This window comes from Microchirus variegatus (assembly GCF_963457635.1).
Source record: "Microchirus variegatus genome assembly, chromosome: 23".
NCBI classification, from domain to species: Eukaryota; Metazoa; Chordata; class Actinopteri; order Pleuronectiformes; family Soleidae; genus Microchirus; species Microchirus variegatus.
The window spans coordinates 13876352-13947863 of record NC_139824.1 but is presented as its reverse complement, the minus strand read 5'-3'; the positions used below and the strand labels follow the sequence as shown (position 1 = coordinate 13947863).

The 71512-nt window shown below is 42.7% G+C and overlaps 5 protein-coding genes across 6 annotated transcripts in view; 3 read left to right on the top strand and 2 right to left on the bottom strand.

Annotated features, from left to right (window-relative positions):
• The window catches only part of LOC310943937 (glutamine synthetase-like), a gene marked incomplete at both ends in the record, with an annotated part of 2503 nt that extends 1159 nt beyond the window's left edge, over positions 1–1344 (top strand). The window contains 2 exons of the mRNA XM_083909633.1: positions 66–265; positions 1008–1344. Coding sequence (XP_083765759.1) covers positions 66–265; positions 1008–1344 — 537 coding nt within the window. The remainder of the gene's footprint in view (positions 1–65; positions 266–1007) is intronic.
• Positions 1345–2425: 1081 nt separating this feature from the next.
• On the top strand, positions 2426–3775 carry LOC310944008 (D(1) dopamine receptor-like; the record flags this gene model as incomplete). Its single annotated transcript, XM_083909705.1, has 1 exon — positions 2426–3775. The coding sequence occupies one exon, from the start codon at positions 2426–2428 to the stop codon at positions 3773–3775; it is 1350 nt and encodes a 449-aa protein (XP_083765831.1).
• Positions 3776–17764: 13989 nt separating this feature from the next.
• On the bottom strand, positions 17765–41616 carry fam184b (family with sequence similarity 184 member B). Of its 2 annotated transcripts, none has more exons than XM_083909165.1 (18): positions 40753–41616; positions 33980–34168; positions 31489–32163; positions 30895–31030; positions 30432–30580; positions 28610–29155; positions 27713–27820; positions 27242–27549; positions 26268–26406; positions 25878–25997; positions 25534–25666; positions 25212–25342; positions 24334–24449; positions 23308–23664; positions 23061–23175; positions 20159–20266; positions 19128–19522; positions 17765–18030 (listed from the first exon to the last, which is right to left on the bottom strand). In XM_083909165.1, exons 1-18 carry the CDS (start codon positions 40900–40902, stop codon positions 17958–17960), a joined length of 3948 nt encoding a protein of 1315 aa, XP_083765291.1. In that variant the 5' UTR covers positions 40903–41616; the 3' UTR covers positions 17765–17957. The 2 variants fall into 2 exon arrangements, with proteins under 2 accessions (XP_083765291.1, XP_083765292.1); XM_083909166.1 differs by having other exon boundaries at positions 25534–25663.
• ncapg (non-SMC condensin I complex, subunit G) lies at positions 37038–54119 on the top strand (the record flags this gene model as incomplete). Its single annotated transcript, XM_083909167.1, has 23 exons — positions 37038–37105; positions 44484–44598; positions 45062–45307; positions 45418–45646; positions 45737–45882; positions 45973–46057; positions 46198–46390; positions 46482–46631; positions 47122–47166; positions 48176–48316; positions 48827–48950; positions 49257–49346; positions 50210–50398; positions 50511–50621; positions 51057–51176; positions 51688–51927; positions 52012–52193; positions 52352–52517; positions 52695–52862; positions 53324–53447; positions 53655–53702; positions 53838–53907; positions 54005–54119. The coding sequence occupies exons 2-23, from the start codon at positions 44491–44493 to the stop codon at positions 54117–54119; spliced, it is 3090 nt and encodes a 1029-aa protein (XP_083765293.1). The 5' UTR covers positions 37038–37105; positions 44484–44490.
• Positions 54120–65060: 10941 nt separating this feature from the next.
• Positions 65061–71512, bottom strand: part of lcorl (ligand dependent nuclear receptor corepressor-like) — a gene marked incomplete at its 3' end in the record, with an annotated part of 6794 nt that continues 342 nt past the window's right edge. Inside the window, exons 2-7 of the mRNA XM_083909632.1 lie at positions 69894–69959; positions 68570–68658; positions 68325–68451; positions 67193–67417; positions 66973–67054; positions 65061–66120 (exon numbers count right to left, since the gene is read on the bottom strand). Of these exons, the coding sequence (XP_083765758.1) occupies positions 65061–66120; positions 66973–67054; positions 67193–67417; positions 68325–68451; positions 68570–68658; positions 69894–69959 (1649 nt within the window). The remainder of the gene's footprint in view (positions 66121–66972; positions 67055–67192; positions 67418–68324; positions 68452–68569; positions 68659–69893; positions 69960–71512) is intronic.

Below are 71512 nucleotides of genomic sequence, written 5' to 3'. Positions count from 1 at the left end.
CCCAGAATGAAGCATGTATTATTTGGTCCATGTGATGACTGTTATTTCTGTTGCGTTGTGATCAGTGGGAGTTCCAGGTGGGCCCCTGTGAAGGCACTGAGTTGGGCGACCATCTGTGGATGGCCCGCTACGTTCTGCACCGCGTGTGCGAAGACTTCGACGTGGTCGCCTCCTTGGATGTTAAACCCGTCGACGAAAGCAGCTTGACGTCAGGCTGTCACCTCAACTTCAGCACGAAGGAGATGAGGAGCGACGGGGGACTTCGGTAAGTCACAAACCTAACCGCGCAGGTGCAGCGTCTAACATTTACGAGGGCTTTTTGTCACGTGTGTGTTTATGAGTGAACAATAGCTTTGAATAACTGTTTTGTAGTGTATGCACTTAAGACGATGGCCTTGGTTTATGGAGGCCGCCATCTTGCATGGCCGTGTTTCTCCAGCAGCCAGAACAGAAACTCAGTCAGGGTTGTGGTCATAAAAGCTATGTTTGTTGCACTTTGCATTCTCATCATTAATTTTTATCCTTTGAACCTAAATTTTGTCTTTTAATTTGTTTTATGGGAACTTGGGGAAGTCTCCATAATGGGGTGACATAAAATAAACATATGTAACTAAACTCCTAACTAAACTACCAGGTACTCCCTCGTACCTGGTGTAGAGTTGTCATCAACTGTAGATCAGTTATAAAGACTTAAATGTGGCCAAAAATGGCTTCTGAGAGCTGGTGTTCTGATTATGTCACTTCTGGGTATTGGCCAATCACAAGACAGTTGGGAAGGCTCTACGCTGGCTGGCAAATCAAAACACAGTTCTGTCTTCTGGGTGTGAGATTTATGTCTGAAACACCGCGGCTGATGAGAGCGTCAGTAAGGAGAGATTTCTATCGGCTCGTTTACAGCAACTAGGAGGTTTTTGAGCATAAAAACAAGTTAATGTATCTAAGTAGACCTCTATAACTCACACATATGTGCAACAGGACCACTCTATGTGAGCTTTAAATCTGTTCAGGTACTTCGAGGAGGCAATCGGGCGACTGAGCAGGCGTCATCCTCAGCACCTGTGTGTCTACGATCCACAAGGCGGCGCTGACAACATCCGACGCCTCACCGGTCAGAAGTTGAATTCAGAATTCAACAAATTCACTTCTGCCGTAGGCCGTCGCGACGTCAGCGTGCGGATCCCTGCCCATGTTTTTCGCAACGGCTGCGGTTACTTTGAGGACAGGCGTCCTGCTTCCAACTGTGACCCGTTCACTGTGATAAAGGCTGTGCTGGACACGTGCCTGCTTGGAGCCACTGACGAGCATGACGACGAGAAGGAAAATGAGACTAAAACGGTGCCATAATGTATTCATGCGTACGGTTGTGAAATTTTAATTGGAGCCACCACATTTGCAAGTTCAAACAGCCTAAATAAACAGTGGCCGCATGACTGAGGGAAGACCACTAAAATATTTAAGCCAGTATCGGAGCTGTTTACCCAGCAAACACTTCATCTCGTCAAACAGGAATGATTTGCATGTGCACACACATAAACACCTGTGAAAAAGACCTGTGGCATATCCTCAAGAAATAAACATAAGAAATCATCATCCCACCATGGAATTATGAAAAAAAAAAAAAAGCGTTATTATATCAACGCTTAAATTACTTTATATTAGCACTTATATTACTTAACGCTAAACTGTAGAACTGCAATCTGGTCATTAAAATTATTACAAATGGGATTTCTTTCTGGGGTTTTTTCTGATTTTTTCCTTTGGCGGCCCTCAGTCCAATGTTGGGTTCCTAAATTGGCCCTCAGGTATCAAAACTTTGAGAACCCCTGCTTTAGTGTGTTCCCAAACTTCTATTATCCTAAAGGTTTTCCCCCACTTATATATTAGTTTTATTTCTCTTTTTACGGGTAAAATGTAAAGAACTGTAATAATGTCTGACTATAATTATCGAGGACACTGGACATTTAAAAGAACATGTATGACTGTACATTTTTATTTGACTGTGTTTGTGTTGTAGTCATGTTGGTGTATGTTTGGTTCCTCTTTTACGCATATTCTCGCGTCTTGGTGATGTCTTGGTGCCTATTGTGTGCAGAAACGGACAATAAAAGGATTGTTCTATGGTGCTATACAACTCTTTCCCACCTCGTTATGCTTATTCCCATTCAGAGTGGGGGAAAATAAGTGAATAAGGGACGTGCACAGCAGTGTTTTTAAACATGTGTGACCAACTTCTCCGTGCGTCCTGCATGCGCGCCTCTGCGCTCTGTGGTCAGAGCATCTGTGGTCAGCTGCTGGTGCATCAGTAAATCTGCTCTACACTTGGAGCAGCAGCAGCAGCACAGATTTGTCAGCGACAGCAGGCTCTGTGGCTCACTGACTCGATTGCGCTCCTTTCATTTTGAATGGCCGAGCGCAGGAGGAGGCGATGAATAACACGAGCAGCGTGGCACTGGTGGGAGATGGAGGTGGGCGTCGGGAGGATTTCTCAGCCCACCGAGCTTTGACGGGCTGCGTCCTGGCGCTGTTGATCATTTGGACGCTTTTAGGCAACTTCACAGTGTGCGCTGCCGTGTATCGGTACCGGCACCTGCGCGCAAAAGTGACCAACATCTTCATCGTGTCCCTGGCTCTGTCGGACCTGCTCGTGGCCGTGCTGGTGATGCCGTGGAAGGCTGTGTCCGAGGTGGTCGGCTTCTGGCCGTTCGGCGGGTTCTGTAAGACGTGGCTGTCCTGCGACATCATGTGCTCCACAGCCTCCATCCTCAACCTGTGCGTAATCAGCGTGGACAGATACTGGGCCATCTCCAGCCCCTTCCGCTACGAGAGGAGGATGAACAAGAGGGTGGCCTGCGTTATGATCGGCGTGACGTGGACTGTGTCCGTGGTCATCTCGTTCGTGCCCGTGCAGCTGAACTGGCACAGGGCGGAGATCCATGACCGGACAGAGGAGGAAGAGGGTGTGGACGGAAGTTGTGACTCCAGCCTGAGCCGCACTTACGCGATCTCGTCCTCCCTCATCAGCTTCTACATCCCCGTCGCGATCATGATCGTCACCTACACCCGCATCTACCGGATAGCGCAGATGCAGATCCGGATGATCTCCTCCTTGGAGCGCGCGGCGGAGCACGCTCAGAATTGCCGCTCCAATGCGCGTGACCTTTGTCCGCACGTGTGCACTGAAATCCAGTCTCATATCAGCCTTCAAGAGCGCACAAGTGACTCACACACACGCGAGCTCAGAGTCTCCATCAGAAAAGAGACAAAAGTCCTGAAAACTTTGAGCATCATCATGGGTGTTTTTGTCTGCTGCTGGCTGCCGTTCTTCATCCTCAACTGCGCACTGCCGTTCTGTCCTGGACCAGGGGCGCCGGGGTCCCAGCGGGGCCCCTACTGTGTCACTGAAAAAACATTTGATGTGTTTGTGTGGATCGGCTGGAGCAATTCGTCCCTCAACCCGGTCATTTATGCGTTCAACGCTGATTTCAGAGACGCCTTCCTGCGCCTCCTGCGCTGCCCCGAGCGAGGCTGCTGGACCTCGGCGGTGGAGACGGCGATCGTGAACAACAAGGCGAGCGTCGACCTCGGGCACGATCGCCCGCCCAACTTAACGCTGGGCGTCTCCTGCTCCTCGAAGACCAGGGGGAGCGAGGACAGCGGGAACACCACGGTGACGGTGTGCTATCACAGAATGACAGCCGCGGAGCAGGTGAAGGACACCGAGGAGAGCAACGACGCAGACAGACTCACACAGATACCCGTGCAAGGGACACAATAAAGAGGATGATGAGGTTTCAGGCCAGGAACAGGTCAGATAAGCAAAGACGGTATACAGACAAGTGCTGGACACGGCGGTTAACGGCGTCAAAGTTAGCACATGGCGCGTTTCCATGACAACAGACCGGGAAAAGACTCGCGTGACATCATGTTTACGTGACCCCCGATTGCTAAAATGAGTCTCTAAAGTAACGCTAAACTTTAAAAACAGAGGCACATGTACGCTGGCTATTTGTAGCGCTGCTCTTTTCGTTTAATAAACAGACGGCGCTAACGCAGCTAACAGAGCTAACTGGTAAACGGTGCCTGGACTTGCGTCTTTTTCCGGTCACTCGCCATGGAAACGTGGCATACGCTAACGTGTGTTAACGCTAACGTGTTAAAAAGACATGTGACGTCATGTTTGCGTGACCCCCCGATTGTTAAAATAATATATCTAAAGTGACGCTAAACTTTAAAAACAGGCACACATACACAGTACACAGGTACGCTGGCTATTTGTAGCGCTGCTCTTTTCGTTTAATAAACAGACTGCGCTAACGGCGCTAAAGGAGCTAACGCAGCTAACTGGTAAACGGTGCCTGGACTCTGGTGCAAATGACTTCACGCGCGTCTTTTTCCGGTCAGTCGTCATGGAAACATGGCATGCTGTGTGTTAACTGGCGGTTAACGCGTTAGCGCTAACGCACGTTAATGCACGCCGTGTCAAAACGACGTCCAGGTACGTGACTACCGATTGTTGAAGTGAGTCTCTAAAGTAGCTAAACTTTAAAAACAGAGGCACACATATGCAGTACACAGGTACGCTAGCTATTTGTATCGCTGCTAATGGCACTAAAGGAGCTAACATAGCTAACTGGTAAACGGTGCCTGGACTGGTGCCGCGGTACGTAAACATGACTCCACACGCGTCTTTTTCCAGTCAGTCGTCATGGACACGGCATACGTTGACGTCGCTAACCGCCGTTAGCGTGTTAGTGCCCTGCACTAATACAGACATATGAGGTATGACACAGGTCGACACCCCCGAGCAATCCACCTGCACCAGGACCACCAGACTGATAAATGGAGGCTTGCTCATGAAAACATGACTGCCAGTGGGGACACACGGAAAATTGAGTTTAGCCATTTAACAAAAGGCCCCAGGAATATAATGAAAAAATGGATCTATAGCTTCAGTCTGCTCAGACACTCAAACTCAAAGTGGGTTTTTACACTTTCAGTAAATTGGTGGATATTATTCCACCAATTTACTTTACAAAAACACTCAACTTTTAATTCCACCACCAGTGGGAGGGAGTTGCAGCAGCTTGGCCATTTGAGGCCAAACACTTTAGCTGTGCTTCACTCTCTTTCCCCCCCCGTCACACATGGTTATTAGAGGCCAGGGTTTTCCTGCATCTCTAGAAATGGGATTATGTAAGTAACTCACTTTAGCACCCATCAGCTGTGCACTCTGCTCCCCCCCCTCCTCAATGTGTGCTGAGAGAAACAAACATGAATAATTTGTAAAGGTTGTTCCTGTGAAAGAGTCCATGACCGTGTGAGAAGGCAGAGGCTTTTAACTGCGACGACCTGCAAGAACACAAGCGGTGGTTGTTGTTGTTGTTGTTGTGAGGTGAAATCTGCAGATACACAACCTGTCATCCTGCTCTGTGATGACCTGTGTGATGACTGTATTGGTAGTGTTAAGGCGCCTCAAGCCGACGAGTCAATAAGAATCATGTCATTGTGAGCTGTTGGTTGTGTGTGTTTACATCACTGTGACAAGAACCAAGACTTGGAAAGGTGCATTCTGTAATAAATCTAAAGCAACTGGTCATAAAATCCTCCTAATATATCACAGAGACTCAGGAAAAATGTTCATATAACAAACTGAACTCACCAACTACAACAGTACAGCTAAAATATTTGCATTAAAAAAATATAATTTGCAGACTGCAAATCATGTTTATGTTTTGAAATCATGTTTTGGCATGTGGCGCCACCTACCGCCGTCTACCAATCATTGCAGTCAGTAGAGTCTCAGCTGCCGAGCGACCACGGGTTGCCAGTTACGTCAAAAAAAACGAAACCTAAAAGACCTCGTTATTTTGAATTTGAGTGTAGTAAGCGTTTTTGGCCACATTCTTACATATGGCACCTTTAAACACTTTGTCAGCTGCACTTTACACCTGGAATTTAAACATTTTGACTCACTGGATCCAGAGGACTTTCTCGATCCGCGTAGATCTTTACCTGCTTATAGATATTACCATTTTACATAAGTTTAACAACATTCATCCTGATCTGTTCAAATATTGCTGAGATAATATGCATATAAACGTGTTAAATGGGACCTTTAAATCCGTAATCTGGATCAGATTTGGAAAAAATGAAGTGTTATGGAGGTATTTTTGCACTTTTGTTCTGTTTGTTTGTTTTGTTAGATTGAGCCTGTGTAGCAGTTTAATTTCTATATATTTATGAAGAGGAAGTGAAAGAGAAGAAGGTGGGTGAATTCATGAGAATAAATGATGTGATTGTGAGTAGAATCAAAAACAGACACCACACTTTACACAAGGGTACAACTGGAGGCAGCGGCCAAAGAGGGTGAGGATGGCATTCTGGGAAACAACAGGGACTTCAAAGAAAGGACAACAGTAACTAAGATGAACCCTTTAAAGCAAGCCAGGATTCTCAGGAAACTTTAGAGTCAATTCAAGCAACCTGGATGAAGAATTGGAAAGTGTGGACTGAATAAATGGAACACAGGAAGAAGCCAAATTAATCACTGTATATGTTTAAGTGACAGGAAACATCACATCCCTCCCTTTAACCTCTGTCCAGATTCTCGGCAACAGTAAACAGCAATGGGCAGATTTGCGTCGCCACGTCTGCTATTGTGCTACATTTAAAATGGTGTATTATTTATGAGCACTGCATTATGGCCAAATTTTTTTTTTTTTTTTTGACATTTCACATATTGGCCACTTTAGGCTCACATCCATGTTTTTCTGGGTCAGATGAAAGCCACATTCTTGCCATATGTCAAATTCCCATATAAATGATTGCAATTTAGTGTTATTTCCAGAGATATCACTGAAAACCTGCACACCTGCATTCCCCAGTGATGACGCGTCTGTGTTATAATAACTACGCAGGTCTGACATGACAAAGTGTTCCAGTTGTGTTTGCAGATCAAAAAAAAAGTACACGTGCAGTCTGATGAAGTGGCTTGTAACCCACAGAGAGCATCCATCAGCTGCAGATGTTTCCATGTCCGTGTGCTCGTCGTCACCATACCAAAGATGATTAATAAAACAGAGTTCAAATACATTTTTAATAACGCGTCTCTCGTTTTTACAGAAGTTGTAATGTAGGTTGAGAGGGAAAAGTCACTACGGGCTCGAGTGTAGCCTCCCATCCATCCATCATCTACCACTGTATCCTCTACTGGAGGGTCACTGTGCCTGGACACCCTGGACAGTTCGCCAGTCCATCCCAGGGTCACATATAGAGACAAACAACCATTTGCTCACACCTATACAGTCAATATAGAGTGACCAATTCACCTTATCCCCATATTGCATATTTTTGACTGTGGGAAGAAGCCGGAGAACCCGGAGAAAACCCCCCCACACACAGGGAGAACATGCCTTGCAGAAAGGCCCTTGTTCCGAAGGGTTTGAACCCAGAAACACGGGTCTTCTTGCTGCAAAGGCGAGAGTTGTTTTATTCTTTTTCCATTTTATTACCTTGTCACCCAGAAATAATGGATTGTCTCAAAGGATACGTTCACAGGAAACATTTAAAGCCAGAGGAGAACCAGGAAATAAGTAGAAAGGTGCTTGATAATTAGATTGGGAGCAGGTGTTCTATCTCCTGCACAACACAAGTCATGCATTCAGTGATGTTCTGAGGTGAGATACAATAAATTATCCAAAAAGCAGCTCACTGCTGGCCACATTAAAGGCATTAAAGGCACATGAAGAATAAATATTGGCACATTTCGGGAGGATTGAGTTCATAAATCTAAGCCAAAACAGGTAAATGGTTGCAGCAGATGGGTGTAGATATGGGCTAATGGGCTGTGCTTTGTCTTGTCTTTTGTCCATTGACCCACTTTAAGAAGACTTCCCATCTTTATAATCCCCTCTGGTCACTTTGGAGACGTCACAACAGGCCGTCGCTTTGTTTCCTACATTAATCCTGGTTAACTCTGGTTTTTATTTACATGTAGTCATCTTATAAACATGATGAGGCCTTTATTTTGACGACACAAAGACAAGTCTGATAACTAAAGTATATCTGTGTGTGTGTGTGTGTGTGTGTGTGTGTGTTCATGTCAGTGACTGTTAATGCTCCCGGCTAAAAAAAAAATGAATTAGGTCACAGATGAACACACCCACACAAGAAGGAGAAAGGAGCGATGAAAGAGAAATATGGGAAACCATTTTTTTTTTAGGTCATAATGCAGGTTTACCTTTTCCATTTTTGTTTCTGAATTGTACTTGTACTACTTTATTTCCTCTGACCCACATCTGTACTGATGTTTACAAGTGTTACCTATATGTGAAATAACATGATTATACATACAGACATGGAAAGGGAGTCAAAGAGTCGTCTATAGCAACTCCTCCATTGTTTGTATATGTGGTAACACAAACATGAATCAAACTAAATATAATGAATTTATAAATGAAGAGATCATCACGCGGTCACAGATGTCCACACAGCAGCTTGTTCATACATTGATAATAAGTTTGAAGATAAATGCTAATGAGCCACGAATAAATAACTAAAACCTGCTTTGTTATAGTATTTAAAAAAAAAGTCTGGGTTACCATTGAGAATATTAGTGTTAATATATGTTTGTATTAAATGTCAATAAATGCTTCTAATTTAAAATGAAATTATTTATCATCTATATACATTATGTAGTTATATTATCTACATAAATTATACACTTATATTGTAATCTATATGTATTATATGGTGCTGCATTGACGTTTGAGAATGTGCTGCCTGATCTCCGCCACCAGATGGCGCTCGCGCGGAGTCAAACGTTTCCGCCCCACATTCCTCCAGTCCACTAGGCGGCGCTGTGACCTCGTAACCAACTACCGGGTTGTGGACCAATCATCGGTGCGTTCAGTGGTTTGAACAAGAAGCGGTTTCCTGGCGGATTCACACTGGATAATAATGAAGGAGACACAAATGTAATGCAAAACGATAACAATCATGGAAATGTATTATTACAAAACCGCTACTTTGTTAGAGTTACAGTGAGTTTCGTTTGTGAATTAGTTTTAAAAGCGCTCGTATATTTGTGCTAGCTGTTAACTTGAGCATTGCTAGCGCACGTTAGCTAGCATTCGTCTTAACGGCGACTCGAGTCATCATGAAGCCAGCAAAGTCGTTATATCTGAAGACATACGGTAAACAGAGGCGAAAGCTGTCCGCCTGGATTTCACCGGAGAACCGCAAGCAGGTCTTCGACAGCAGCGTCTCTACAGACGGAGATCTCTCCTTGTTTGAACCGTCAAAGCCTGCTAGGAGAAGGTACGTATCGACCGATTACTCCTGTTAATGTCCTGTCACCTTGTTTTAAATGTCCCGATAAGTTTCTTTCTTGATTATCTCATGGCTTTGAAAGTTAACAACAAAACGGTTACAACAAAAGTGTCTATTTTTGTGTCTATAATTACGTTTTATTTACTCAAACAGTTTGAAAAGAAACCTAATATAACATCCTCCAAAAGAGGAACATCTGTTGCCAGATTATGTTATATCTTGTCTGCTTTATGTTTAGATAGATGTGCCAGTGTTGGATTATGTTGATACTGTATTATTTGCCCACATTCTCCCTGTGTTTACATCTGTGTCATGTCCCATGGAGCTCTGAACACAGTGAAGAGGGCCTTGGGCGATGCAGCCTGCATTAATTTGACTAAATGCATCCTTATTAAACGTATAACTAGTGTAGAGTAGAGCTGCAACTAACGATTATTTTCGTAATCGATTAATCGTTTGGTTCATAAAATGTTAAAAAACGTTGATCAGTGTTTGTCAAAGCTGGTGATGATGATGTTCTCGAAAGTCTTGTTTTGTTCACAAACCAAAATGATTCAGTTGTAATGATTTCTTTGTTATGTGGAGCAAAGAAACCAAGAAAATATTCCCATTTAAGACGCTAATACAATCAGAAATCTTGTGTTAATAATGAAAAAAGCTTCAAACCGATTATCGATTATCAAAATAGTTGGCGATTAATTTAGAGTCAGTGAAGTCAGTTAAACCTAATTTACCCTCTAAATCACCAAACAATCACTTTCCTCTAACCTTCACATGCTCATTTTTGCTCATCATGTTTTCTGCTCATAGTTTCTTCATCTTTTTTTAATTTCATAGAGAGAAAAGGACGAGTGTTGCTCACGGTAATGGGACACGTCCCGCCAAAAAAAAGGCCAAGCGGTGTCTGACGGAGGAGAACAGTTGTGAGGAAGATGACGTCAATTCCTCTCTTCCTCATCCTCAGCAGAGCAGAACAACAAGGTCTGTAAAGAAACGTGCACCAGGCAATAGTGGTTTTGTCACAAAGTATTCAATTATTGTTGGTTTACATGTCGTTAAATAATTAAAACTCCTAAACCTGTCAGATAGTAAATTGCATAGTAGCTGGCAAAGCTAGTTTCTTCAGCTCAGGATGATTTTAACCCACTCATGTTGGGTTTAATCTTTTTTTTTATTATAAGATTGAAGGGGACTAGCGTTTGCAATAGTAAGGCAGTCCGTCCTGTCAGGAGAAAAGCTGCATTACGTGTGAAGGAGAACACCAGTGATGAGGAGAACATCAGCTGCTCCCTTCCTCCAGTCGTTCCACAAAGCAAGACAACCAGGTCTGTGTACAGCAAAGTTTGTGAAAAACAAAAAGTAATATTTTTGACAGTAGATCAATTTCCAATACAGTGGGTTGATGTATATATTGTGATACAGTTCCCTTGTACAATATATTTGAATTGTGCTTAGTTTGACCTGATATTTTCACATTTGTACTTTTCAGTGTGCACTTACTTGCTTACCTCGTTCGTTTGCAGAAATAAAAGTTTTTTTTTTGCCAATTTATGCATTTCTGAAATTATTTCTTTGTTTCTACGTGTTAGTAGGAAAAAACAGCTTGCGTCTAATCCAAGAGTTGTGATGAAAAGGAAGGGACGGCGGGTTCCAGTGACCAGCGAGAGTGAGGGAGACTTGACGTCTGTTGCTAAATCTCACAAAGATACAATCAAAAAGGAAAGCGACTCTGAGTAAGTCCGCAGCACATAGTAACTCACTTATTGTCATACATTTTAATAAGCCAAAATGTCCTGTGATGGCTTTGACCATTTCCAACCCTTTGTTTTTCTTTTCTTCACTCAGTGTTCAGCGTTCTGTGGGACGATTTATAACCTGCCGCACACGTCGGGCACCTGCCAAACCCAAACTCCCCAAAGCAATAGTCAGCATCCTCGACTCCTCTGATGACTTTATTTCTGAACCTCTTCATTCCCATCACACTGTGCGGCCCACCATGAGGAAGAAGGTCCTTCATCCAACATTTTTAGTGTCCAGTGCAGAGAATTCTATAAATGCTGTCGGGACTTTGAGCTTCGCCAACCCCCTGCGAGAACTATCCCTCAATGAATCGGCAGATCACAGCCTCGGACCGTACTCCAGGAACCCCCTTTTTTGCTCTACTCCCTCAGCAGCTGCCTTCAGCACACGTCCACGCCTTAAACCCTTCTCCATCAATGAGAGGTCTACCGGCGCTCCGTCCACGTCAGCAGGCCGTGCAGGTGTCCTGAGCCCGTTTCAAGACGTCTTTAAATCACCCGGGCAGCCTCTCATCTCACCACCTCCCTCTGCACCGCCCACTGGACTCCACATTGATGGGAAACTGCAGTCAAATCTTTGTGAGCAATCGGGCGATTTATTTGTGGAGTACAAGAGCACAAACAAGAGACGCAGCTGTAGCGAGGAGGCGGACAGTCGCACTGACGAATCAAAGACCAAGTCTAGAGGGACGGAATTAAGCTTGAATCTGCTCTCTGTTGACAGCGAAAGCAGCAGTGACTATGTGTCAGCAGCAGCAGGAGGGTTAGAGTGGCTGATCGAGGCTCTGAAGGAGAGATGCTTGACCAGTCCCTGCACAGTGCGGCTGCAGAGATTAGAAAACGTCACCGTGACTCAGCTTAGCTGTCAGACAACCTACTCGTCCTGTTTGGGACTTTCAAGCTTGGATCACAGCCAGCAAACACACGAACAGCCAGAGTCTGTGGACAGCAGTGCATCGTTTAGTCTTAATTTATCGAAGTCACGTAATGAAACCAGAAGTTGTTCACAGTCACTAATTAGCTGTGATTCTCTTGAACACGCAGCTTCAGGGACTGTTGACTGTAAGAGTTTAGCCGATGAATCTGCCCACCCCACAGACAGCAGCATCGACTTTATTATGGGCACACACTTATCATCCAAGAGTGTGGAAACACTGTTTACAGAGGACGAGGCTGTCACTGTAAATGACAAATGTCCTGTGAAGAAATGCACCATTCAGCTCAAAAGGTTGGATTTGTCACAACCGAGTGTTCGGCAGCGTCAAGGCTCCACAGAGCAGAAAAAAACAGATTTGTCGTGCACTCACATAACTGTTAATTCTGGCACAAACGACTCCATAAGTGCTGAAAACCACGGCTCTGGTAACACCAACGATCCAGATGATCTCACGTGTTTAGGAGAAACCACAGAGGGATCGAGTTTGTCTGTCTCAGTAAACGGTTATGGTCCAGTCGCTCAGACACGGTCCTTTAATCCGGCAACAGAGGAAAAGACAGCAATGCTCACAGCAATGCACAAAGAGAGATGTCTTTCTCGCAAACTCTCTGTTGCGATAAAGAGAATATCTTTACCACATTCAAAAGAGGACAAAGGGCAAGCGTTAAAACATAACCTCCAGCCTGAGAGTGACATGAGTGTCTCTCATGAAGACACTTCTCTCAGAGTAAACAGGAAAAAGAGGACCTTGACTTGTTCTGAAGACAGCGTTTCCTCAAATGAAGAAGCTGTAAAGAGCTCCTGTGACGTTCTGCCAAAGAGGAAGAAAATGTCACTGGTTCCTAAAGAAAAAAAGAGGAGGAGCACGTCCGCTGACCGACCCGGGACCACGAGGAAGGCGTGTGTGAGCGGCCTGAGCGTGAACCGCTGGAAAAACAAGAGCAACACCAGCGCGTGGTTACGGGCCGGCGAGGGGATGACGGTGGACTGCAGCATCAATGAGTTCATCACCACCAAACACAGACAGCCAAAGGTGAGGACTGCTGAAATATTATGTCTGATGACTGAGTGACAGATGGAGCAAAGGCAAAGTCATTGGCACAAAGCAGGTGTTTGAGTCTCTTTATATTTCTGTATATGTATGTATATGTGTGTATATATACGCCTATATATATATATGAAGATACAGTATGTGTGTGTATATATACATATGTGTGTGTGTGTATGTATGTGTATATATGTGTTATAATATACCTTTTGTAGAGTTTTTTTTTAATGAAAATATATTTGTAATTGATCTATAATGTGCTCTGTGTTTAGGAGTTTGGAGGATTGGTGAATTTGTCCACCCCAGTGAGCGCGAGCACGCTCAACATCTCATCTCTGCTGGCCGACTTCACTCCCAACACGCACACCTGGAGGCGCCTCAAGGCTGCCCTCTCTGTCCACCGCAGAGGCACGATTACCGTCATATTCATCTAATTTAACTCCAGATCCAACCTCCTTTTACCTTTTTTCTTAAAGTTTTCTTTTCTTGTCCTTCCCTCTCATTAGTGCTCCTCACTCCGAGTAGTAGACACCATCATCCATGCACTCCTGGAAGGACGGCTCTGACGGACATCAGCCAGGATCTTTTTGCCACACCTTTACGATCTCTGCTGCCCAAACACCTCCAGTGTCAGCTCAACCAAGATTCTTTGGTAAAACTTCGAAGGAGTCGTCAGAAAAATGTTTGTTTGACTGTGTGACTTGTGTCTTTATCGCCTCTCTCTCTCTCTTTGTCGCAGGTGTCTGAGGACGCAGACCTGTCGGATGCAGAGAAGGTTTATGCCGAGTGTGGGCAGAAGCAGCCTCTGGCCTGGGAGGAGTGCATTCTCCCTCACCGCATGAAGCGATGCGTTAAGATTGGCGAGGGGACCTTTGGCGAGGTCTTCTCCACCACCAACGCCTCAGGAGACACCGTGGCTCTCAAAGTATGTCTTTGTGTTATTTATGACATCATCGATGGTTCTTAAATGTTAAGAAACAACAGTTTAAATGTACTGTTCATACAGAGGATGTGTGGACTTAAAATCGGCTCGTGTATTGACAGATAATTCCACTAGAGGGCAGCGAGAAGGTGAACGGAGAGGACCAGAAGACATTTGGAGAGATTCTTCATGAGATTATTATCTCAAAGTAAGCGACAAACTAACGCTGCTTCATTCACTGAGATGTGTGCATGATGGAAGTTATAATAAAAAAAATTATAATCTGAATGATGCCTGAACAATGTGTGTTTTGTTTCCTGTCAGGGAGCTGAGCAGCCTGAAAGTGAAGCAACAAAACCAGACTCACAGCTTTATTGGACTCAATGAGTAAGCAGCACCACGTCTGGTCCTTTAGTCTTTTTTTCGTGCGTGTGTTTGTCGAGTGTTGTTGTTGTGACTTGACGTGTTGTTCTCATCGTAGTCTCCACTGTGTTCGCGGACGCTATCCCCCAGAGTTCCTCAGCGCTTGGGACAAATTTGACCGTAAGAAAGGCTCTGAAAACGACAGACCAGGTCAGATAACACATTGAAATTAGTTTTTTTTTTTACTTATGCAGTAATTTAAACCCCATTTAACACGGTTTAATTGGATTTCTTGATGCTCCCCTGCACAGATTTCTTTAAAGAGGATCAGTTCTTTTTAATCCTGGAGTTTGAGTTTGGAGGTGCTGATCTGGAGAACAGCAACGGAACGGTAATGGATCACACACACGTTACCACATTGACAGTAGCTTATTACTTCTGCACACTACCTTTTAAAGAATGAGTTCGACTTTAAATGTGTACAATCTGGAAAGAAGATGCTTTTAAGTATTGATTTTTAGCCTCTCTTGTGTTGTGAAGCTCGCGTCTTTGGGCGTGGCGAAGAGCATCCTTCATCAGGTCACTGCTGCGTTGGCTGTTGCTGAGCAGGAGCTTCACTTTGAACACAGGTAGAGCACTCGTGCACATACATACATGCAAAAACTCCATCCTCCATAAGTCTCCTGCCATAGATAATGTCTGAAATGCTCATTTGAGACATTTAGCCGCCGGCATTGCATTCACTCGTTAGGTTTTTGATATGTGATCTGTAACGATGAAGTTCCCTTCCAAAGTATCAACATATTTTTAGCCAGTGCTCGTCTGAGTGAGTGTCTGTAATAAGTGTCTCATCATCGCTGTGCTGTTTTACTGCAGGGACCTGCACTGGGGTAACGTCCTGGTCAAAGCCACCAAGCAGAAGACGGGGAGCTTCCTTCTGAACGGGACAACTCACTCTGTGGACACCAAAGGGCTGTTGGTCCGCATCATTGATTATTCTCTCTCCAGATTAGAAATCGGTCAGATGATTTTTGTACTCGTATTTTTGTACTCTATATACCATATTCTTTATATATGTGTGTGTGTTTGTATGTGTATATATATAGATGTACATATATATATATGTATATATATATATATATATATGTGTATATAAATATATATATCTATGCATATATATGTGTATATAAATATGTATATTTGTGTATAGTTAATCAGTACTGAGTGTACCGTCTGTTTTCTTGTCTCCAGATGACCTGACGGTGTCCTGTGACATCTCGAAGGACGAGGAGCTCTTCATGGGTCAGGGAGATTATCAGTTTGACATTTACAGACTGATGCGACAGGAGAACGGGTCAGTGACGACTCTCCGACTTGAGCGAATTTGAACGTTTGCACTGTAAACAGGGTCACGGCAATGCACAAGCGTTTAACATGAGGGGATAAATTGGAGCCTCTGGGACACAGTAAATGTGTTATTTCCTGTTTTGGCTTTGTGAATCGATATGGAAGTCTAGGCAGGTGATTAGAAAGTTCAAACCGCAATTCCTCTTTCTTTTGTGTAAATTCTGACAGGGATCAGTGTGTATTGTCTTTCAAAAAGTTGAGTTTGCCAGTTGATATTGTCATTGATTGTTCTGCATGAAGTCGTAAAATAGTAATGTTTAAATGTATTAATATGAAGGTACAACTACTTGGAACAAAGCCTTAACATTCTCCCCTTCCTCCAGGCTCAGTGCTAAGCTGAGTTTACTCTCTCCTGAACAGAACTCCATATTTCATGATTACAGCTCGAATCCTCTTATTTGACCAATTGTGTATTTCCCCCCAAAAATGTCTTCTTTCTGAATCTCAGAAACGACTGGAGCGTCTTCCGCCCTCACACCAACGTGCTGTGGCTCCACTACCTCTGCTCCAAGCTGCTGTCCATGAAGTACCGGGGCTCAGGAGGCAGAGGAGCCAAGGACACGCGAGAGGAGCTCACCCGTTTCTATGACAACGTCCTCCAGTACGCCTCTGCCACCGAGGCTCTGCAGAACTGCCCCATGTTCCAGTAAAGTATCAGAGCTCCTGAGTGAGTGAGTGAGTGTGAGCTGAGCACTGAGCCACGTAGTTTTTATTTTATTTTATAGGAGGTGCAGCGTATGTGTGGAATTAGATTTGTGTAAATATTTTAAAAGACCACTTTAAAACAAATACGCAAATTGCAAATAAAAGATCAAATTAATCATTGAAAAATAGTGTATTTCATTTGTTTCAAACTACAATTTTTGTTTGTACCGAGTCTTTTGCGTTTGCGCTCCCTGATTTGTTTTTGTGCTGTTTTTTTTTTGTTTGTTTGCGATGCCTTGGGCAAATCTAATTCCATACATATGTAAGCGATCATAGTCGCTATGACCATGTGACCCTTCATGACCTCCGGTGTATAAAGAAGATTCGATGACAGAGATAAGGGTACAGTGAAACTTCCATTTGACATAGGTTATTAAAATGACCATAATTAATAGCACTTACTACATTTATTCTTAGTCTTTTTTTTTAAACACTAAGTGCTGTTGTGTTCACCGTTTTGGCAAAACTACGGTGGCCTTTGCATACCAGAGAGAATGCAAACACTCTTTCACAACTCTCCAGCTCCTGACAGTCGTGTAAAATACATGTAAAATAAAAAAAATGTGTCAGAACCAGACCCAAAATTGCTTCCTGCTACTTCAATATGAAACGTCAACTAACAACAGATAAAATCCATCCATCCTCTACCACTTTATCCTCCATGAGGGTCACAGGGGGGCGCTGTGCCAATCTCAGCAGACAGAGGGCGATGGTCAGTCCATCACAGGACCACATAGAGACATCCACCCACCCGCTTATATTTAAAAGGCAGCACACACACGCATACATAAAACTTACACTTACAAAAACAAAATATTTTATTCAATTTCTTCATTTTAAGATTATTATACATTTTTGCATTAAAACAAGCTTCATTTCAGTCAGGTGTGTCGCGTGTGTCCATTTTGACGAGGATCTTGGTTGAATATGTCGAACGCTTCCATACTCAAAGACACACATGGTTGTAGATTTTTTTTCAGAACGAATGCACTGACTGATTGAATAACCGTATGATGGGATTTGAGCAAAAAAACATTTGCTTTTTTTAAAAAAGGAAGACTGCTTTAAAAAAAAGAAGAAAAAAAAACGGAAACATGGAGACATTCCAAACTATACAAACAAGATCCGGCAGGCCAATGATCTGAGTAGAGGTCAGGCATGTGTTTCAGAAGCACTTTTTGGTTGAGCTTTGAGGCAATGACTGAGATGGCCTTGCTGGTGATGAGCCCATGTTTGTAATGTTGCTATGTCACTGTGTGTGTGTGTGTGTGTGTGTGTGTGTGTGTGTGTGTGTGTGTGTGTGTGTGTGTGTGTGTGTGTGTGTGTGTGTGTGTGTGTGTGTGTGTGTGTGTGGGTGTGTGTGAAGCTAACAGATGTGTGTAAGAAGCAAATGGACTGTATATGAGATGTACTTGCAGCCGTGTGTGTGTGTGTGTGTGTTTGTGCTCAGAAGGAGAAGTATTTGGTAAACCACTCCTGTTTCAGCCCCTGTGTCCCCCTCGGCTCCAGATATGGGCCCCTGCAAAAACCACAAAGAGACACGGACATAAAACGTTATTATTGTGCTCACATCGAGTTTCAAGATTAAAGTCTTTGATTTAAAAGCAGAGTGGCAAAGCAGCACATTTTTAAAAATAGACTATGTAAAAAAAATAAAAAATAAAAAAAACTCCCTTGGAACCCTCGAGATTTGATTGGCACCAGGACGGGACCTCGCCTGCAAACTATTTTCCTTTACATGGTAACAAAACTGACATCATACCAGTGGTGTGGTCTACGTGATACCCATAGACTCACAACGGAAGGGCCAGGATTTCGGTATAACCACTTAAAAATGGGCATTCATACGTATCAACCCTGTTTTTTGACAGAACTTATACTCATGTAATAGTAGAGATGAGTTTTGTTTTCATTAAAAAACACAATATAATAGGATTCATCATGTGTATACCCACTACAGTAGACCACACTGCATCACACTCTATTGAAGAAGAGCTGAAAGTTCACTTGTGTACGTGGAAATGTTTACTGACTGTAATTCAAGTGAGGAGTTGGCTCATCTTCCCATAGACCTTCACTTGAACAAACTTCTTCCTTTTCTTTTTCTTTTTAAACAAAAGGTGGGTCAAAATGTGTGCTCCTAAAGAAAATAATATAAACATATATCTGTAAAACACATTTTTTTGAAGAGGGGTCTATGAGGAATTCACATAGACGATTTATGTCCTGTTCTGATGTGTACAGGAGCAGAAGAGACGATGTGTTGTCGATAGACGAACTTAAGAGGGAATCATTCTTACTGTGTGTGTGCTATATGTTTAATATTTTTATTGGCAAATCACTGTGTCTGATAGACCTTTGGAAGTTTAACGCTAACAGATGATCTACGGTAAAACCAAAAGAAAAGGTCTAACAGAGTGGAAAACTTCAGTCTTGTTTTGTACAAGGAAATTGAATTTCCAGCACAGGAAGATGCTTCTTCTTTTGATTTCATATCGTGTCTTATTCTGCCGGATCAGATTTATGAATGTGCACATTTCTCATTTTCTCCCTTTCTTTAAAGATTTGTTCCATTTTAGAGTCGAGATATTAAAAAAAAAAAAAAAATGTCCGTACCTGATTGATTGGGCCTGCAGGTGTGCGTGGGGCTCCTGGCAAGACGGCGACACGTATCGGATCCCCGTCTGTGCTGACGGGCAGACGGGGAGCGGGGCGGTGGGCGCCGGGGTCGGAGGGATGCAGGAGGTCCGGGACCTGGCGGAGCGAGGGAGGGACGGGGAGGAATGTTGGCTGAGGGAGAGGGAGGTGTGCTTGTGTGGAAGGGAGGAGGTGGAGTAGTGCGGGGAGTTCTGCGGGTGGGAGGTGGACTGGTGCGGGAGGGTGGAGGAGTGCTGATGGAAGGAGGAGGAGGAGGAAGACGACGAGGAGGAGTGGGGGGGGAAGATGCTCCTCTCGAAAGTACTGGTGCTGGGGATGCTGGTGACACGAGGAGGAGACTCGGCGCACTTCCTCTGTCGGAGGACGGAGACACAGGGAAGAGACGGAGGACGGAGAAAGAGGTAACACACACGACATTTAATGGTGGTGTCACAGGGCTCCGTTTATTCAAATTTACTGCAAATGAAACTACACAAAATGACACGACTGTTGTGCAACCAAAGGTAATAACGATAAAGATTAATAGGACGCTGAAAATGGACGATAAACTTTTTATTTCCGTTACATAAATTGTACTTTTTAATGAATCTGATGCTATAAAAATCCAAAGATATTCCAGATTTTCAAAAAGAAAAGCTCAAATATAAGAACTATGATGTTGAATTATGATTGTTTGAGTGCATATTCAGTGCTGACTTAGCACTTTGCATTGAACAAACTCTATGCACCAAATCCCATAGAGAAAACTAGACTTTGGTGCAGGAGAGTGAGCACTCAGCCATAAAAAAACACTTTGCAATAGTTTTTTTCCTTGTATCTCTGCTCACAGCCATGTTATGTGCATCGTTTCCAGCAGATCATCATATATTCACAGAGATAAGGCAGAAGACGGTGGGAAACTAAAGCCTCAACTATCCCTTTTAGGTCACCACCACCACCACAAAGTTAAAAAAAAAAAAAGACTGCACAGCTGCACATGCTCAACTCACCCTCATGGTTGGCGTGACACTCCCGGGGCGGGACTTGCTGTCACGGGGCCTGAGGGTGCTGCTGTCCCCGGCAACGGGAGGGTGAAGCTGCAGCTGATGCTTCTCCTCCTGCAGGGAGGGGGGAGGAGGAGGAGGAGGAGGAGGAGGAGGATGGGGAAGGACTTTTTTATTGGCCTTATTCACAGTTGGTGTTGTTGTATCTGGAGGGCGTACTTGTTTATTAGGCTGCCTCATGTCACACAGATGGTATACACTCTGGCCGAGGATGATATTTCTTTTTAAAAGTGTAATTTGTGTGTGTTTTTTCCCACCGATTGATGATTGTTTGTACTTTATTAATCCCCTCTAACCCATCCTTTCTACTAGAAACGTTCCTAGAGTTGGGAGCAGCCACTGAGCAGCACCAAGTTCCCTTCTCTTCCGGTTTTGTAAAGTGAAGTCCAGGAAGTAAGAGGTGAGTATCAATTAACCACCACCAGGAGTCAAATAAAAGGTATGTTTGATTGAAACAGGTTGCTTAAAAGGTATGACATTTTCAAACGCTGTTTTTCCAGACCTTGAAAAGTCTGGAAAGTCTTTGAAAAAGTCTGGGAAAACAAGTTTAGCTCATAGAGACTTCACGTTTGTGTGAAATCTATGCATTTTTGTCATTTTCATGGGGTTTTTTTTGCATTCATTCATTGTCATTCATTCATACTTTTATTAAAAATCATGTTTCTACTCAACACAACTGACATTTAATGTAATATGTCATATAACAACATAATTGTAGATTGTTCTGTCTAATTTAGGACTAAATATTTCAGTCCTACAACTGAATATCTGATCGTCGGGGCCTCTTTAAAACACCTCAACTATATTTAAAGGTGCCAAATGTAAGAATGTGGCCAAAAACAGTTACTACATTCAAATTCAAAATACCGAGATCTTTTAGGTTTCGTTTTCTGACGTAACTGGCAACCCGTGGTTGCTCGGCAGCTGAGACTCTTCTGACTGCAATGATTGGTAGAAGGCGGTAGGTGGCGCCACATGCCAAAACATGATTTCAAAACATAAACATGATTTGCAGTCTGCAAAAGATTTTTTTTTATGCAAATATTTTGTCTGTACTGTTGTTGTTGGTGAGTTCAGTTTGTTATATGAACATTATTCCTGAGTCTCTGTGACATATTAGGGGGATTTTATGGCCAGTTGCTTTAGATTTATTACATAATGCACCTTTAATTCAAATTAAATATGTTCACACGTTCTTTCGAAACATTCCATTTTTGAACACCATAAGAAAGTGTTGCCACGGACCGAACCATAAAAGCTGAGACACATACTGTAGGTAGATTTAATGCGGTGCTGGTACTATTTCACTGCCCGAGCCTGGATTCATGGACAGGGTCACTCTCTGATTTATGGGATGGGGGCCGTTATTCTATATTTATTGCCCTGTCAACAAATTCAATAAAAATATCACACCCAGTATTGTGCTAGCCCGTCTCTCCCTGCACTCTCAGTCTGTTTGTTCCTACTATAGACATGGAAAAACATAGTATAATTCATTTAAAAAAATCGTTTTAAATCATTTACTAAGTTGTACATTTGCTCTGGTTTATGTATACATTAATTATACATTAATTACAGTTCCACTCTAGGTTTAAGAGTGCCAGGGTTGTGCTATTATTCATGTAGAAGACGGATATAACCTCAGAGGAAAATCTAATTTAAAGAAAGGCTGTGGCCGTACTTATCTGAAGAGCATGTGCATCTCATCTGGTGCAGTGACTGTGGAACAGTCTGGATAATGAAATCAAGGGAAGCAGAACAATTATACTATTTAAGAAAATGCTTTAAAATACTATATGTTTAAGTCAAATCTGGCCCTCAAAAAAAAATGAAGTTTGGACACCGTTGGTCTATAGTATCGTATGGTATGGTCTAGTCTAGCATAGTATGGCATGGTGTAGTCTAATATAGTATAGCATGGTATGGTACGGTATAGTATAATATAGCATGGTATGGTATAGTATAAAATATTATCGTATAGTATTGTAATATCGTATAGCATGGCATGGTATAGTACAGTATAGTACAGTATTGTATAGTATAGTATAGTCCAGTATTGTATAGTGCAGTCCAGTATAGTGTAGTATAGTACATTACGGTATAGCATAGTATAGTATAGCACAGTATGGTATAGTATAGGCCAGTATAGTATAGTACAGTACAGTATGGTATGGTATAGTCCAGTATAGTATAATATAGTCCAGTATTGTATAGTACAGTCCAATAATAGTGTAGTATAGTACATTACGGTATAGCATAGTATAGTCCAGTATAGTATAGTATTGTATAGTATGGTCTCGTATAGTACAGTATAGTATAGTCCAGTGCAGTACGGTATGGTATGGTATAGTCCAGTATAGTGTAGTATAGTCCAGTATAGTATGGGATGGTATAGTACAGTATGGTATGGTATAGTCCAGTATAGTATAGTACAGTCCAGTGTAGTGTAGTGTAGTATAGTACAGTACAGTACAGTATAGTATGGGATGGGATGGTATTGTCCAGTACAGTATGGTATGGTATGGTATAGTCCAGTATAGTACAGTATAGTCCACTATAGTATAGTATAGTACATTACAGTATGGTATGGGATGGTATAGTCCAGTATAGTACAGTATAGTCCACTATAGTATAGTATAGTACATTACAGTATAGTACAGTACAGTATGGTATGGGATGGTATAGTCCAGTATAGTACATTACAGTATGGTATAGTACAGTATAGTATGGTTTGTGCTTCACCCTCCTCCTTTTTGAACAATCCTTTTTGTATTTTTTTATGATGATGTTCATAGTAAACATTCATTCATTCATTCATTCATACAGTACGTGTCACTCATGTTCTCACCACTAGTCGTTTGATGAGCTGGTCTCTCTCGGTCAGCCTCTCCTGGAGCCTCCCCAGCTGCAGATCGTCACACCGAGGCTCCCTCCTTCTGCAGCGCTCCTCCCGCTCACGCAGCCTGCAGTTAAATCATATACACAAACACACAGACACCTTCTCACATACCTGCGCTGACGCTCATAGCAATAACAACGTTTGCGAACGACCGTGTTTTCGCCTTGAATTCTTGTGTTTCCTGTCCTCTACTCACTCGTTCTCCAGGGCCACGATGCGAGCCTGCAGGTGTGACTGTGCGCTGCTGTATTCAGACACCAAGCTCTGCATCTCCTTCTTGTGCTCCCTCTTGATCTCCTCCACCTCCTCCCTCCTCTTCTCCTCCTCCCGCTCCTTCTTCTTCTCCTCGTCCACCTCCTCCTCCTTCACGTCCTCCTCCTTCTTCTCCTCCCAGTGTTTCTGGGACTCCTCCAGCTTCTCCATCTCCACCCTGAGCTTCTCCACCTCCTCCTTCAGACGCTGGGCTTCCTCCTCCAGCTGGGCGTCTCGCGTCTTCCTCAGGTCTGGGCTCTCCTCTTCTTTCTCCTCGGCTTCGGGGTTCTTCTGGACCGTTCTGGGACGAGACGAGAAACAGAGGGAAATAACGGCCGCAAAATATTCTTACGGTTACAAAAACACGAGCACTTAAAGTCCTCGTTATAGTTCGGCGTTTTTACTCCTGTCCTGCTGAGAGTTAGATGAGAAGTTTGTTCTCAGAAACACTGAGTCTGTGTTTGTCTGAAGTTTAAAAATAACACCACCCAGCGCCTTCTGAAGCTCACATCATCATCTTTTTTACCGAGCCTGTGAGCTTCAGAGTCGCTCAGAGGCAGAGTGAAGGAAACTGTGATCTCCGTTTTTTTGGCGTCGTTATGCTAAGATTAACACGGTGTGATTTCATCCTGACAGATTCTGGGTTTGCAAGTCTTCTAACAACACTGCACATGGTCACTGTTTTAACGCCTTTGACGTGTTCTTATGTAATTCTACACGTTGGGTTTAAGGCCATTAATTGGATGAAACCCTAACCCTTAAACTAATGAAATGCTTAATTGGCCAATTATGAGACTTCAATCATCCAATCCAATAAATGACACCAAACAAGAGTCAATAGCAGATAAAGCTGTTTTGAGAGAAACTCTCACTGTCACAATATATTCCATTTTTTAAATTTATATTAATATCATCAACGTTATTTATTTTTTATTTCCATTTTTCCCGTGCTGGGCCTCCTCTTACTTACTTGTCCTTTAGTTGCTTCTTGAGTGACGTGTTCTCTCGCTGAAGCTCCAGCATGGCACAGCGACTCTCGTCCAGCTGCCGCTCAAAAACCTGATGCTGGTTTTGCTGCTTCAGATCCTACACACACACACACACACACACACACTTATAAATAAATGCACATCACATGCATTGATATATATATATATGTATATATATATATATACATATATATGTATATATATAAATACCTATTATTTATATGTGCATTCAATGTAAAATTCATAATTCAGTTTTAGGTTGGTGCAGATTCCATGCACCATGCATCTTTAAGGTTTTTTGATATGTATATGCATACTGTATATACACACGTGTGTGTATATGTATATATATATATATATATATATATATATATATACATATATATATATATATGTATGTGTGTGTGTGTGTATGTATATATATATGTGTATGTATATTTGTATGTGTATGTATATATATGTGTATGTATATATATATGTGTGTATATATGTGTATATATATGTGTGTATATATGTGTATATATATGTGTGTATATACGTATGTATATACGTATATATACACATATGTGTATGTATATGTATGTATATATATATATACATACATATATTATATGTATTTGTATGTATGTATATGCATGCATATATAATGTATCTTTCTCTTTGTTAAATATAATATTTTAAAGTCCTGTCGATGCCAGAGGTCAAAGGTCACACTGGTTCATGATGATAAAAAGAAACAGTTGTTCGCAACAGTAACTCTATGTATGTATACCTATTAATGTGGCCATGTGTGAGAGAGTAAAACAATACACAATATAATTGGCTGTTTGCACAGTGTGTGTCAGTGTGTGTGTGTAACCTGCTGCAGCGCCATCATCTGCGTGTGCGCCTGTAGCTGAGCCTGTAGGTCCTCAATCTGCTGCATGTGTCTCTGGGTCATCTGTCTGCTCCACTCTGTGTGCTGCTGGGTCAACTCTGCACGCTGCTTCTCTGATGTCACACACACACACACACACAAAAGCAGAAACAGCAAAAACAAAATCACTTTGGTCCACTGTTGCAGGTACCCTCCTGCTGTTGCCATGGTGAAGTGTATCCATGGCAATAGCAACTTCACTGGTGAATTTATAATCTCTGTGTGTACATCACTCTCTCTCTCTCTTTCTCTGTGTGTGTGTTACCTAGCTCCAGGTGGTGCATCGTCTGTAGCCTGTTCCTCTCAGACAGCAGATCTTCCTTGGCTTGTCTCTCCAGCGCCTGCAGAGCCATCGCGTGACTGTGCTTCTCCTCGGCCAAAGACTGGCTCTGAGGCTCCTCCCGAACCAAAAAAAATCACACTCTTTTGTTAAATTCGACATTTTTGCACGAGCGACATTTTTCGTAAAAACTCAATGAAACTCGACCCACACACACATAAACTGCACATACTTTGAGTGGACCATTACGCTGCCTCTGGTGTGTGAGCACTAACCATCAAAGCTGCTCAATTATTCATCACAGAGAAAAGCGTACACACATCGTGTACCTGCAGCAGCTCCCTCAGCTTTTTGTTGATCTCCTTCGTGTCCTGGACCTCCTGCCTCAGCCTGTCAATTTCGGGGTTGCCATGGCAATCGTCGCCCTGGCCCGCCTTCTTTTTCTCCACCTGCAATAGTTAAGAATTTGAAAGAGGCTCTGCAGTCCCGAGACGATCGCGTGATGAATTGTGCTGCATGCGCTGAATTCAGAGTGAGAAACGTGCCGAAACTCCAAAGACAAAGACAGAATTGTGTTCTGAAAAAGCGGCTTATGGAACCAATTAAACATTTGTCCTCAGTTTTCTACCGCACTTGTGTGAAGTTGTCGTACTTGCATGCCACAGCGAGCTGAGCAGCATTTCTAACGACGACAGATTGTAGTTCTCTGCGTGTCTCACCTCGGTCAGCTGACTCTCCAGCTCAGATATCTGAGTCTGCAGCTCCTGCTCTCGAGTCTGCCACCTCTGTTCGCTCTCGGCCACGGCGGCGTTCATCTCTATCCTGAACTCTGCTCTGAGACGATCCTCACACTCTGCCCTGCAGGCAAAGACACAAGAGGAGGCAGAATTAACCTACATGCAAAACTCCTGCTACACGGGGCAGAATTTGGCAAACGCTTGATTTCTTTCTGAGAATGTGCATGATTATTAACCGTTTTATTAATCATTTAATTTCATACGCAAGTGCAACACCTGGTGTGGCCTGGTCTTTATATGTTTTATTTTACACATGTGTGTATATATACACATATATACACATATTATGTGTATGTATATATACACATATATGTATATATATAGATATTTAAATTTAAAAAGTGTATTTGATCAGTTAACTTTAGTAGTATAGCGTAACTACACCTAAGACATACACTTAATGATAATATACAATAAAAAAAAACATGCTTTTTGACTTTTCATCTTCCCCTGCTCAATTCTTTTATACATATTTATATAAACCATATTTAGAGCTATATTCTGTGTGGATAAATCTTATACTATAACAATACGTCATTAACCCGAGACGAGACGAACGACTTCTGAAAACCCATTTAGGCAAAGGTTTATTTGTCTGCTGTTGTTGTTTTCATTCTTATTATTGATATGACGACAGGCTTTAATGGTTTGTGCGTCGTCGTCTAATTGCTCCGGTTAATTTTCGCTGTTGTCGTGTCGCGGTCGCGCCACACTGCAGTCGAGCTCATTGAGATGAAACTGAGTCAAATTAAAGTGAAACTGCTTTGATTTTTTTTTTTTTTTAGGCTAATGCTTATGCAGAGGACAGGAGGAGGGAGAGATGGAGAGATGGAGGAGGGGGGGATTGTGTGATGTAAGCCTGGGTAACTCTGGCAGCCCTGTGTTCACTCAGCTACCTGATCCGATCCTCCGTGTGCCGCTGGCTCTGCTCGAGAAGGCTCCGCTCCGTGTTCAGTCGGCTCTGTTCCAGGACTTTCTCCTCCAGCCGGTGCTTGTCGGCTCTCAGGGACGACGTCTCTCGCTGCTGTCGGTCTCGCTGCCTCTCCGCCTCCTCCTGGATCCGAGTCAGTCGACTCCGCGTCTGGTGGAGCTCGTCCTCCAGGCGAGAGCAGTGAGGTCCACATGAGGACGAGGACGAGGCCTCGGCGGGCGCCGCCTTGTCTTTCTTTTGCTTCTGTTGGACCACCGACTCCAAACGGCACACCTGAGAACACAAGATTTCTGCATTTAGCTTCTTAAATGTGAATATTTCCTTCCTTTCTTTGCTCCACATAACAAAGAAATCATTAAAACCGAATCATTTTGGTTTGTGGACAAAACAAGACATTGGAGAACATCGTCATTTCCAGTCACTTTTCGTGACTGACCTCATTGGAAGAATCCCTCAGTTTGGCCCTCAGCTCCTCCGTTTCCTTCTCCAGGCTGCTGCGTAGCTCCTCGCGGTTCCTCCTCTCCTCCTCCAAATGTGCGCACACCTGCCAAAGAACATTTACCATCATCAAAAAACACATTTTATCTTCTTTTTAGCACTGAAACTGGACCGTGTCGTCAATTACGTGATAAAATCTCTTTACATTTTTACTTTTAGAGTCAGATCTTTCTGTTTTAGTTCAGTGCATCTCCGCCTGGAGGTGAAAGCAAACCCCACAACACATTCATCCTCCACATACTGTCATATTTACTCTATGATTTCCCTTCTTTAGATGTTAAAACATTCATTTAAAAGTGAGGGGGGAAAAGGGTTTTGAGTGCTTAGTTTAGTGCAGGATAGAATGATCCCTTCTCACAGCTGTGTGACAGCACTCACAGGCTGAATCAAAAATAATTACATCACACGTCTGGCTGATATTGAAACTAAAATAATTAAGCCTATATGAGCCGCCTGCTGAGATGAACAGCGGGCTATTTTTACACTGGAGCACACAAATATGACAAAAATGCCCCGCTTTCCACCGTCCATGACGAGAAAGATAAAAGGGAAATAAATCTCCTCCGGTTAAAGGTACAATAGGTAAGATTTGTCCATTAAAAATACCCAAAAAAAAGGGTCTTTAAAATGATAGAAATCTGTATTTCTGTTCTATTAAAAGACCATTGTGCCACTAATCTCGACCCCCTGCTGCTTCTCTGCCAGCTCTTTTGTTATTGTTTTGATTTGAATACGATTTTACAGAGCATCACAGTTCTTGCTGCACATACATATTCTTCAGTTTTCAACCTGATTTCTGATCTTTGAATGATATCTGTGGACCTGTTTCGCTCACCTCTTTGTTGGTCTTCTTCTCAGAGCTCAGCGCCTCCTGGACGCCGTGCAGCTCGGCCGCGTGCCTCCTCATCACCTCCTCGATTGCCTTCCGCACCTGCTCCTTCAGCCTCTTCCGGTCCTCCTCGGCCTTCTCCACCAGCCTCCTCTTCTCCTCCTCCAGCCGCTGCTGCACGTTGACTTTCTCCGCCTCCACCTGCTCGATGTTCTTGTCCAGCTGGGAGCGAACGCGCACCCGCTCCACCTCCAGCTCCTTGCGCATCCGCTCCACCTCTTCCTCCTTCTCCTTGTGCAGACGCTCCTTGATGTCCTCCGCCTGCTTGTGCAGCCATTCCTTCTCCTCCTCTTTCTCCCGCCGCAGTCTGTTTCTGTCCTTCTCCAGCTGCTCCTTCAAGTGCTCCCTCTCCTTCTGCAGGTTCTCCCGCTCCTTGTCGATCTCCTTCTGCAGCTTGTCCTTCTCGTCGTCGGCGTGCTTTTGGATTCGCCGCAGCTCCTCGGTCTGCGCTCTCACCATCTCTGAGCGTAGACTGGACAGGGCTTCAGCGTGCTGCAAACACACAGAACATTCACTTTATACAAACTTATACAACTCAATATAGGAATCATACTTTTATAGTGACAAAGAATGAATTATTAAGTAAATGCTGTCATCAGGTCAGTTCCTGTCCTTTATTTTGTTAAAGTTCTTGGTTTCCTGTATTAGAAATGTCCTTATTTTTGAAGGAAAAACACTTTTTTTCAATGAATATAACATTCAATGAATCAGAAATACACTCTATACATTGTTAATGTGGTAAAGGACTATTCTAGCTGAAAACGCCTGGTTTTTAATGGAATATGTACATTTTCAGTTCCTTGGATCCAGAGCTCTGCCTGCAAGCCGACCACCCTCTGTCGCCTTTTTCCTTCCAATGTAAGTAAACCAGTTCCTCCTTTCTTTCCTAAAACAATCTGGATTTCCGCTCATTTTGGGTTCAGTCAGTTTTTTCTTTGTTCGATTATGCATCAGGTTTTCACTACCGTTCAAAAGTTTGGGGTCACCTATACAATTTTTTTGGTTTTCCATTAAAGGTCACACTTTTATTCATCAAAAGAGTTGCAAAATGAATAGAAAATAGAGTCAAGACATTAACAAAATTAGAAATAATGATTTTCATCATTGCACAAGGGTTTTCAAGGGTTTTCTAATCATCCAATAGCCTTCTAACCCCATTAGCAAACACAATGTACCATCAGAACACTGGAAATGAGCCTCTATACACCTATGTACATATTCCATTAAAAACCAGACGTTTGCAGCTAGAATAGTCGTTTACCACATTAACAATGTATAGAGTGTATTTATGATTGATTTCATGTTATATTCGTTGAAAAAAGTGCTTTTCCTTAAAAAATAAGGACATTTCTAAGTGACCCCAAACTTTTGAACGCTAATGTATGTAGAAGAAAATGGCCTTTGTTTCATAATAAGCCTGTTCTTCAATAAATATGGCTACATAAGATTGCATTAAGTACATATAAAGGCTTATTCTAAGGCCCTGGTATTAACATCTGTGGTATTAACAAGTCATGTTAGCGATTATACACTTAGACAAATATACTTATGAGCAGGGTATTCAATTTTGGGCCAATACGGCCTCTTAAATGTGATACACCAGACCTTTAATGGTGGTGCTGTATTAGACTTCATTATACAGTGAGTGTTTGATTCTCCTAATTTACATATCGTAGAGAAACTAATCCATTCAGAGCAGATTTAGTGGCAGGTCAGAGTGTGTGTAATATTTGCTGTTTCTGCACACGTGCGTGCCCGACTGCGTTACCTGACGTATCTGCCGGGCGTGGTCGTTGTTCCTGCCGCTGCTCTGCAGCTCCAGCTCTCTGTTCCTGCTCTGCAGACGGCTCGCCTGGCTCCGCAGCTCCTCCACCTCGGTGCACACGTCGCAGCTGCTGCCGCGGTTCAGCAGCTCCTCTGGACGGAAAACACACACACACACACACACAAACGCAGACGAAACCAGCCAAATGAGCGCAAATGCACGAGCAAGTATTGATTGATTATGTGCGACGGGGGCCAAAAAAAACACAAAAATCGTTCTCGTGCACTAAATAAAATTCAGGGTGTTTTTTTTGCTGACTCGGTGTAATGCCACTTTGATGAAACAGTTTGCATAGGATGAATAATGCGCAGATTTTCCTGTGCATTGTATATTACAATAGCACGGGGTGAATACTTAATTCCTTCTGAGTGTCAGAGGGAATAAAGGGAAAACGCTCAGGTGATACCTGCTCCTCTCTGAAGCTCGTCCTCCTGCAGCAGCAGCCTCTCCTTGGCGACGGCGAGCTCCTCCTCTGCCCGCTTGGCCACGCCCTCGGCCTCGGACACGCGCCTTCGATCCAGCTCCAGCTCCTCCTCGAGGTCCTGAGAGGGAGATGCAGAGGAGGATGCGTTGAAGAAAACAGATAGATAAATGGGTGACATGAAATGTGGCGAGTCAGGAAGCTGTGAGCCTTTAATGGTCTGCTGCGGGAGCTCGTGTCAGCTCCGTGCCAGCTCTCGTCGGGCGTCTAACGCTCGTGTGCGAGGCGGTAATGGTGGTGGTGGGGCGCATCTATCCTGCTCAAACTGCTCATTAGCAGGCAGTTGGCACTGGGAACAGCACTCAGAGACGCAGCCTGTGGTTAGACGAGCAGGATCCACCCTCTCTCTCTTTCTCCCTCTCGCTTCCCCCTTCAGCTCCCTGCTTTCCCATCAACATTATCCTTAGCCGGGGCTGCATCAGACGCAGGAAGCTTCAACGTTTCAATTTCCTTTGCTCACAGATGTGGATTCTGCTCTGAGTACGAACGCAAACATGGTCAGTGAGTGTTTGTACACACCTGTATGCGCTCCTGCAGCTTCACCGCGCTCCTCTTGCTCTCCGCCAACCTCTCCAGGTGACTCTCCACCTCCGCCTCGGCCCTCTTCACCCTCTCCCTGAGAGCGCTGTGCATCCCCTTCTTCTCCTCCTCCTCCCTCTCCTCCCACCTCCGCCGCTCCTCCCTCCACTCGGCCTCCATCTTCTTCCTCATGTCCTCCTTCTCCTCGCTCAGGTCGATCACCTTGTGCTCCCACTGCTCCCGCTCCTCCTTGACGGCGCGCCTCAGCGTCTCCTCGGCCCGGGCGCTCTCCTCCTTCAGCGTCTTCACCTCCTCCAGGAGCGCCTTCGCTCGCTCCAAGTCCTCGCGCTGCTCTGTTTGCCTCTCCTCCTCCTCTTTCTGCTTCTCCTTATCTTCTCGTTGCCTCTCCTCCTCTTGCCGTCTCTTCTCCTTGTCGGCAGTTTTCTGCAGCTCCTCACATTTGGCGTCCAGCCTCTGGATCTGCTCCTCCGCCGTCTCCAGGTCTTTGCTCAACCTCAGGCTGTCCTCCTGGGCTGCGCTGATCTGAGCCCTGGCCTCGTGGAGCTCTCCCTCGGCGGCCTGGAGCCTGTCCTTAAAGTGTTTCCGCAGCTCCACCTCGGTTTCACGCTCCCTCTCCTCTGCCTGGATACGGAAGCACTCGAAGTCTGCCTGCACCTGAGAGCACAGAGGACCAAATGTTCCAGCCACTTTATTAGGTACACTGCCGTTCAAAATTTTGGGGTTACCTATACATTGTTTTTTGTGTGTTTTCCATTAAAAGTCACACTTTTATTCATCAAGAGAGTTGCAAAATGAATCGAAAATACAGTCAAGACATTGACAAGATTAGAAATAATGATTTTTAGGACCAGCAAAACTGTTTTCAGCTGTGCTAACATCTTTGCACAAGGGTTTTCAAGGGTTTTCTAATCCTCCAATAGCAATAACACAATGTACCATTAGAAGACTGGAAATGGGCCTCTATATACCTATGTACGCTACCGTTCAAAAGTTTGGGGTCACTTAGAAATGTCCTTATTTTTGAAGGAAAAGCACTTTTTTTCAATGAATCTAACATTAGATGAATCAGAAATACAGTCTATACATTGTTAATGTGGTAAACGACTATTCTAGCTGCAAACGTCTGGTTTTTAATGGAATATGTACATAGGTGTATAGAGGCCCATTTCCAGTGTTCTAATGGTACATTGTGTTTGTTAATGCTAATCGCTAATGCTAATAAACTTAAAAAAGTTTTGCTGGTTCTTTGACGAAAGAAAAATCATTATTTCTAATCTTGTCAATGTCTCTACAATATTTTCTATTCATTTTTGCAACTCTTTTGATGAATAAAAATGTGACTTTTAATGGAAAACACATTGTATAGGTGACCCCAAACTTAGGACCAATTCTATGCAAGATTTGTACAGCTTTTTACACTTTAAATCAAATTTAAACAGCAATTATAGGGCGATTATTCGATTAATCCATTACTTAATTAACAGCCAACTATTTTGGTCATCGGTTAATCAGTTTGAGTGTTTTTCAGCTTCTTAAATGTGATTATTTTCTAGTTTCTCTGCTCCGTTATACAAAGAAATCCTAAAAACTGAATGTCTTGTGTCGTAAAAATAGGACAAAGGTAGAGGTTCATCATCAGTAACTAAAAACAAAAGCCCGCAGGCTTCAGTTACGTCGAGGATGTTGGTGTAATTGTTAGAGAGATCTTCGCCGTGTCGCGTTTTTCTCGAAGGAAACTATTCTGGCAGCACAACCTGAAAGTGACAAACCAGACAAATGAGCAAGGCCAAACATTTCATCTCTTTTAGAGGCTAAGATTCATCTTGTTTCCCAAAGAGCTCAGAGTCGTGTGTGTGTGTGTGTGTGTGTGTGTGTGTGTTCTTGTATTTGCGGCATACTGAGGACCAGTAAGGGTTTTTAACCAACAAAGTGAGGTCATTATTACGAAGTGAGGACATTTTGGCCGGTCCTGACTTTGTTTCTATTGAAATCACTTTCTCAGGTTTTAAACATGCTATACTTTAACAGAGGTCCTCAATTTGGTACAAAAATCCGTTTTCCAGCCCTAGTGTTTCACACACTTTTTGCTCTGGGGCTCCACCTGCAGACATGTTATGGTACTGCACCCAGTAGTTCTACATAAATGTCATTCATGAAGTAGATATTTGTAATTGTGTTGATTTATAAAGCGAAAATGCTGGTCCTTACTTTGCAAGCATTTTTACCCGGTCCTCAGTATGCAGCAAATACAAGAATGTGTGTGTTTGTGTGTTTACCTTCAGCTGCATGTAAATCAGACACAAACCGCATAAAGCTTAGGTTAAGTGAGAGGTTCTCTGAACTAGGTTGACTGTTGTAGGTCACATTTGATTAGGCGATCCCACTGAGAGTTTACACACTAAATTACGGGCAAACATGCCCTTGAATGAGGTCAACTCACACACACACTCACACACACACACACACACACCTGGGCGCCGACTCTCTGCTGCTCGTCCAGAGACACCTGCAGTTCGAGGAGGCGTGTCCTCAGCAGCGAGCCGTCGCCCTCGTGACACGTCTCCATCAGGATGCGGTGCAGCTCCTCGTGGTGAGCTTGATTCAAGGCCTGCAGAGCCGCCTCCTGCTCCTCGTTCTTCATGTTCAGAGAATAAATCACCTGAAGGACGACAGCGACAGACAGACACACAGACACACAGACATTTATACGGCTGACTTATGACAATATGTCGTATTAGCACTAAACATTCTGTTTGTTTTCGCTGGCTGAAACATTGGCTTTTAGAGCTGAATCCTGACTGTTAATTCAGGTAAATGAAGGAAAAACGTCTATTTTCTCCAGTTGGGAAAATAAAAGCTGGAACTGCTGTCTTTAAAGAGTTTTAAATGATTTTTAATGTTTTAATTGACTAAATTAGGAGCAGATTTTGTTTTGTTTTTGATATAAAAAGATTAAAATTGGCCTATAGGAGCCTTTTTGTCTGATTTTACAATTTATATTGTGTGACTATGGGGAAAATCTTATTAGAATATACTTTTTTATTATATATTTCAATATACAGTATATTACAATAATATATAGTATGAGCTCTGTCGTGATATAAAGCTGCACGTGAATAGTTTTCTTTTGAGATGTTTGCACTCCTCAAAGAATGAGTGACAACACACAGTGAATACACTCAAATGAAACATCTACTTTATGTTTATAATCTGTATTACATGCGTAAAATACAGCTGTGAACCTTTTAATTTCAGATAATAACATAATTCTTGTTTGTAGCTTGTTTGCTATGTTAAATGTGTTAGAAACAATGAAATTGCTTAGAAATAATAGTCAAATTCTGCCGTAACAAAATTCCATGCATTTTTTAATCAATATATATGATTGAATGTGTAATATGTTGTGTATTTCACTAATATATATTAGTGAAATATCAATGATATTTACGATATCCAAAATTCGAGACAATATCCTGTCTAATATTGGGCTATTCCTCTTGTTTTTCTTATTTAAAGAGCTGACCTAGTCACAGTTTCACTTAAAATTTTGGATGTTTCCTGGTGTATCTCAAGTAACTCGCACACCAACACTGGTCCATAAATATAGACGTTACGGAGCCAATATTGTGAGCTGGCAGCTTAATGAACACAAATATTAAACTGGGAACACAATCATCTCCCAAACAGAAATAATAGAGGTGAAACAACAACAACAGCAGCAGCAGCAGCACTAGTGTCAAACTGCAGGTGACAGAAATGCACTGTAACAAAATACCAGTCAACCAATATAGCCTGGCCTTTTGCAGTGTTTTCTCCTGCCTGACAACATACAGTACATGGACTGTCTCTCTCTCTCTCTCTCTCTCTCTCTGTGCCTCTTCCTCATTTAGACTCGCATGTGAAATACGGTCTGTTTCATTTCCCCCCCCCCTCTCCACGCCATGTCTTCAGTGTCATCATCAGTGACCCTGACGTCTCACTTACACACTTTCAGAGGCGTGTGTGTGTGTGTGTGTGTGTGTGTGTGTGTGTGTGTGTGTGTGTGGGTGTGTGTGGGTGTTTGTGTGTCTGCATGAGCGTGCCGGTAAGCTGGGGACACACGGGCTCATATTTTACCCAGACGCCTCTCTGTCTGCCGCACACAGCTGCCACTGCACTGCCGGACATTCCCCCAGCATGAGTATGTGTGTGTGTGTGTGTGTGTGTGTGTGTGTGTGTGTGTGTGTGTGTGTGTGTGTGTGTGTGTGTGTGTGTGTGTGTGTGTGTGTCATCATCTCCCTACACACTCACATGGCCTCAAAACACTCACAATCTCCATTAATCTCCGCCATGCATTTCTTATCATCCGGCTCCTAACATCAGTGATGGATGGTGACACCGTTCTGAATCCTCATCGCAAACCTCACCTCTCCCTTTCCCCTGTCAATCAAACACAATATGTCACCACCGTCGCGTCATAGTTCATGAACTTCAACAACACGAACAATGACTCATGACCCAGAGGAACGAAGGGCACTCTGAGTTGGGAGGCAGGCTCTCGGTGTGCGTGCTGTTCTTGGCCGTCATCTTTGACCACTTGAAAAGAAATAGCAGCAGCGAGAAATCAGCAATAGTTCTGCTAAAGGTCTTCGAATATTTTTATATAATGTACAAAAGACAGTTTATTAGAAATAGGGGTGGGTCAAGATATCGATTTGGCGATATATATCGTCGTCTTGCCTGGGACCGGCTACTTTTAGACAGATATCGTGATGTATCGCTACGGGATATCGTCACAGATTCGTGGTATCGTGATATTATTGGTATCGTGGACCATGTGTCCTTCCGCGAGGTACCCTGTGATTCCCCCTCCGGGAACAAACATCAGTGCATGAGACCAAGTAAGAGTAATGCAGGTCCACAGTATATTGACCAAAGAGTGGCTTCAAATACACATACAGTCCTCTATCTAGGATTACAATGGACTACATAATACCAATACCTCTATTTACTTCAATTGCAGAAATAGGGGTGGGTCAAAATATCGATTTTGTGTGATATATATCGTCCTTCCGCGAGGTACCCTGTGATTCCCACGCTTAATTTAGAAATTAGCTCTTCAACAGAATATGTGAAAATTCAACATGGAATGTAACAGCGAACTAAGTTGCAAGTTAGCTGTTCCACAAGAAATCAAGCAGTAACAAACACTAGCTCATGAGATCAAGGGAGAGTAATGCAGGTCCACAGTATATTGAACATAGAGTGGCTTCAAACACACATACACTCCTCTGTCTAGGGTTACAATGGACTACATCATACCCATACCTCTATTTACTTCAATTGCAACTTACATTTCATCTACTTTGCACACTAAATTATTATTATTGCTTATTTTGTACCTTTTTAACCCATCAAGCATTTGCATTAGCCTGATAACGACCCGTTCATTTGAATCAGGTCATGTTGTTGGAGGACAACATCTAAAACATGCAGGGCAGGGGTCCCTGAGGACCAGGATTGGGGGAAAAAACAGCTCTAGTCTACAAGCCAATGTGTCCTTGGACAAGACTCTAAACCTCGAATTGCTCCTGGCGGCTGTGTCGACAGAGTACGAGTGAGTATGACTGCATGGGTGAATAGTATGGTAGAAAACTGTATTGTAAAGCACTTTGATCATTGCATGGGTGATATACCACGAGACATTGTAAGCTGATCACACGGATTTACTCTGATTCAATAGCATGAGTTAAACACAGGTGGTGGGTGATGTGATGATGTCCCACAGTGATGATGTTGCAGTTTGTCCCAAAAGTGACAGATGGAGTCGAGTCCACAGCTCCGTGCTCTTTTGGTTCGTCTTTATTAGGGTTTTAGTATTGATCATTATCATAAAGCCGTTATGGCCGCAGCTGTACAGCATACGTTACATTAACTTCATAAGTAAAGCTGCAGTAGGGCAGGATTGCTGGACGGATTTTTTTTTGAAAACCGTAGGAGAACATGCAAGCTCCATGCAGAGAGGCCCTTGTTCTGACCAAGTACTGCACTCACAAATCATCTATGCTGCAGCACCAGAAAGAACCTGCATGTCGGTGCAGTGTAAGAGCACCCACTCTCTCTCTGAGCTGCCCTGTGATGTACGCGGTCAAACCCTCCCACCACGCTGCAGATTTAAGAGTTGATTTATGATTGTGCCCCGAAAAGGTTATCATGGAATTATTGATCAGTAACGTCAAAGGGATGCTCCCCACTTCAGCTTTAACCTGAAGCATAACGCCGACATTAGCTTCCTATTACGTTTTAAAAGGTCAAGATTAAGGGAAAACATGAATATGATAATACCGAGCAGCCACTTAGATGTTAGATGTGAAACGGGGCCACGTGGTTGGTTGGTGTAGCAGTTAGCACTTGTTTCCTTTGCAGCAAGAAGACTCGGGTTTGGGACCTGGTTGGAACTGAATTTAGTTTGCATGTTCTCCACTGTGTGTGCATGGGTTTTCTCCGGGAAAAAGGTATTCCACCTGCAGCCTGAACGCTGCTTAAATCTCCCTGTGAAACTTCGATATAATTCCAGATTTATTCCTCATCTAACACTGTGATTCAGGCTTAGGTCGAGAGCCTCTGTGCGACTGTAAACCCTCTCTCTCTCGAGATCCCCGTATTGATCCTGCCACTTGACAATGTTATTCATGTGTCCTCCCTGGCCAGCGCGCATATACTTATTGACAATAACTTCATAGTCAGCAAAGCGTGAAATTAATATTCTGTCTACAGTGTAACGGAGAGTCAAAGCGATGCCACCGGAACAGAAGTGAGACGTAGAGAGTGAACGGGTGATGCACGCAGAGGAGAGGTTACATAAACACACACACACACACACACACACACACACACACACACACACACACACACACACACTCTAGTACTTGCTGCATACTGAGGACCAGCATTTCCACTTTATAAATCAACACAAATATTGCAAATATCTACTTCAAGAACTTCTGGGTGCAGTACCATCAAATGTCTGCAGGTGGCCCCCCGAGAGCAAAAAGTGTGTGAATACACCAGGGCTGGAAAACGGGTTTTCGTACCAAATTGAGGATCTCTGTTAAAAACAGAGCATAGCATGTTTACAACCTAAGGAAGTGATTTCAATGAAAACAAAGTGAGGCCCCGACAAAAATGTCCTCACTTCGTAAAAACGACCTCACTTTGTTGGTTAAAAACCCTCACTGGTCCTCAGTATGCTGCACGTACACACACCTACACATAAATCCAAGTATCAAAGACAGCACTGGGTGTGCTGGATTACAAAAACAGCGAGTGATGTGACAGTGTAAGCTAGTTAAGAACAGGAAATCAGGTTGAGAGAATTAGAGCTGTCAATCAAAGGAGAACACACACTTAAATACGCCACTGTTGATCCCTGACTCATAAATATACGTATATATATATATATATATATATACGTATATATATATATGAGAAAGAGGGAGACACATTGCATATATCACCGCTTACGCACAAGCTCATGTGAGCACTCACAACAGCTGTCCTGAAATAGTCACTTCTGACTTTGCTGTCATTGGCTTGTATCGCCATGTAAACACTCACTGCAATGTGCTACTGGTTTATCTTTAGCAGCACTCATTCATCCACTCTCATTGGCTAAACGCGTGCACGGGTTATTGGAGCGGTGCGGGACAGGCAGACGTGAGGATGTGTGTTAAGTACACCCCTGTGTGTGTGTGTGTGTGTGTGTGTGTGTGTGTGTGTGTGTGTGTGTGTGTGTAGAGCAGAGGTTATTAAATATATAAGGTTTCCACAGCTGACCTTATTTCCCCACTTCCTCCTCACGCCACACCCTTGGTCCCAAACACGCCCCAGTTGAAAAACGCTTACACCAAATATCCAGTTTGATGATCCTACATTTCATTAGCGCGACGGGGGGTTTTTGGATTGGGTTACTGTCGTCATCAGAGAGGCTAAACTGGGGCTTGGTGGCGTAAAGTTTCAGGAGAGGGAAAAGCAAGTGGAGGCTTCTGTTGTGATGGAGAGGAGACAGACACAACTGTGTCATCTTTGTTTGTGTGTACTTCTAACCCTAGCTCTAAAATCAAGACCTGCTGAAATGTCCTCACAAGTACACACTCCCTCACACACCTATGGTTCTGCACAGAGGTGAATCCATGAGGGAAGCTGGGGAAGTGCACAGTCATCACTAATCTTCATCGCTCAACAAGCAATGGGTCATGCCCTGCCACTGTAAGCATTATTGTGAAGCACACACACACACACACACACACACACACACACACACACACACACACACACACACACACACACACACACACACACACACAGAGAGAGAGGGTCAGTCCCCAGACAGCGGTGCTTACTGTATGTAAATCAAGGCAACAACATATACAGCTATAGTGATGCTGCTGCTGATGCTGCTGCAGCTGCCACACATCCATGCCTGCACACTGATGTGTGGAAGAAGCCAGCAGCAGCAGCAGCAGCAGCAGCATTAGCAGCAGCAGCAGCAGTACACTGTGTGTTGGCTCTAATCATTTAAAATATATGGCAATAAATCTGATTCATGAACACATATCAGCATAGATTGGGTGTTTTTTTTACTCTGTTCACAGATATTTGGAGGCACTCTTGTTATCTGCTGGTCAGATGAAGACATTGTGTGTTTTTTGTGTGCAGATCTCTGCTTGTTTTTTTTACACATATATATATTTATTTACCGGTGTATGTCTGCATGCATGGTGCATATGGTGAGGCACAGTTTCACCTGTCTGCTGACTGCTGCTCTCTGTATAGTCTTATATTAGGTGTAGCTCTGGTGAAATGCAGGAGATCTGCAGCCTGCACCTCACATAGGAAGTGTGTGATTATGGAAGACAAACACAAACTAATCCCAGGAGACAAGGCTGATTGGTCCATCTATGATATTCTGCTTTAAAAAAAAAATGTCTGTTATTTATTCATGTGTTTGATCTACTACGGATAATATCACCATTCTTATTCTGTTTAATGTGTTGTTGTGCTTGTACAATACAGATTATTGATACATGCTCAGTATAATGTGCATGGTTATAATATCGTAGCAGTCATCAGATCATGATCCGATCATCCTGACACCTCCATGACTGACAGCACCAGCACAAAGCACCAGCACCGGCGGTGGTGTCTCTCCCCCCCGGGTGTCATCGGCCGCAGGTTTCCCCCCTTCCCCCCCCCCCCGCTTACCTTGGTGAGCTGAGCGATCTTCTTGCACATCTTGCTGTGCATCTGGTCGTCGTACAGTTCCTGCTCGATGCTCTGGAACTCTGCCGCAGTCCCGTTCACGGCGGAGCCCGGCCCGGGGCTCTGCACAGCCTTGCCGGCGCCCGAAGCCATGATAACGAACCCTCCCGGGGGAACTTTCCCGGAGCGCGGCGCGGAGGATATAGTCAGCAACGACGCCGCCACCACCACCTCTCAGATGAATAATTCCCTCCAGAATCCGCGTCAACTTCTCACCAGTGCCGCGCGTCTCATTCCTCCGTGGGTGAACCCCCTCCCGCGTGCAGCAGCTCGCTGGGAAACATATCGGTAGTGGATCGGCGGGGCTCGCGCTCTCTCTCTCCTCGTGCGTTCCGGTTGTGGCCCCGCTCTCGCGCTGTCCGCCCGGTGATCGCGGAATGGAAGCCCATCGGGGACGCGCTCGCACCGACGGACCCTTCCTTCCTTCCCTGCTGCTGCTGCTGCTAACAGATGGGTTTTTTATTATTATTATTCAGAGAGGATGATGGAAGGATACAGTCCAACCACCTGTCTCACGGCAGGGGCGGAGAGGGGCGTGTGTTTCCTACGGTACATTACCAGAGACAGCGCACTGCTGCTGCTGCTGCTGCTGCTGCTGCCGCCGCTGATGCTGATGCTGCTGATGCTGCTGCAGTGCTGCCCCGCCCCTACCGGCGCTGCTGTATCACTGCCGATCACCGTGAGGAAGAGGAGGAAGATGATGAAGATGATACATGAGGATGTCTCTGGGGTCCAGTCGTGTGATTTTACACCATCGGTCAGATGCTGGGCACTCTTAGAAATAAAAGTGCTAAGTAGAACCATATAAGGTTCTTCAGCCTCATAGGAGAACCCTTTTTGGCTCCAGGTAGAACCTTTATCCACCTATCACCCTTTTGGAGGGTTCCACCAAGAGCCCTTTTATTACCCTTTATTCAGGAAAGGGGTTTTAAAGGGTTCTCTGGATCAAAATGGTTCTTACTAGAACCATTCTTACTAGAGTGTAAACACAATATTTCACTAACCATATGGTGGAAGAGCAGTGGTTCCTGTACTCTACAGTCACAGCCATATTATTAGGTACACCTCTTTGACATGACATGCAATCATAATTCACACAATTGTTTGCTAGGGTGCAAATCGCCAAAATGGACGCCAAAATTTCAAAATGGCCCACTTCCTATTGAGTTGATTTGAGGCCATGGTTCCAATAGACTTTTTTGTTCGTTTTGGGCTATAACAGCTTCCCACCAAGTTTCAGGAAATTCGGTGGCTCTGTTTTCACCTTGGGGGGCGCTATAGAGCACCCTTGAGCACTATACTAATATTGCATATTCAAGTTTTAATGCTCACCAACAACAACAGTACAGCCATTAAAAAAAGTATTTTGCAGACCGCAAATCATGTTTTGGCATGTGGCGCCACCTACCGCCATCTACCAAGCATTGCAGTCAGTAGAGTCTCAGCTGCCGAGCACCTTTAATAACTTAGTAAAACAACAGCTTTCTACACCGCCCTTGCAAAAAATTCTAATTTAATGCATTACTTACTATACATTGTATTTTTTTGGAGCATTACTATACACTATATACAGGAAAAATTAAAGAAATTTGAAATAGTAATGAATACAAATGGTCAGAGGGCAAATGTGTATCACCTGGGGTCTATCAGTTCACATCCGTGGACGCAGCAACACAGAACAAGGAAGAAATGTGACATTTAGGTGACTTTGAATGCAGCGTGGGTTGTTGGTGTCAGGTGGGCTGGTCTGAGTATTCCACAAACTGCTGATCTATTGGGATTTTTATGCACAAGCATCTAGGGCAGGGCATCTAAAACTCGAAAGCAGAAACCATAGCAGGCAGGTGCCACTCCTTCCACTTTATTAGGTTCCTTTATTGTATTGTAATGTATTATTTAATACTTTATTGTGTTAGAGATTACAAAGAAGCAGGGGGCGAGTCAAAACAGCTATCACAGATCTAGTAACACATCGTATTAGCACTGGCTTAAAGGCGTTATCTGAATCTGAACTGTGGGTGGTTTAAATTCCAAAAATATCACAGATGATTCACATAAGTCGTGATGTTTTACTTTTCCTGAATGGCCTAAAAGTGGACACAGAGATGGGAAGGAGAGAGGGAGGGGGGGGACAGTTAAGTAAAGATTTATTCAGTTCAGGCTTTGAGGTCGAAGAGAAAAATCACGACAAGTTTTTGCAGCCATGCGTTACCGCTCTGCAGAAGTGGAACGATCTGGCATCGAGTGCAGGAAAGAGGGTGGAATGATGAGATGCAGGTGCGCGGCCAAGAGGCCTCCAGCCAGCAGTCGACACACCCAGCCTCAGCAGAGGATCAGCACAGCAAAGGGGAGGAGGAGGAGGAGGGAGAATTAATGCATGTTTTACAAATACTGGACCATCTGTGTGACACTATAACTTGTGAAGTTATAAATGAAGAATGATAATGTCATCATGTTTATAGACAGTGTAAGCAATTTCTCCAATAAAACATCTGGACGTTGTTACAGTTGGTACAGTAGAGTCCATTATTCACATCTTTTTTTTTGGCTTGTATGACAAAAGAGTATATGGACAAATGGAGAAACTTTTAAACCCTTCTACATTTGCCAGCATGAATATTTGATATGTTAATACACCTCTCGTATAATCCCTCACCGACATGCACCCGGGATCTAAAGCAAACACCCCGACTGAGTACTCTATATTAAATTGATTTCCAGAAAGAGATGGATGATGCTGTTTTGCCTTTTAACAAAAAGCCCTGCCCAGTCCTGGCACCGGGATGAAGAAAATTGTGAGAGTGCAACTTTTTTTTAATGAAACAAGATGAATGGATTTAATCATCAGTTAGATTCAGAAAGGCTACATAATAACATGGACTTTATTGGAGTGCAAAAGAAAGTAATACCCTATTATATATTGTTTTAAGAATGATTTTAGTCAATATCAACAAAACATAGTTGTTTTCAATGGTTTTCTGTAAATGTTTATAGCTTTAACATTGCAGTAAATACAACTGAGGGGACTAGAACTAGAAGAAGACAGAGAAATATTTATATTTTGTAGGACTACTGGTTATTTTATTAATATTTTTTATTATTAAACAACAATGTGTTTACTTATATAAAATGTTAATGATAATCAATTTGGAAAAATGTGAAAAGTGTCCCGTTTTAGTTTGTTTTATCTGGACTATTCATAAAAAAAACAATCAAAATACCGGTTGTGAACGTCGCTCACATCTCGTGACCGAACGTACAGCGTCATTACGTAGCAATCGGGATTACGTCTCTGCGTTCTGCTCTCGCGAGAGTTCGCGACAGTTGAATTTGAAAACAGGCGGCAGCAGCATCGCTAACAGGAAGAGTGAAGAGAAGTTAAAGTGCACTTTAAACGCACAGTAAGTTTATTTTCCTTCTAAAACACGACGTTTGCTGAAATATTCTGATGAAATACGATGTTATTTTGTTTCGGGGGTGAAGTTTATCCCGTACAGAGTTACGTCAGTTTCCCCTGCTGTTTTGTTTGAGAGTCGACGGCTCGGCGTTGTTGCTGTGGTTTTCGCTAATGACGCAGTGGAGGAAAACAAGCTGTCGTTCACATTATTTCGGAAGTTCAAGCCGCTTCTGTGACGGTTTGAGTGACTTTGAGTGTTTGAATGTGTTTTCTGTAGAGGAGAGATGACGACAGACAATGAACTGGACATTAAGGAGGCGTTTCAGCGCGCACAGAAAGGCCACAACAACAAGGCCAAGCTGGCGGCGAGTCTGAAGTGTCGCTACAACAAGGTGAGTCCCATTTGTTTATGTCAGCCTGGTTCTTTCATTTAACAGTCATTAACAGTGTCAACGTCAGGTCTATTTCCCCCCAAGCCTTATATAACACACTGCAGAAAAGAGATATGGTATTGTTGTATTTAAACTTAGGTATTTGTTTACGACTATGTTATAATATTGTCATTTATTACACTCTGTATGTAGTAGAGGTGAAGCAGTTAGTAGTAAATACAAATTATAACGATCTTTCAGCTCCACTGTATGTATATGTGTGTGTTGTGTATAAATGTTTTTGCCTACAGTTGTGCGTACAAAATAAACTAAATTAGTCCCCTGACATATTTTATGCTGGATATACTGAAACACAAACGAAGCAATGTTTAAAATGCTTAAATGTTTTAAAAAGTGTCGCTATTCTAATTATTTATTTACGTTTTTATCTGTAATTAATTACATTCTCCGTATTCTTCTTCAGCTCGAGGATAAAACACTGTTCCATGAGGAATTTGCCCACTACATGAAGTACGCCATGATCGTGTACAAGCGTGAGCCTGTCGTTGAAAATGTCATCGAGTTTGTTGCGAGGTTTGCCACAAGTTTCCAGTCTCCTCCTAAACCGCAGGAGGAGCAGCAGGAGGAGAAAGATGATGAGGAGGAGGAAGAGGAAGAAGCTGAAGATGATCATCCTTTTCTGAGTTTTATCTTTAACTTTCTATTAGAGGTACGCACTAAATGTTTTACATAAGTATATGTATGCAATCGGCTCAGGCATTCTAATCCTGCTTCATCTACTAAAAAGTTGAATGCATTTTTACTTTGCTTTCTTTGTAGTCCCATAAAGCCAATAGCCATGCAGTGCGTTTCCGAGTGTGCCAGCTGATCAACAAGTTGCTGGGCAGTATGGCAGAGAATGCTCAGATTGATGACGACCTCTTTGATCGCATCCATCAAGCCATGCTCATCCGCGTCACTGACAAGTTCCCTAACGTGAGGATTCAGGCTGCTTTGGCCATGACACGTCTACAGCAGCCAAGAGATCCTGACTGTCCCACTATCAATGGTTTGTTTTTTCTTATGGTGGATGTGTGTGTGTTCTGTGCATATTCTCTTAATCGTCTCTAACCATTCAGTGCTCTGTTCCTCTTTGCAGCGTATATGTTGATTCTGGACAATGATTCAAATGCTGAGGTGCGACGTGCCGTCCTGTCCTGCATTGCGATGTCCCCACAGACCCTGCCCAAAGTACTCAAACGTACCAGGGACATCAAAGAGAACGTCCGCAAGCTAGCCTACCAGGTAGCCACACATGCCATCTGACCACATGTTCTCGTTGAATGTTATGAATTGTCAACTTTCTAATTTTTTTGTTTTGTTCTCTGCTTTAAGGTTCTAGCTGACAAAGTTCACATTAAAGCTTTGACCATCGCACAGAGAGTTGGTCTTTTGCAGCAGGGCCTCCATGACACCTCAGGTAATGTTTTGTGTGTGTTGAACCCAAAGATGTACATTTTAGATCAAAGGGTAGCCAATTCTTACAAATGTACTGTTAAACTGTTGAATTTTTTCCAGTTTTGCCCAACTAATGTATATTATTGGCTCTGTGCATTGTAGAAGCGGTGAAGGAGGTAGTTTGCTCTGGTCTCCTGCCGGCCTGGCTGCTTCGGCTGGATGATAACATTGTAGAGTTGATCCACAGACTGGATGTAGAGAATTGTGCCCAAACGGCTCTGGAGACACTGAAAGCCATCTTTAAAGAAAAGCCCACTGAGGAACTGCTGAAGGACAGAGTGCAGCTTGACAGCAGGTACAGTGACATACTTCAAACTGTCTCTCTCATGTGACATAACTGATGGACGAACCAAGGCTACAGATTAAGTATATGGTGTCTTCAATAGGAAGCTGATCCCAGTGGACTCTCTAACCTGTGAGACGGTCCTTTACTGGAGAGCTCTGTGTGAGTTCTTCAAGGCTAAAGGAGACGAAGGTGATGAATTGCTGGAGCAAGTGTTGGCAGATGCTGCCACCTATGCCGACTACCTCTATGAGTAAGATTAATTTACATTTCTCTCCGTCAGCTGTATGTTGTCCCCCTACTGCAGTGCAAATTGAAAGATAATTGATTTATAGCAGACGCCTCTATAATATGATTTATTCTTGTAGTTAATATAGTATTACGTCCAGTGTATAAGAATTAGTGACATTTAATGGGGGCTGCTTTGCTCACCCCTTCCTTTCCCAAATGTGTCAGGAAACTACAGTGGCCTTGTATTGGCCTTACAAGGGTGGAGACAGGGTAAGGGTCAGATTTACCAATGTTAAACTACTACCATGCAGGCTACCAAATTAAAACAGTTTTTATTTTAAAGCGATTCTATTGGTAAAAACATACTACTACTACATTTAATGTCTACTCATTTTAAAAAAAGTTGGTCCTTTATAGCAGCTTTGGCCAGAGAACGGGGTAGTGCAGTATTCAATTAGTTTAAATTTTAAACTGAGGAGCACATTTGCCATTAATGACCGTTGTAACTACAGGTTGTATCTGAAGCCATGGTCTGTTTTCTCAGAGGAGCTCCATGTGTATGTAACTGTGTGGCATTAATTCAACTCTTTTGCTTTGATAGTGTGGCTAACTAATATAAGTTATAAGTGCAACTTAACATGGTTTAACATGAAATAATGACATTTGTAGATAAGTGTGATGCATATAAATATATCCCCTCATTCCTGCCAAACAAGTGAAACACTTTCTGTTGGTTCTTATCACGTTTGTTATTTATAAGCCGGATGGTTCAAAAAATAGCTGTGATCGCATGAACACTACCTTGAGGCCTCAAGAGATCATGTACTGTAACTCCTCCTGATCTTGTTGCACAGCAACACCTTTTGTATTTGTTGTATTAAGATTTATTCAAGCTTTTCCATTGATGTATAGAGCACGGACAGTTGGACAGCATTTATCTAGCAAGTGGGTCGATGTGTTTGAAATTAGAATAATTGAGAAAGCCATATTATAATCTAGTTAAGATCCCTCCTATGCATTGCTTTACTCAGCTGTTTGCCTGCCTAACTGTTTTACAATCTCCAACATGCTTATAATTCATTAGCTGCATTTGATGATTTATCAGGGCTGCTTCTAACGATTCTTTTCATAATCGTTTAATTTATCGATTGTTTTCTCAATTAATCAAGACGTCAATTAATTTGATCCATAAAATGTCAGAAAATACTGGGAAATGTTGGCCAGTGTTTTTCAAATGTAAAAACTATGATGATTTAGTGATTGATTATTAATCAAATAATCGTTTCAGCCCTAATATATGAAGTGTTATTGTTTTATTTAAAAGTAAGTGATCCTTATATGCATACCTGCAACTGGTCAGACAGTTGCTGAAAGCTAGTGTGGCTGTGTGTATCAAAGCAGTTTGTTCGTGCAGGTGTTGTGCTGAGCTTTACTTGCAGCAGTGCATTTGGTCTTATTTATTCTTGTACCACTGTGACATTTGCCCCCGAGAACAGTCTGATGTATTTCTTTGACACTTATTTCTTTGAGTGAGTCGCTGAATAATTTCTTGTCCAACTGTCGCAGTTATCTGAGGAAAGTGCCCGTGCTGTCAGAGGAGCAGAGGGCCGACTTCAACCAGCTTGAGCTTGTCATGACCAAAGAGTTCATCTCTCAGCAGCTCATCCATCTCATCGGATGCCTGGATACAAATGAGGAAGGTGGCAGGTAAGATGAGGACTGAGGAGAGAGACAAGATATAATGGCATATATTTTTAGACAGTCTTCTATAAAGAAGTGTGTAGTGCGCTTTGTACCCTTTATACTTCTTCATTGCTGATCAACTATAGAGTTAAATCTTTATTTTCACAAAGTTATAACTAACAGTCCCCATGATCTAGTGTTGGAAGGGTTTCCTGTCATCTGTTATGCAAGAATGGGTTCATAAATTTGAAGTCTAGAAAAAAAATGACATATAAATTATGACAGGTTTTGCTTGATGGTAATTAAAAGATTTCCTCCAAATATGCTTTAAAAGCTCCATTGGTAATTTAGATTTAAACCTAACGTGAGTCTTGAGCAGTCCAAGAACACTCTAATTTATGAGGGCTGTCTACTTAATTTGTTTAGCCTTGGACACTTGGACAGCCTCATTATGATTTTCCTCTCATCGTTACCATTCAGGGTAAACTTATCAGACTGTCTTGTTGAGCTGTTTTGTGCTCTTTGTCTCTGTAGGAAGCGTGTGTTGACAGTTCTGCAGGAGATGTTGGCTCTTCCACAGACGCCGTCCTCCCTGGTCTCTTTGCTCACTGAGAAACTCCTTGCCCTTGTCCTTGATGACAGTAGACGCATACAGACTGTGAGTTTTATTTTTACACTTAAACTGTTGTTTTGTACCTAATACACTCATATTGTATGCTTTTTATTAACCTTGCTATCATGTTAAATTGGTGTTCAATGTAAACCTGAAAGAATCAGTGATAATGCTCCTTTTTTAAGCTATTTGTGTTCTGTTTTATTTGATTCTCTTAGATTTATCAGTGTTTCTAGCACAACACATGTGATGGATGAATGGATTAAAATGTCCTTTACTGCTAAAAGGTCATTAAATGGATTTTCCATTCGGTGGGGAGTTATTACAGATACTGGTGTCTGTGTTGCACAGGTGGCAGAAATCATCTCCGATGTGAGGGAGCCCATCATGGAGGCCAGTCGAATCGTGGATGAGAGCGAGAGCCGCCGGCAGCAGGTCCAAGTGAGTCAACATGCTGCCAACTGAGCAGCCAAAGGCAATTCAAGTCTGAAATGCTTTCCAACTACCCCACTGTTTTTTGGATGGATGAAAACATCACATATTAGCTGTAAAATTTTTCATTTAGTAAAATCTTTTAATTATGATGTTAGATAGAAAGTATGTGAACTCTGATATTTAGATGTTTTAAATTTAGGATTCTGAACTCATAACAAATTAATCTTCGTCTCGTCTTATCCGTCCTCCTCTACAGTCTTCTGTGCTCTGTTTGTATTTGCTACTTCTGTTCCTCCATCTGGCAGATGGTCTGTATTTGGAGGCGGTGCATGTGTTAACGGGTGGGATAAAAGATGCAGATCATGTACAGCAATCTGGTCTTTGCCTGGGGTTATCCAGGTTAATTTGTTTTCTCTTTATCAGTTTTCTACAACTATTTTTTCTTGATTTGACCTTGGTTTGCAAACACTGGTTACAATAACCTAACAAAGTAGGCATGAAAAGATTAATTCACAACCTTGGGGTTTGTCATGATTGTCAGTCCATATGCTTTTCTTCTTTTTACCCTTTTTTAATAAGCATTGAAAGTATGCAACGTGGTGAAGGCCAAACATCTGCTGAGGAAGTGAATGTTAGCTCAGGTGTTTAGCCTCCCTTCATTCAGTGCACCTGCTCCCTCTCCTTTCTCAGGAAATAAAAGCAAAGTGCTCCTTGGAGGGTTGTAACCTGGCCCAGAGCCTCAGCTGTTGTTGTTTTTCCTCTATGGTTGTGGTGCTCTTGCCACTCTAAACAGCCTGGAAACCCCCCTGAGTGTATTTCTGCCAAGTCCTGACTCCCAGCTACTCTTTCCTTCCCTTCCTCCCACCCAGCTAGCAGAGGTGAAGGTGTGCATCCTGGAGGCCAAACAAACCCTGGAAGACTGCATCGCCGCCCAGGACTTCAGCCGTGCAGCAGAGCTGAAGGACTCCATCACAGAGCTAGAGAACCGCAGGAACCACATCGTACGGGAAATGACAGCGAGCAGCCAGCCAGCGGAAAAGGAGCGCCACACTGAGAAGGTTCAAAGCTGCTCTGTCTCTCTCCCTGCTCATTAAACCAGACCAGCGAGGGAATTTTTTTTCAAGAAACATTTTTACTTGAATTGAAATTTTTGTATTTTCTCTGTTTCAGAATGATCCAGAGACTCTTCTGAGGTGTTTAACAATGTGTGCCGAACTGCTCAAGCAGATGAACATCAAGACTCGAATTGGTCCAACCATAAGTGCCTTAATGTCCTCACTGGTATATAATCACACCTCATTATATTTTACACTTTGTGTTACCATTGATGTACAGATTACAACCTCAGCCTGGATCTCTCACAAATCACAAGCATCAGAATAAAGCTACTGTCCATTAGGGCTAATCGCAATTAGACATTTATTCAAAATTGTTCAGCCCTGCCCTCCATAGTTATACGTCTGCTGTGGACAGTTATCAGTGTTACTGTCTCTTGAAAATCTCTTTTAGTTTAATGCTGACATTCTTCCAACATTAAAGTTGAAATATGATACAGGAAATGCACAATTTGAACCATATATGTTGTGTTCCGCAACCTTAAACAAAGAGTAGTTATGTTAAAGGTTTGGCCTAATTCAGCCCGTTGATCGTGATCTGCTTATTGTTTATGTCGAGTCATGTTGGCAACAAGTAAACCCTATTTCTCTTGTCCGTCAGGTCCTGCCCAGTATAGCGAATGCTCACCCTGCTGTCCGCAACATGGCTGTGGTTTGTCTGGGAACATGCACTCTGCACAGCAGGGAGCTGGCTAAAACCCACATAGTCCTGCTCCTACAGGTGAAAATGCTAATGTGCTAAATTGAACTAAGTTGGTTGTGGATGCAGTTATAAACAGGGGTAGTGTCTTCAATGTTACTCAGAGAATACCAGTGTTTTAAAATGTAAGACAACTCAGTAATCCAATACCTTTCATCATAGCACTCCACCCATTTTAACCACAACATGAAGTACCATATAAATGCCATATAGTTAAATAAAACATTGACACACTTACCCAACTTCCGACAAATACTTTTCATCTTTCAACCAGCATTGGGTTCGATCTGTGTAGATACTTTATATATTCTTTTATTTTAACTAAGCTTTGAGAGTTCAGCTGTCGACAGGTTTGTTGCACTGGTTCAAGAGTAAAGAAAGCAATTTAATTTGTCTCTATTCAGAGTCGGTGCCTTTATGAAAAATAATCTACAAGTTATCTTTTGATCTCCCAGTTATTTTGTGTGAATGTAGCCAATTATCCCATTATGAGTACTAAAATGTTGTGGTTTGTATGTTTTTCCCCCTTCAGATAGCACAGCTGGATGAGGTGAAGATCCGCATCAGTGCTCTGCGGGCCATCATCGACCTGCTGCTGTTGTTCGGCTTCCAGCTGCTCTCTGAAACAAGTGCCACTCAGACGGCGCCTCCCTCCCAGTCGCCTGACAGACAGGAAGAGGACACACCGCCTGTGGCCGAGGAGAAGGGAGAGGCACCAGAGGACACGGCGCAGAGTATCCTCGTGATGCTCACCGAGTTCCTCGACAGCGAGGTGAGCTCTCGTGAACCCAAGTGTGTGTTTCTGGTTTCGGTTGAAAGTAAAATAGCTGAAGTTATCTCTATTTAACCTATTCAGGTGTCTGACCTGCGAACCGAAACAGCAGAAGGTCTGGCCAAGCTCATGTACACCGGTCACATGTCCAGTGCTAAGATGTTTTCCCGCCTGGTGTTACTGTGGTACAATCCCGTCACAGAGGATGACACCCGCCTGAGACACTGCCTCGGCGTCTTCTTCCAACTCTACGCCCGCGAGAGCAGGTTCACACATGCTAATAATGAGATAATATGTGGTATTCATTACAGCCATGCACAGTGTTTAGTATCCTGCTGCTGCTGTTATTGTTATTATGACCTGAGGTGAAGTGATTAGTCATGCGTACGGAGTAATAAGGAGTTTGTCTCTTGTGGTGTGTTAGGGTTCACCAGGAGGTTGTGGAGGAGAGTTTCCTCCCTACTGTGCGGACTCTGCTCAACGCCCCGGCCACCTCTCCTCTGGCTGAGGTGGATATTAACAATGTGGTTGAGCTGTTTGTGGAGCTGACTCGACCAAGTGCACTTATTAAACCGTCGACCAACACGGAGGTGAGAAACGTCCACTCAGGCTTATGTTCACTGTGTCCTAGTAGCTGTACAGGCTCTTCATGAATTCTTCAACATAAAACCTGTTTTATATGGATTAAAATACGGGTACATACAGTTTGTATTAAAGCAATGAGGGGGCAAAATGACAGTGAAAGTATATGATGTGCTTATCTCTAGGAGGTGTGTGTCCATGACTACTTGGCGGTGCGTCTGTGTGGGGAGATGCTGAAGGACCCGACGGCCCCGGAGATTCGTCTCTACGCCAAGACTCTCAGCAACCTGGAGCTCAGCAGAGACGAGACCGTCAAGAAAGACCTGCAGACGCTGCTGCAGCAGCTTGTACAGGTATTCGCAGATGCCGTTCAAACAGTCAACCAGATAAAATTACCATTTTTAACCTTGAAGAGATCCTTTAATATCCTGCAACATGGGACGCTGTTCCTAACGGCAGAAAATGTCAGCTCCCCAAAAAAACAGCTGTAAAAATATTATATATGAATATGTTTTCAATTTAAACGAGTCGATCTTTTAACACTACTTATATTCAAAATATTTTTGCAATTTAAACCCTTTAAAGACCAGTATGTTTACACAACTCATACATTTCAATGGGTATTTGATCATTAGTAGTATTTTTATCAGGACCTGAGATGGGTCAAAGATTGGCATGATTTTTTCCCGCTTAAACATATTTTAATTCTTATGTCAGAAACAAGCAAATTACCTTTAGCATCCTAAAGGTTGAGGTCTGTGTTTCCCAAACTTCCTATATATATATATATATATAACATTGTCCTTGTCTTCAGGTGGTGAGGGATCGCATTTGTCTCCGTGCTCTGGAGAAGATGGTTTCTCAACTCGTGGACTCAAAGGAACAGGCCGAGCTTCTCAGTGCCAGCGCACTGCAACCAGTGGATGTCAATGCAGATGGTACACATGCAACCAGAGTGACGATCTGTACATTAGAACATCTAAAGTCTTACACTGCACTAATATGGCAAAACATTATGCCTAAATAGCAGTTTTTTTTTAAGTGGATTAAAATAAATCTGATTCCTACTTGATATCTCTCAGTAAGAAGAACCGAACAGTGAGGGAGGAAAAAATCTGAATCTTTTTTGTCTGCCATTTTCACAGAAGCTGCAACAGAAGATCTGTGCAAATCTGCCAAGAGGACTATAAGAGGTAATGTTGTTCTGATATGCGTGTCCAAAACTGCAGTACGTGAAAGTGCCCGTGTATTTTTAGAGCTTTTCTCGTCTACCCAAGAAAACGAGTTGACTCAGCAGTATGGAGTAACCTGAGTGTTTGTGTGCACAGGTCAGAGGAAAGTCTGCGCAGCTAAAGGAGGCAGAAAGGCAAGCAGGAGAACCGAGTCATCAGAAGAGAGGCAAGTCTTTCTTTCACTCTCATCTGTGTGAAACGGTCAGACGTACATGTCCGTCACTGTAATGTTCTCGTTTGTCATGTTTTTGTTTTGGCTGCAGCGATGGAGAAAACGTTCCTGTGGTGCGCACGACGAGGAGAACCAGAGCTGCAGCTCTGGAGAAAACAAAGCTAGACCTCAACAGCCTCATCAACCAGGAAGCCAATGTGTCATAAAAGCTCTGCTGATGAGCAGTCAGTGCAAAAAGTCATACTTCACGTAGTTACATTCACTCCACTTCATTATGTTCAAAAATCTTTTTCTAATGTACAACATTTAGTGAAACTCATTTTCATTTTAATCTCAGATATGTCAATAAAGATTGAGCTTGTCATTAAAACAACCAGATTATTGACCTCTTTTTTTGGGGGGGGGGGGGTTTAATATAAATTAGGGCTGTCAAAGATTAACACAGTTAATGCATGTTTGTTTACTTCCAGTGTGCGCTGGCTTCCAACATGAAAACCAGGAATTGTCCGTGTGAAACAGTCACTTGCCTGCAGTCAGTCAGAGAGGAGAGACTAAGAGATAGTAGCTGAAGATGGAGAGAGGTGAGGGATTGTTGGGGCAGGTGGTTTCATTTCATCGATAAAACAAAAAGTTTTATGACACCTGTCTGGATGTCACGGCACAATTTATTGACAATGACTGGAAGTTGCGATCCTTTGCCTTGACTGTCAAAAAAACAGGTAATTGCAGAGACCTACGCAGAGGAATTCCTCAACATCGGAAACAAGTGGTAAGTAACAAACTAACCACTCTCGGCACCTATAGTGCCCCAGTATAAACACAACTTACCAATGCACAGCGAGCAATCCGGGAAATAACAGTAGACGGGACATGTTTTTACATCTCACAGTCCACTACAGACGACAATGCTCACTCCTTATTTTAGAAGACTTTATTGTTTCAATTACAGACATGTGCATCTGTTATGGACGTATAAAAACATGTGATAAAGAAAATGTACAACAAATGTTTAGCACCAGGTTCTTCAACGGAGGGTAACACTGAGCCACCCCGCCTTCCTCCTGTTGAAATGGCAAACCATAGTGACGGACATACAAGGGTAGTCAGGCACACAAAACACACTACAGGGTTTTAAGTTTTGACCTACAGCCAGACACCTCGAGTCAAACGTGTTATTGACTCGAGATTAGTGTTTGCCGATCGACTCTGGCTTCGTGTCTCTCACGGCGTTGATAAGCAAAAGAGCAGTAGGCTTAGCTGAGCCCCACTGGAGGTAGGCATCTCTTGCAGCATCTTGAAAACAAACAAAAAAACAAGAACTCCATGGAAACCTCAATAGCAACGTCGCCCACCTGCGTTTATACAGTAAATAATGCTATTATGTTCGTGATAGAGAGAAAAAAAACTATTTAATGCTATTAAAACAATCTGTTATATTATGTTTGACAGGAGAAAACAATGGGGGGGAGGGGCATGACAAGTGAAGTAACATCCCAGGCCATCGGTATGTGTTTACATCCATTCATCTGTCAGCAATAAAAATAATTACTACACACTGATAAATCATCTGGGTTTGTATTGCACCAAATAAATTCTCTTGTTTTTACAGTAGGGGTTTGGTTGTGGGAGGGTGGGATGTGCAAAAATATGGGTAAAGTGTCCATGTAGTGGGATTAATAATCTCAGATGGAATAGTGCAAGGAAGATCTGACACAATCGCAAAAAAGACATTCTCTTGCCGTTGTGAACGGGGAACGACGTCCCGCTGCGTTGGTGACACAAGAACAGGAAACGTATGTCGGACCCCAAATTACCCAGATTCCATTGTGTGTGAAAACTTGTACATAAACACAGATAAATTAAAAGGAGTCCGATCCCACAGACCAAAGATTAATCCCAACCTACTTTCTTCAACTGCATCGTGACACTTTCTTCATTACTTAACAAGCTGTATTGATAGTGGGTTTGGATTTTTGTGGCTCGTTGTGACAGACTGTACAGTAATTTAGAATATCTATGAAGTGCTAATGTGGTTTTGTGCTGATTTTTGAAAATATATAATAGATACTTCAGAAGAAAAAAAAAAGAAGGTAATTTTAGTGCAGTCCAAGCCAATTACTTCAACAGGATTTTATGTTTAGGGTTTATACATAACTGTAAATGGGTAAAAAAAAAAAATCCTTCATTCAAATAAATTCCATGGAATATTGTACAGCAATAATTATTTAATGTTCTACTGGTTCCATATTAATGTTTTTTGGAATTGTTGGGCTTAATAATGGGGCATGGTGGGTGATCTTAAAAAATTTTCAGAAGGACAAAGTGAAGTTGACGATAGGAAGAAAAAAATCTAACATTCTGTACACAAATATCCATGGATAAAAATAGTGCAACATCAAGCTTTTGTTAAGTTAGACTGCTACATAATTGCTGAGTGTAAGACTGAACCATAGTGGGATGGTCAGTCCATGTGGTCAGCTCAACGTCAAAAGGCACCACGTTAAACCACAGTCCTTTTCCCAGGAAGGAGGAGAAGCGGGAGGAGGAGGCCTCATTTAGTTTTCTGTCGGAAAAAGAAGAAGAAACACAAGTTGACTGTGATGATTTGAGAAGCAGGCTTGATAAATGTCAGTGATATTCAAGAGAAGAAGCAAGATAGTTACCAAACACAAAGTCACACCATCTCGGCCCGGTTAGACCCCTCATTCGCGATTGTCTCAACGTTTTCGCTGGTGGTGACTGTGGTGATTCAGTAGACAAAACTCCTGGACTTTTGTATTTGCATTTCCGCCTCCTTACTGGCATCCCACCTTGCTCCTGGACTGATTTAGGTGCATTAGTGGCCAGGTCTCTGGAGGCTTTCCTCCTATTAATGCTTTCTCTTTTTGTGTTCACAGCTTTAACAACTCCGACCAACTCTCTCTCCCTAGCTGCAAATACGTATGCAGAGGGTGACCCATCATCCAGTGTCACAGTACAGGAGTCCCACTCTTCCTCAGTGGATTCATTGTCTGGAGAGTTGATTTTCCTCAGAAACACTCGACATTCCTTAATCGTCTCAGGACTCCAGGCTTTTGAGCTGAGGTTCTGCTCTTTGGGTAAATCCACAGGCGTTTGGTCAACAGAACTTTTGGCAGAACTGTTGTCCAAACAATCAGACCGATCATTTGCTAATCTGCGGAACGCCTTGTGTTTTTGTTGCTCATTTGAAGAATTTGTAACTTTCAAGTTTGTCTTATTCCTCTGTCTCATTCGCCACCTCTCCCTTTCTTTCCGGGTTAGGAACTTTTTCTTTGCCCTAAATACAGTGGCCTGATACTTTCTAAAAGCACTACTTTGCTGCCATTGGACTCCTTGTTTGCACCCGTCTGACGCAAATCTGGGCAGAAACAGCTGCCGCCTAATACTACGTGTTTGCAGAGGTGCTTCATTCCTCTTCCTCATGCGTCTTTGAGCCAGCTGATGTTGCAAAGGACTTTTTGGCACAGTTTTGGCAAACTTCTTGATGTGTTTGCGGAGTCGCTCTGCTTGAGGGCTATAGCAAACACTACCAGGGTTACTGGTAGAACGAGGAAAGTGCCTCGGTTCATTGTTCCGTGAGCTTGCCTTTTTGACAATAGCCAGGGACTGTGTCTCTGTGGTCTGCATGAACCAGGAGCAGAGCTGCTGCATGCTGCAAGACCGTGGTTTGTTAGGAGAACAATCGAACAGCGTCCGAACGGCTGAAGGACGTTTTGACTTTGTGGTAAATGAATTGTTGTCTTTGATGTCTAGTTTAGAATAAAGGGGACTTTCTTTTACTTCGCTCCCCACACCGTCTGAGATCCAGGTGTCGGAGATGAATCGTATTCTCGTGGCGAGCTCATGGTTCATTGTCTTTTCCTCAGTAGATGCTGACCACCATCTTAGTGTCTCTTTTGGGGTGAAGATTGAGTCTACAGATACCTCTGCTACTCTGCTCAGGTTCTGAGAGATGCTCTTCCTCTTGTCTTGTCCAAAGAGCTGTTTTTTCTCCCCCGATGTTTCAACACTGCGCTGTTGCTCCTCCTTCCTTTTTTCATTACTGGCCTTGTTAAGCAGAAGTTGTTTAGAGCGCCGGAGCAGAGCATTACTGTGACTGTATGACCTACAGGTGGCAACAGCATGCAGAAAGTGGATTGAGGGCTTTCTCACCCTCAATGAGTGACGCACTGGTACAGACTGATTTGGCAGTTTGTCCTTGATCTCATTCTTTGTTTCTGTCCCTTTCTCCGTTTGACTGCTTCGGTTTGTTGACTGATAACTGATTGTCCTGGATTCTTTGGCAGATTTGAATTCTGTCAGAAATAACTTCTTATGAATTTGCGTTTTAGGAGACTGCCTGGTGTCCCTCTTTATCTGGATCTTGCGTTGTCGAGGTGATACTGTGGTTACTGTAACTGAGATTCCAGAGATTTTGACTTTTGCAGGTCTACCTGGTTTCCTTGAGGGCACAGCATCATCCTGCTTCTGACATTTAATGTTACTGCTGGATAGAGGGGACTCTTTCACAGGGCTGACAAATGTCAGGTCCTTTGACGGCTCTGTTGAGGTGGCTTTGATTGTACCTGAGCTGGTCCTAGAACTGTTCATTAAAATGCCCAAGTCCCTTTTAAGGCCCACTGCTTGAGAGGCGTCATGAAATTCTGTTTGCAGCTGTTCAAAGCCCTCGGACACCATTCGCTTGTTCCTCCTTGAACGGCCATACACAACAGTTATTTGTAGATTCTTGTTTGCATTCTCCTCAGCATCAGATGGTACAACTGATTTTCCATTCGTCGGTTTGTCCCCAGTTTCTGAATCTACAGCTTTCTGCTTGCGTGGTCGCCCAATTGGTCTCTTCACTTTTTGCTCCAGCTGTGGTCCCACCTTCTTTGGCCGGCCTGGACGCCTTTTTGGAGGAGTGGTTTCATGAAATGTTAGGTCACATGGGGATCTCTGGCTCTCAGTTCCGGCTCCTCGCTTAGTTGGTGTACTTTCACCTGATCTTCTCGAACCTATTTTAGGTGATGAAGAAGTTGACTTGGGCGACGAAGCAGACTTGCTTGGCGATGAAGCTGACTTGTGTGGTGACGAAGCAGACTTGCTTAATGGAGAAGCTGATTTGGGCGTTGAGGGGGCAGATTTGGCTGGTGAAGAAGCCGACTTAGTTGGTGAGCAAGCAGATTTTACAGGTGAGGTAGCAGACTTTAGTGGTGAAGAAGTTGATTTTACTTTTGAAGTTGGGGACTCAGTACTCTGGCTTTTTTGTTTTTCAAGTGTACCTGACCATGAAGACTCTTCACATGGATCAAAAGCTTCTTCCCCCTGTGGATTTGAAACAGAGCTTGCCGATTTAAGACTGTATCTGACCTCTCCCTTATCCTTTACCGCTGATACAAACATGAGCTTAATCGGACTGGTGTATTGGACTTGGCAGTTGGGAGGGTTTTCAACACAGGGAACAGTAACGACATCGTTTCCACTGGATGAGTTTTTGGGCATCGTTGAGTCCTTAAGTCTTGGTTGTGATCGTAGGATTCGCAAAGTGTTGACGGCTAAGTCATTACCATCTGTTCCAGTATCTGAGCTGTGTTTAGTAGGACTCTTGTCTTTGGCAGTCATGGTTCGTAACTCTGTGTGAGATGGTTCACATTCTTCTCTCTGCATGGATTCTAATGCAAGCTTCCCTATTTGCTCAGGGGAGGACAGCGGGAGGTCATTTCCTGTTTCAAGCTGAGTGTCGTTAGCATCTGGATCTTTGGGTGAATCATCCAAAGTGCTCGACGTCAAAACATCGTCTTTTTGCGGTCTCTGGTTAAAGATGCTTTCAGAGAAACACGCAGCAAAGAACATCTTCCTGGGTTCTGTGACAAAAGAGGAGAACCGCTGTGGAGGGACTATGCTTCTCCTGGACCTTCTGACCTCCTTGGAATGTTTCGATTTCTGCCTCTCTCTAACAGGAATATGGCCATTTGTATCTAGTCTATTTTTACTGTCAGGGTTTTGACCTGATGGGGATTCTTCATGGTCCACTTCACCTCCAGCACTGTTAACCTCTCCATGTTCTTTACAGGGCCTGACACACGGCTTTGCTGAGGTTGTGGTCACTGTCATTATCTGCGGTAGCTTCTGTGTGCCATGACCCTGGTTGAGTTCTTTGTCATTTGTTTGCAGTTCAGTTGTGGGCGTGTTGAAGAGAGCAAGGTCTTTTTCTTCACATGACATTTCCCTTTCATTTTCCTCTGCTTTAACGATCAGAATGTCTTCTGTTACGACAACAGTTTCAATCTCATCTTTGACCTCTGCAGAGAACATGCCCAATGATATGTCCTCAACTTTATGATTCGCTAAATGTTTGAGTTCTATTTCAGACTTCCCTTTAACTTGGCTAGAGTCTGATGGCGTGCATGTTGTAGTTACAGTAACATTTCCATCATTTAATTTTGCCTTCTTTGCTGGTGGAACCTTTTTTCTATTGCAGGACTGAAAAAGCATGGCCAACTCCCGTTTACTCTGTAAAGAATGTCTTCTGGTTGCCGAGTCATCAGCAGGTGTTGCTATAGCTGCAAGGACTTCCTGTCGACGACGGGCGCGGGTGTTGGGTGATTTGGGCTTTTCACTATCATGGCGATTGAACAGCTCGCTTAGATTGTAGTCGCTGCCGTTGCCTTCATGAAGCACTTTGGTGATGATTTCAGTTAGATGGGCATCGGCGTGAAACTGCAGCTCCTGGCTGGTAGAAGGAGACTGCAGCTTCTCCTTTTCAGAGGCATTAAAGTCGGTAGAAACAGCAGTTGGGTCTTTCTCTAGAGGCTCGATTGTCTCTAGTTTCTCACTGAAGCGATTCACAACGTCCTGCAGCAAAGTCCCATTTGGGTTCTGCTCAGTCTGGCTACTTCTTAGAGTACTGCACTCTAGCACCTCTTTTTTCTGTTGGCTTGCATTTACAATATTATTTTTAACAGATGTGTCAGTTTCTAGACTGTGTTGAAGGAGTGCAGGTGGTTTTTCGTCAGTTTTCTTACCGATATCTGAGGGGATAGGAGAAAGTGGAGGAGGAGAGGGGCTGTGCTCTCTTTTCAGGACAGGAGGGTCCCCATCAACTATCCCTCTTTCTATTGTGCTCCTGTCCTGCAACGGACAGGCATGGTTCGAATAACAGGGACAAGAGTGGGTGGTGTGTGGGTTACAGCAGATCGATGAGGAAGGGCATGAACTAGCGGAGGGAGTGCACAGTGAAGGGGATTTGGATAATGCAGGAGCGGATGTAAATGAACACATAATGTTGTTAATGGGACCTACAGCCAGGCTTTGGCAGGACAGGCAGTGCAGCCTCTTGGGGCACAGAACAGTGTAGGTTTCCATCCTGCATCTGTGCACACAGCAGTAGTTTGAACCCAGAGAAGCATCATTTTTACAGTCATTTAAAGGGTAGAGATGGATGCTACAATTGGACTTTGAGTCTCCAGAATGGAACATTGTGTTGCCATGACCTTGATCATCGCAATCCATTAAAGGGTAGTATCGACTGCTGTTATTGGCTTTACGTTCACTACATGTGAGTGCATGAGGGATACCTTTATCCGGTGGGTTTACACCACATTGACAGCAGTAAGATTCAGCTTGACCTGCAGGTCGACGATTAAGCAAAGACAGCACATTTTCCTGTTGTGCCTGCTTCAAGATCTGGTAGAGTAAGGAACGGTGTGCGGGGCAAAGCGCCCGGAGAACAGCATCCAACGCTGATATCTGACGACACTTATTCCCTTGCAGTCCCCGATCTCCTTTAAATGATGGTAGCAAGGAGCTAGAGGCAAAAATGGATAGAAATGAGAGTTAGTGAGTTACTGTCAAATGACAAAAAAATACTATCAGAGAACTACCCAATTCTAAATGTATTCTACATTTAGCTTCTTATATTTGAATTGTATGTAATAGCAAAAAAAAATGTAAATACAATGCGTCACCTTGAATACATTTGCCATTCTCTGGCCAAGGTGGCCATCAAATTGTTAGGCAAACGTGAAAAAACCTGCCTTAGAAGTACTTTTTGTGACCTGTAAACCCCTGAAACAAACCATTAGATGAGAAATAAAATGAGATGAACCGATTACAGAACTGTTTTATTGACGAGTTGCTGAAGGCAAATAATAACATTCTGCGAAAAGCAGAAGAATGATTGTAGAAACGCTCAAAACAGAAATGTGTTCAACAGCACTTTCACTTACTGACAGCTCAAAAACAATTATATCAGAGTCCTGCAAGTGTTATATTTTTGTAGTAAAAGTCTTAACCTGAATTATATTGATGGTATTTCTAGCTTTTAGAGTACTGTATGTAACAGTAAAAGAGGGTTACATTCTGTAGTGTAATTGTTGAGATTGTTGTGAAAACAATACTGATTTTTAAAATGACATTAAATAATTATTTACATAAGCATCAAACAACAGCAATAAGGTTGTCATTTAGGACAAAACAAGTTATATAAGCTAACATTTAAAAGTGTTCATGCAGTTAGCAATACACATGTCACATTGCATCAAAGTGCATCGTTACAAATCAAGAACTACAACAACAATCAAACTAGTAAAATCACAGTTCTGAATCACGATCAATAAATAAGCAATAAATGCAGCACCAACACAAAACAGTTTACAGTAAAATGCTTCTTGTAAATCATAGTGCAACAATTGATTGATGCATAAATAGCAGATTTATGTTGTTTAAAAGATGTGCCGCCAGCTAAAAGTTGTTCCCAGAATATACTGCGAATTAACCGGCACAATGAAATTATATTTTTCTATTTCTCCATAAGAGTTTAGGCTTGTTTACAAACAGGCCCTTGGACCTACATGGCAGATAATTCCCAGAGTTAAGACGTCATGCTATATGAGCAGAAACATTCAGGAGCAAAGACATCAGTATTTGTATGTATTAGAAAGGTTAAAGCCACAAAATCTGACCAAAAATGCTTTAAAAAATTAAACTGCATTACAACTAGCCATAACATTACGAAAAAGAAAATCCACAAATATTACCACGAAGGATAAATATTTAGCTAAAAAATGTCAGATCTTCTGTAAATGCCACACAACAAAATGTAAAATCATACATTTAAAATCATTTCATACTGAACTAAATGGCTGAATGTACATTTTCTTTGATGTTTACATGTTGTTGGTGGCAATACATTTACACTTGGGTGTTTTTCCTTGAGAGACAAAGAGCTCATACGCATCCTTAAGCTAATGAGACCTCATACTCCAGCATAGTAAAGTATCATAACACAGAGGCTTTGATGTAAAACCTGACACTGAGCTATAGGCAGATTAAGTTCAGAGGTATATGTGGCAATGAGGTTAAAGAGAGTGACACACAAACGCACACACACACGCGCACACACACACACGTTTGCAGAGCTACTTTTCATAGGACACTGCATGGACTTCCATTAATTTGAACAGCCTATCCCCAACATTAAGCATAACCAATTAACATTAGCCCTAATGTTAACCTAACCTAACAATGTATGTCTTTGACCAGTTCCTCAGAAATGAGATTCTGCCTCGTTTGGTCTCGACGAGGACTACAGGTCCCGACAACATCGTATGTAAGTACATGCACACACACGCACACAAAAGTTGACTTTGCAGCAAAACAAACTGAAGCAGCTTCGTGAGGGTAACCCCGAACTGCTGCTTTGGTAGTAGCACTGTTAATGGACATAGGCTCATCTCAGAAGCCCAATTCCATAGTCTACACAATCAACTATGATTAAAAACCCTATCCATTCACTAAATATGTATCTTGACACATTACAATGCAGGACACCTTGGAGTCGCATCTGCAAAAAAAAAAAAGTCTTCTGTTTGTAGCTACGCTTCTTTGTGCCAGGGAAACGGTCCCATAAAGGTAAGATATAAGTTAAAAGCAGCAGTCATGTATGAGGTTTACAATAACACAGCTACAGTAGCATAATTAGTTAATATGTGTGATAATAAAACAAACTCTTTCATAAACAGAACACATATAAACATTAACATAACACGCATTTCTCAATCTTATCAGTGCACATTTAAAATCATGCTTTACGTTTGCATTCCGACTACACTCAATACAATGTTGAGACTAGCTTGCACAAATAGAGAAGAAAAACTATGTGGACACTAAAATGGCTATCATATGCTAATCTCTTCAGCGGAAACTCATAGTGAGGATGTAGCTACCACAGCAGTTTACACTGTACAATCTCCCTGTTTGTGGAGGTATCGAGCAATAGTAATGAGTTTTAATCTGTTACAATGGCTCTAAGTCACTTGAATAGCCCAGGTGCAATACCCAGAGAGAGATAGAAAGCTGCAAATGACAATCATCATCACTCCCATGAACAAGGAGCTTTAGTTAAATCAAACCTGAATAACCTAATAGCCTAACAGCTAGCAAACATGACAGTCACACTTCCAATTCCTTCCACAACTGTGTTTCTCACACTTGATCCTGGGCAACCTGGTGGATAACAATCAATGTCTGATTCTCTCCTTGAAATAAAACCAAAGCATATGAACATGAAATCAAAGTTACTGAGGGTCTTTAAAGGATAATGCCGATGTTATTACATTCTGTTATTACCAAAAGATCTCCTGACAAGACCAAAGTAACAACTCATTATCCTTTTGCATTGGGTGCAACTCTAATTTTCATAAACATGTATGCTCTCAATTAATCAAGCCTCCTTAAAACCATGTAGTATTTAGTCTGACTAAAACTGGATTTAAAATGCATGTAAACATGTTAATCTGACTAAAATCAAACTCACAAACCCAGATAATGGGATAGGGAGTCGAGCTCCTACTTGAAGTGAAAACATTTTTGCAGCTTCTGGGAACAAAAGCTTTAATGAGCACCAGTGTGTTATGAAAAAGGCAGCACCTTGCAGCTGCTTTCATTAAAGCCCAGGACAAAGCAAGAGAAATACAGCCAGAAGTATGACTATCACATTACAGACACATAGTTAAAAGACCTGAATATTAATATCTGTGTATTTTGTAAAGGCAAGTGTTGTGTTTCAACAGGTGTCTTCAGGAAATGTGTGTCCTGTAAAAGGTGACGAGTTCAAGTGTTGAGGAGTTCTGGAGGCGTTTTGTGGTCTAGAACCTCTTTGTGTCAGCAGCGGAGGCAAAAGTCCCTGAGTTTGTGGAACTGGTCATGGCACCAGAACCAGACGAGCTAGAATTGGATGAACAAAAGTTGGCAGATTTCTTCTTGGGCGGGTTCTTCAGTGTTCCAGTACGTTCTTTGACTTTATATTCCAGTGTGCTATGGGGCACGCCATAAACCCCCTGGGCCTTGGAAACACTCATGCGACCGCCCATCACCATAGTGATAGCCTCCTCCAACAGTTCATGGTCATACTGGCGGTATCTCCCACGTTTCTTTCTGGGCTGCTTGTCTTTGTCACGACCTCCATCCTCTGAATCATCCAGCGAGGATGCACGTGGTCCCAGGCGATGAGGTGACTGGTTGGCACTGCCTGGACAGCCATGAGCCACAAAAGGAGGTCTGAGCTTGAAGAGAGAGGAAGGTCGAGCAGCAGCTGAACTGGCAGTACCCTCCGTTGCTGAAGATCGTTGATGTACGTTTTCCGCCATGCTGCAATTCTCAGTTGGGACTGACCGGTTGTGATCAGACATGGATCGAACCTGAGGAATGCGCAGTGGTGTGGGCGGCTCCAGACTGGGGGTGGGACTTGGTGGGGGCTGGAGAGCATCCCTGAGTTGGGGAAAGGAACGGGGGAAAGGTTTCTGCACTTGACCACTTGGCTGAAAAAAAGTCACAGAGGATGAAGGGAAACTCAAGTCTCCACTTTCCTCTGCAGCTCCTCCGATTTCCGCCTGCTCTGCCCATGCCGCCACCTTCTGCAGAACAAGTCGGGCTTCGCCGCCCAGCATTGATGACATCACATTGTGCGATGTGACATCATCCCTTAAATCTCTGCTTCCTGGTGCAAGTTGGTGCAGCATTCCAAGCCTTCCCTCAGCCCAGCCCTCCAGCCCTTGTCTCAAGGTGTGAAGAGGTATTCCATATAGCAATGAGGCTCGCTGCTCCTTCAGCCTCCCTGAACGTATATCTTTTAAGGCCTTGGACAGCAAACCCTCGGACAGCTCCCAGCTCCTCTCAATGTACTCCTCCTTCTGCCTGCGCTGCCTCCTAGGGATGGGAGGACCAAACAGCAGGGTCAGGATGGAGGTGATGGAGGGGGGTTTGTTTTGGCATAGGGGACAAAGGGGGGGGTGCAGAGCGAGGGGTCCACTCCTTTATGCCTTGTGTTGGTAACATCACTGCGACTGTTAAGTATCATGTTATTGTCTGTTTCTGGGCCCTCACACACACACACACACTGCTGCTGCTGCCGTGTGTCTCTCATGCACACAAATTCTTTGTGTGTGGCAAAGCCTCTTCACGTCCAGGTGTGACAGACTGTGAATGGCTGGCGTTACTTAGATGCTCACATACAACCACAGTTGTTTTGTGATATCCCTCTGTGAGAATCCTACGTGCTTGAAGGTTGAATAATCAAACTCGTCATAAATGGTTCAGTAAAACGGGAAGTAAGAAAATCGTGGTGAGATACTGCAATGTTCTCCTCGCCATACAATCCTGAACTGTTGGCAAATGTTATTATAACACGCTGCCAGAACTGTGACGTTACCGCTCAAGAGATAAAAGAGTCAACCCCATAGATCCAAAACACCAAACACAAGCTAAGTTCATCATGACTAACAATGAACTGACCCGAAGCACACTCAAACAAAGTTATATACACATGATTTAGTGTTCAATGTTGACGCGGATAATATATCCTGACTATATTATACACCTAATGGGGATTTCCTCACATGCAAAGGTGTATGTAGATTTGAACATAAAAGGCAGTGGTTATGTTAATTTATAAATGTATTCATCAAGAACCCCCAGTTTTACCTACTCGTTATGATGGAGGTTCCCAATATCACTAAAGTTAATGAACACAAACAAGTTAAGAAACAACAAAACTCTTACCCAGAGGCTTTGTTATTAGATGATGATGATGATGAAGTTGCTGAGCAGGCAGAGTTCCTGTTTGAGAGGTCGAGCACGCCATCTGTTACAGGAGGAAATGTGTTGAACACTTGAGGAAATGAATCGCAATGCAGTGGGACCTTCAGGGCATGTAAATGTTTGAAAGGCTTAACACGTTTATTGGCTCTGATCACAGTGTGTTTTAATGCTTTCCCCCTACCTAGTTCATGTTCACTCTCTGGTTCGTCTTGAGTTCGGCTCACTGTGAGGTCCAGAGGGGCGTCTGACGTTTCTGACGAAGGTGAGGGTGTCCTCGTTCTGACGCCGTTTGTACTGGTGTGTTGTAGACACTTGGAGGCATAATCCATGGCAAACTGATGTATCATCTTCTTCATCAGCTCCTGAGCAACCAGAGGGATGTTGGACTCGCAGCCCAGGGGAACATCTAACAAAGAAGGCACAGATGCAGACAGTGATTCTGCTGTTTGGTAAGCTGAAATTAACTTTGTTGTATTCTGTCATGTGTATATTCGGCTGAGCAACAGACCTAACATTCATATCCCAATATAATTATGCTCAACTCAAAGTTCAAATCATTGTAAAATACTGCAAACACTTACTAAAATACGTGAACAAAATAAAAAACAGGTTTTCCCGTATCGTCTTTAAACAAACAGCCATGCATTTAACAAAAATATAAACTAAACAACAAACTAAGCTGCACAACATATACATCAAAATGTTCTTGTATTATTTACAGCTATCTGCAAATTCAATATGACTACAATCCTAGTTTTAGTCTCATAATATTATAGATATTCATTCATTCATTGTCTGCTGCTCCATGTGAGTCACAGGGGCTGCTTTAATTCTTTATAAATGAAACAATATAATCATGCCATTTTAACAGTTGCTCTGATTCTAGTCATATCTCTTTATGTACATATTGCTGTCACTGTGGGAGTATGTGTGTATAACAGTAGACAGTGAAGTCTGGGTTAACAGGAAGTAGAACATGGCTTGTAAAACATCACAAATTACACTCACGGTCGTCCACTGAATAAAAAGTAGCAGCTCAAACACAGAGTAATAACAATTAATCCTATGCTCTGCGAGGAAGTTGGAAAATTGCCTTCAGATACATTAATGAAAGTCATACAGCTGTTGCCAAGTGATTTCGCGAAGCCCACATGCTACCACATCAAAGCAGTCGGGTTTCTCTCTAGACGAGCGGATCAAGCAGACCATTTTGAATATTTGTTAGCGATTGCAAACCTACAGAAGGAGCGTTAACGTGCCATCGGTTGGCATGATAGTGCGATGCTCCTCAGACAGAAAGAAACCAGACTCACCTTTCTTGTTAAACACAGCTTTGAGAAACCTGTGCGCTGACTGGCTGCTCTCGGAGATGCTTGCAGCCTGACAGGGAGAGTAATCAGAGGGGGAGGAGAGAGGCGACGTGGCTGCAGGTACTTGATCCTTTCGGGGAAAAAAACAAATGAAGTGACTTTATTGTTTACCATATGAGATGATAAGATTATCACACATTTCAACACTTCTACAACCTCTATTTCTGGGTTATCTTAACAATTCTTACACTGAGTTTGTCCAAGGGAAGGTTACAGAATGAGCACTGAGAGCAGCTTGATTCTGGGGACCAATCTTCCACTTCTTCGGGTTCACAGTCTAAAAGACACAATAGCAAAAAAAAAAAACAAGGATTAACTGGGGGTAAATCAAGGTTAAACCGACTGCTACTGTGATTACAAGCGTCTAGTGATAGTTTGTTTTATACTGCTCAAAATCATCAAACATGTACAACATGACATGCAGGAGCAAATAAGTCACTCTCCTGTCAACTACCTTGTCTGTTCTCTGGATGATGTCCAAGTGCAGCAGCAGAGGGAACTCTGGATAATCTAGTGTGTGAACAGGAAAGTGTCTGCCTCCTGCATGCTCAAGTCAGATTGTGCTTCAACTGCTGTTAATCTGGAGAGTTCAAGTCTGAAGATGACTACTGACAACAGCTTATAGCATCGCCATTATAACCATGGCTTTCCTGAATTTGCTGTACACATTTAAGTAGTTTACACTTCAGTGCAAAGCTCTTAATAATGTCCTGGCTCAAAGACTAAGACGGTTAGGTTCTTTTACTTATACTTACTAATATAATCCTATCACAATGATGTTGCAAACTGGATGTCAAAACAACTTTATTTACAGCATTCACCACTGATGTAAAAACAACAAAAAAACATTAACAACCACAATGGGGACACTTTTAAGTGATATTATTTAAAATAGACAAGATTCAGGGTCAAATAGTTGAAGGCACACCACATCTGCCAGTTCCTTTTTATTACAGATTATCTGATTATGTTCTCTAGACGGCACCAGAGGCCTGTGCTAACATGATCACACACATTTGTACTGAACCAGTGCATTTTAATTGAAATAACGAGGAATTAATACCAACAGCACTATCTTTGTCTTTATCTTTTTATCAGTTAAGTGCAGTTTTTTTTTATCTCTAAAACACAACTAATTGCATATATTCAAATATTCTGTTTCCATACAAAAAGAAACAAAAAGGCCAAAACAAAAATGCGGCTGTTTATTTAAAATTTGACATGAGGTCATGTCACATTGCACAAGCCGACATGATTGCTGTAGTTTGGCAGTAGTGACTTAGTAGCAGGGTGAATTCACACCTAATAGTCCCATGCACAAGTCTGCACCTGATTGAATTTTTCAACACTGTTTTATTTCTTTTAAGCCGATTCAATTCACAGTCACAAAGGCAAATCTCAATCACTACAAATTGTAAAAGGGCATGTTATCAGAAATACTAAAAGCATGTGTAAGATGTGTCCATGTTTACAGAGAAATTAAGCCTTTAATGTACACAGAAACAAACCCACCATCAAATACATTGAGGTCCCTCAGCAGCATTGGGCCATAGATGCCTTCTAGGATGCTTTCAAACCCTGAAAGACAAAACAAAATGTCAATCCCTCTGTACTGAAATAAAACAAATCCTGAAGTGCTTGACATTTGGGTACAGTATGTTCTATTCATTTCACATTTGAGCCAAATAGGAAACCTCTGTGACAAAACACTGTGCACTGCTATATGGGGTTTCTCCAGTCAGACATTGAACCACCTTATCTTAAGTATGTGAACTTAATAATCAAAGCAAAATACAGCATATCACACTGGAGTAAAAACAAAAGGGGGTGGAAAGCAGACAACGAGGGCGAGGTCATGTGACTCAGCATTTAAGATATTTTTGTGAGGAAAAACAGTATTGGGTTAAATGAAAAGTTATTTTAGAAATAGTTAAGACAGCAGCACAGACCATGGACTGTACTGTATATTAAAATTTTTTACATAATCTTCCAGTTGCAAAATGAACTCCCATTGTGAAACCCTGAAGTTCTGCACTTTTACCATTGCTATATGCTTTAGCGTCCATTTCCCTCTAAATGGAAGCATAATTAATAAAATTGAAATTATGTGCTCCTGAAGATGACCTGAAACTATTTATCTATGATCAGTTTCCCATAGACATCTAGTCAAGTCGCCCCCTGGTGGCTTTTCCAATATACAGTTACTTTCAGGTTGGCCTTATCTGGCAATTTCCAAGAAGAGATCCACTTTCTAGACATGGCCTATGGATAATAAACCATTGAATTACAGTCACAGAGGTACAAAGAAAAAAAGCCAATGGTAAAACACATATACATGTATATACATATATATAAGTGTAGAGATTGTTATAGACATAATGTCAGGGCTCTGATTTACATGTGTATATCAGAGATCTAATGAAATTACAAAGAAAAACGTGTTCCCAAAATATACAGGCGAAGGCTCCACAGAAATTATGCATTTCTGAATTTAATTCAAAATTGTGCATACAACACGGAGGTCCTGAACATGTCAAGAGATTAAGATCTATAAGGCTTAGCGAAGATAATTGTTCCGTGCTGCCATGTTAGTGTTTTGTTGTTTTTTTCCCATTTTTTTGAGATGAATATAATCGCATGTATTTCAAATATAACGGGTTATTTCCTCGTTTCTGTTAGTAATACATCAGTGAGTTGTGGTTTACAAATATGAAAAGAAAGAAAAAAGAAAATCGGAAAAACATTGCACTATAATAATAGTAACAATAGTGGGTTTAGAACAACACAAACTGGAGTCAGTGAGAGGCGAACTATGGCTACCGCGGCATAAATCAGTTTTCAAACACAGTACGTGGACAACCGTTACTACCGACTGTTGAAATGAGTGCGTTTCTCGTGTTGCACTGACATTAGCTTCTCTAAAGTGGCAACAATCCCTTCCCCCAGATATCAACAGTGATTACGTTAGCATGCTAATAGCATAGCCAGCATATATTGTATTTCATTAAACAAATATTGCTAACGACATTGACACCACTTCACAAAATTGCCACAACACGACTAAATGCTGCAAGTGTCCGGTCATGCATAAATCACAGTCCAGAAGAACTAGGACCGCTGAGTGGCTAGCT

Bases quoted from the DNA above. Each gene is read 5' to 3' on its own strand.
- fam184b (XM_083909165.1), bottom strand. From the start codon at position 40,902: ATGGCTTCGGGCGCCGGCAAGGCTGTGCAGAGCCCCGGGCCGGGCTCC. The intron at 27,821-28,609 runs GTGAGCGAAACA...GTTCTTTGGCAG, and splicing joins AGAAGAAGACCAACAAAGAG to GTGTGCGCACATTTGGAGGA. The intron at 24,450-25,211 runs GTTACACACACA...GTGTGTGTGTAG, and splicing joins AGATGATGGCGCTGCAGCAG to GATCTGAAGCAGCAAAACCA.